Source organism: Crocodylus porosus, unplaced genomic scaffold, assembly GCF_001723895.1.
Source record: "Crocodylus porosus isolate Cpor-Errol unplaced genomic scaffold, CroPor_comp1, whole genome shotgun sequence".
NCBI lineage: Eukaryota > Metazoa > Chordata > Crocodylia > Crocodylidae > Crocodylus > Crocodylus porosus.
The window spans coordinates 112,124,638-112,186,853 of record NW_017728943.1 but is presented as its reverse complement, the minus strand read 5'-3'; the positions used below and the strand labels follow the sequence as shown (position 1 = coordinate 112,186,853).

Below are 62,216 nucleotides of genomic sequence, written 5' to 3'. Positions count from 1 at the left end.
TGCAGGGCCCCAGAAGCCCCTGCACCTATCTCCTTGACAGCTAGCAGGCCTGCAGTTTTCACTCTGGTGTGCCATAACATGCAGCGTCACCCATGTCATGAGTTTTGCTTGTCTGCAGCTTGAGGTACAGTTTCCCCCAAACCCCTACACCTGTCTCCTTGAAACTTGGCAGGCTTCGTGGCCTCAGCAAGAGCTACCACCCCTGCAGTTTTCACCCTACTGTGGCTTAACACACACACGTGACATGAGTTTTGCTTTTAGGACTTTGAGGTGCAGTTTCCCAGAAACACCTCCATCCATCACTTTGAAACTTGGCACGTGTCATGCTCTCAGCAGAAGCTACCATCCCTGCAAGTTTCATCCAAATCAGCCAGAAGTCAACAAAGTTATATTTTATTGGTTCCCCATTCTACTCTATGGCCAAATCTCCAAATCAGCTCTGAATCTGCCAAAGCGATTCAACTGAATCGAATTGGAAAAATGATTCGGATCTCCAAATCAAATCGCTAGCATCTAGATCAGCTAAATCTGAATAGAATAGTTCCCTATTTGCACAGGCTTAATTCATTATGATCATGTGGATGGAATAAAACAGTCCTAGTCTGTGACAAAGGTTGATATGAGGTTCTATCTGTTAGAATTAAACATTTTAAAGTCAAGAAACAACTCAATAACCTACATCCAAGGGTCTTTAAAGAAACTAGTTTGCTGAACAAGCTGCTCAACAGCTCTTGGAAAACTAGATAAATTTAAAAAGAACTGAAGAACTGCTAGCAATTCTACAGGGCATTTAAAGAGGCATATAAGATAATCTGCTAGTTAAGATGTTAGCCCCATCACAAATCAAGTAAAGTGAGGGACCAGTTAATTTGAAGACTGAAACAGTAGATTTTGGAGGCTAAAAAGAACCATTTCATGTCAGTATATATAGTTTTGTGGAAGACAGTTCTTGTGAAACAAACTTTTTTCCTTTTTAAACAGAATTATAAGGCTACTTGTTCAAGGGAAATATGTAGCTACCGCATTCTTTGTTTTTTTTGTTTTTGTTTCCAAAGCACTGACTATAATACCATATGAGATTTCAATTAAAAGCCATATCAAATAGAACTAACTGGTACATACTATATTGTTTAAAGGCTGGCTCAGACAGATCTCAAAATGTAATAATTAATGGTGAGACATCAAGGCCATTGACAGGAAAGTTCCCCAGGGAACACTTGTTGCCAATTGCAAGATCTGTGAACAAAGAATGTAGGTTGAATGTCCAGGATGGGGGAAGAGTGGGGGCACTGTTATTAATCAGTGACTTGAGAATTTGAAGGTCATTGTCAAACACACACACACAATCTTTGGACATATAAAAAGGGGAGTGTTAAGTAGATGCAGAAAAGTGACCTTGTTTGGTATGAAGTACTGGAAAAACCACAACCAGAAAGCGTTCTGCTGTTTATATGTTGAGGAGAAAGCAGAAACTCTGGAGAGAGTTCAAAGAAGGACCATGGAAATGTTCCAGGGGCTGAAACACATCTTATAAAAGGTAAGAGGCTTAAGAAGAGCAGCTTCTTCAGCTCACTGAACAGGTTAAACAATAACAGAGGGTTTAAAAATTGGTTGATAAGGGACTGTCGTGATCTAGTGTGTGAAATTAAAGTTAAGACAAGTTTAGCCTTTAAACAGATGTAGTTTCTTAGCAAGCAAGGCGAACATTGGAATACTTTGCTAAGGGACATGGCATATTCACCATAATTTAAGTCTTTAAAATGGGTGTCACCACTTAGTCTTTCAAGCGAGTGTAGGGAGCTTTCTAAAAGCTTTTTCCCATCCATCTTCTGAGATTTTTTTTTTTAAACTCACCACCTGTGCAATTTTTTTACAACCTGTCAAAATGGTGATTGTGGTTCCATCTACGCTTACGAATTTATCTGCTTCATTCATGATCAGATACTGTAAATTATAGTACATTTAAAGGTTTGCTATTTGGAAGACAAGCCAGACATCCTTGCCTTTTCAGTTGCAAGGCAAACTGCAAAAAAGGAAAGGGGAGGAAGGAATTGGATAGAGGGAAAGGTATTAATTTATACATTCTCTCTTCAAAGTTTATGTTCATCTCTTACATCAAGGACTCCACGTTTCTTTGATTAGGGAACATGCCTTACCAACTGTATAGATTCAAGGTACCATTACCATTATTTGGTCAAAGCTAATGCAAAACAAGAGCTTCAAGCAGTACTTTTCTTCATCCAGTCTAAGACCTTGTTGTTGAATTGGATCAGGGTGTTTCCACACTGGCAACTTCTATTCAATTTATCACCCCACTCTCACTCTCCCCTCCTTCCCACCCCCAGTTTCCATTTACTATAAGCTAGCCCCTTTAGAAAGGCATTTACTGTTGATTTTGCCCTTCCCTATTACAACCCCTCTGTGCTTTCTTGGACGTAGTGATAAGAGTAGCCACGGGGGGCAGCTGCAACCCAGTACTTCAGGAGAAACGGGAAGGATTATACTCTGACTTGCAAGTCCCTTATAGTCAGTGAGGTAAAGGAACACATGGAACCCTAACTGGACACTGGCCCCCTGTTTTGAAAAAAGAACTGCTTCTGCTAGGAAGTTTGCATGAAGCATGCAAGGAGATTGAACAGCAAAGTAATATATATGGAAAAATTTACAACTGTCCATAGTTTGGCTATATAGGGTGATAAGAAAAAGGACTAATTTATCCATCCGTTAAAAGAGCATGTACCATACATTTATTTAGGTTACAGGGGCTTCATCTCAAGCAGCATTCAGCAATCCAAGGAGGCAGAAAAAAGAACAACACTGCTTTCACCATACAGGATGAAACCTAGACTGCTATGAGTTCAGTGGAAGTTTCATCATTGACTTCACTGAGGATAAAATTTCATCTTGAATATTAGGAGAAAAGCAGTGATTATGCAGTATTTGCATTTAAAAAGGAACACATTAAACCTCAGTGATCAATAAAATGTGATTTTTACACACACACATTGCCACTTTGTATTAAAATGAATTAAACGAGTTATGACTGTGTGCGTGCAAGCATATTGTAGCTTTGTATTAAAATGAATTAAATTAGGAGTTAAACCAGTTGATACATCCATATATATTTAAAAGCTGGCAAAAATGTGCAGAAATCTAGAGCCTATGTTTCACATTTCTGCACTGATTGTTATTTATGTTGTAATTTATCAAATGTTTTGCAAAAGAAGTTCCAGTAAATGAAACTATTACTTCATGCTTTTGTCTCTAGCTGGTATGTTTTGCAAGGCTACTTTAGTTGCTTCTAATTACTAATTGACTTTTTCCATTTCATCTACTTGAACACAAGCATATGCAGGAGGTGGAAGAAGATGGAAAGAAGGGTACTTGTTTCTTTTTACACTGATACTTGAGCAGCTAACTTATACTAGTAACTTGTAAAAAATTATTTAATAATATTTAATCAAGCTTAATTTAGGAACCTCTTAAAAAGACTAGTCTCTGAATATTTTCAAGCTACTATTCTATCAGTTTTACAAATGAATGTTTAAACAATAGACAAATCAAGAAAATGTCATATTAATCTTTTTAAGATTTAAAATACAAACATACTAACATTTTAACTGCCATTTAAATTTGAGCAAAACCATCTTTTAATAGTCAAGATCTGACTATGAAAGGGGCAGTCAATTTAAAAGTTGCTTCTTTGAAAAGTATTTTTAAATCTATTGAACAAAAGTGTACTCTGATGAAAGAAAACTTTTTTCATCTTACTCTGTACACTACGTATCTGCCCCCAGTAGTTTCTCTAGCATATGCTTATTTTACAGCAAAAAGGGAGGAAGTTGATTAAAAACACAAAATTCAAGAGAAGTTCGCTGCATGTATAGATTCCCCAACTACTTTTGCCCTCACTTAAAATTTACTGTACTTCAAATTAACATTTAACAGCAATCCATAAAATGAATTACTTCTCCCTTATAGCAGTGTTTGATAGTTATTTCCATTCCTTATCTCTTGCCTGTTATTTTATAGACTATTATTTCTAGCACACAATGACGCAATTATAGTACCAAATATTTTTATAAGCTAGGAGTTTAAGATGATTTGTTGAAGGTATATTTAAAAAAAAGTTGCTTTCCAGATAGCAACTATATGGCAAAAATGTTTTGGTTCCCCCAACTCTAACCCTAAATTAAATGTTTTCTTCCCTAATGACAAATATGAAGTACAGTACTTCTATAGCATCTTTATCTAGTGTAAACGTACTTCAAGGCAATCATTATCATCTCACTTTCATGCTGTCATTAAAGTAATAAAGCGGACAGAGCACACCATTAGAAATCTAGGTGCTAGAGAACTTGATTGTTCCTGATCAACAAAAAAAAAAAAAGTGCAACTGAAAATATGACTGTCAGTATAAAATGATTTAAAAAAGAAATCAGTCTACCTTTAACTTGTAGGCAAAAGCAGTGCAACTGATCAAGTCAGAGGCTGTGGATTACTTGCTTCTTTAAGTTTTGTAAGTTTAATATTGTGTATTTGCACACAGGACATTTATAGCTTTGTAGTAGTCTAGTTCATGTAGATCAACTTTTTATCCACAGTCTTAGAATTTTCCCCACTTGCTTATATAAAATAAAAAAGCAGCAGCAACCTGTAAGATAAGCCCAGGGAGGCTAACCTGAAATTAAACTACAAGCACTTACAAATGAATACAAAATAGCACGTAAAAACCTCTACTCTTTGGTATGATTTGTACTACTCTGGCAGTAGAGAAAAACCAAACAGAAAAACTGAGTAAAATTCACATCATCATACTAGTATGTCTTATGAAACTAATGGAGGCAAGTAAAGAAGTTAGGTTATTAAAAGTTTTATTTAGGTTTGGTCAGTACAGGTAAGATAATATTGGAGTCACAGAGCAATATGCATAAACAGGATACAACAGTTTTTTTTAAAAACTGAGTAACTATGCACACAAACTTCTTAAACATTCGGTCACCTAAGGAGAAAATGCACAAATGCATGGTGGAAAAAACTGTAATTAACACTGAAACTACTACAGGACTCCTTCAATAAGTCCATCTTTTAGTGATAAAACTACTGTACTGGGCAAACTCGGCAGTCATAAACTCACAGCTATTATGACAAATTTTGAATGTGGTGTAAATAAGTATAAACAGTACGAGTTAGAATGCCCTTACACAGCACAGATTCTAGATATACACAGATTTGTACAGACATCATTTATGTTATACTTTGTGGAAATAATTTCCATTTTCAACTTCACATTAACTCATATAAAAATAACTTGAGCCTACACAAACGTCCTTTTAGCAACATTCAACGTAATTAACTGTTAAAATTTCCAAAGTGGCGGCAGAGGTATTGAAGCAAAAAGAAACCCACAAAAAGGCAAAATTGTGACAAGTATGCACTAATTTAAATGGTTTCTGGACAGTATCCTCTCCCAAATCAAGTGACACTGTATAAAAAATGTTGCGGGGAAAAAAAATGTTACAAAACTGAGCCCTGCACATTTACACTGGAGTCCAAACCATTCTGAACATGACGAGAACCCACAGTTCTATTACCTTTCATGCTCACTGTTTTTTCCTCTTGAGGATCATGATTGGAGTCTGTGTCATTTGAGTGGTGAGTGAGAGAGTTTTCACTGCCAGTGGGAGAGTCTACACTTTCATACCCCGTACTGAGTTGGTTTATGTAGCTACCACCTCCTCTGCCAGTTCTATCTTCAGAGTGGTTGGACAGCTTATTACCATTCCCTGGAGAAGCTGGGAAGTCTTCTTCTGTGCCACTACCCTCCCTATAAAATCCAGGCCCAGACGTCCTCTGATGGGAGGAGCTGCCATTGCTTGGTCCATTAGCCAGACGACTGCAGTCTTTACCCACAGCCTCTCCCTGGTCTGTAGGCTCAGACAATGGAGTCCTGCTGGAACCTGGGGCTGAGGCCTGGGACTGCTGCTGCTGGTACTGAGCCAATTGCTGGCGAGTCTCCTTCAGCTGCTGCTGGAGAATTAGAATGGTGCTCTGCATACCTTCTACCTCCTCATCAAGCTGGATGATGAAGTCATTCAGTTCTAAACAGAAAAAAAACAAACACATTTGTAGCACACACTTTATAGCTCCTATCTTGATCCTCACAGACAAAACACAAAACTATCATCTACTCTGAGTTACAATTAACAAACATTTACGGGCTGAGCATGCCACAAGGCCTATGTTTTCAGCTGTCACATCCCCATGTTGACACAGCAGCACTTTTAGGAGGAAATTCTGAACTGCCATCAATATACTCTTTACACTGCTGTAAAGCAGGTGTATGAAGGAATTCGTTTCTTAGACAAAAAGAAGGCTGCAGATCTGTTAAGAAAGTCTCATTTAAAAATAAGAGTAAATGTATCTGGAAGAGAAATTAGTTCCCAAGTACAACAGTTTAGCAGTTATAGCAAAAATTTAAACTTAGAACAGTACACGTTTATGCAATATATAAAGGCATCTGATGTTCAAAATGAATTACTTTAATGCCAAATGTCTTGATTATTTTTCTCTCCTTTAAGATCTACAAGAGAAAGTAATTTAAGGTTGGCATATTATATAACCTTGACAATAGTTAACCTAAGCTCACAGCATTTTCACTAACAGTAATGTGTAGAGAGAAAACTGATTTCCTTTCAGTCTGCACTGAGGCTACTATGCTGGCAAGTGGGGAAAAAAATCACTTGTAAACTAGACAAAAAAAACCCTTCATCTAGCATCAATATAAGAAACAGAACACAATGCAGTTTTCTGTCACTTTTCAGTTTAAAGCTTCTATATTGGTTTTAGAAGTTGGGGGCTTTTTAATTCTGAAAAAAAAAATTCTAAAATGACAATGCAGATTATGTGCAGCTACAGAAAAGAAAAATCAAAAGAGAAAATGATCAACTATGCACAGAATCAAACCAGAAGCTACTAAGGGCTCAGGCCTTTCATAACCTTGCTAAGAGCATTTAGTTCACTATGGAGAAAGTGTTCTGAGCATTAACAATTATTTCCAAGTCATTCTGAAGCTCAAAGCTCCATACTATGTTTAAGCATAGAGATCAGCAGATATAATTCTTAAAAAAGGAAATTCGCTTGCCCTGTCTTAATTAGCATTTGATAAATTTAGATGAAGTCAACTACGGAATTTAAACACAGCTTCCTTTTTTAGGGAATAAAAAAGGCAGTCTTTTCCAATAACACTGAAAATTAATGCCAGAAGTTGCAAAAATATTTTCCCCAATTACTCTAGGCCAGCATACTAGCGGTTGTTACTTCAAAAGAGATTCAAATTTTAGCAGCTGGGACCAGGAAGAAAAAGAAACAGGGAACTGCTGTTCTAGATGCTATATACCACTCAAACTTACTTTTGTACATAACAATCCTACATAGAACAAGATGAGAAAAAAAACCTGCATCTCCAAAAACCAAAACCACACAAGGTGTATAATTCAATTAAATCTATAGTTCTGTCAGGACTTCACCTACTAAAACTGGACACTTGGGTTTCAGCTACAGTGTCAAAGTTTAAATCTTTCTTTAAAAAAAAAAAAAAGTGTGCATCCTATGAAAGCCTCTTGTTACATCACTATCAGGTAAGGGAATTTTGTAAAACTCTGGACTGGGAATTGCACATCTGGGATTCTTTTACTTTCCTTTTAACCACAGAATAAACTAATCAGTTTACAAATAGCTTCAGTTGCAGATTCTCTGCAGGGAAGTGTTTTATTTTAAAACTAACAGCCTATTTTTCACTGAAATCTTGACAGTGAGCACAACTTTCCTGATGACTTCTACTGATTTTGTTTGTTTTAGTAAGCTTGAAGGGAATCAAAATTTGACCTCAACACATCCCATGAACTTAGAAATTCAATTTGAACAGTTTTAGACCTAATTCAACAGCAGTATCTGCAGCCTCAACAAAGAATACCATATAATAGCCTACCACCCTCCAAGGGAAATTGTTTCTATCTTAGTCCCCACTTTCATGAAGTTACAACTCTTTCCTTGGTAGTCAGTCTTAATATTCTTGGGGAAGTGTTATATATAGCTTAATTCTGCAAAGAAAAATAGTCTTATACTCAATAAAATGAAATGATTCACAATAGCCATATGACCAGCAGAATAAATGAAGCCAGTGCAGATGCAAGGCAATTTCCATTTTCTTAAAAAATCCCTTACCATCCTGACTGCTTTTAAGTTCCTCACTATATTTCTTCTGTAAAGCCAACTCTGCCTCAAGCTGTGCAATGCGTCCTTGTGACAGCTGCCTTCCAAGCTCTTGATTCTCCTGGATAAGCATTCGACACTTCGCCATTAACTTTTTGCCTGTTTGGCTGCAAAGGAAAGAGCCATCTATCACAAAATGAAGACAAACCTTCTATAATTTTCCTCAAATTACAATTATAAAAAGGATAGGAGATGTGACTTCTGCATGTCACAAAGGAACATTACGCCTTAAGGTAATTGTCATAGCAGAAAGTCTCCCTATAGTTACCGCATGCTGTTCCACTGTCTGTTGATCTTCTGTCGCTGTTCCATAAGAGTGCAAGGCAAATTTTATTACTGTAAACACAAATGGCCAGTGTTCCTTTTTTTGTTACAACCAAACTACCAACAGGGTCACAGAATGTATGAGACTATTCTTGAAAAAAATCAAGTATCTGATTAAAGATGTACCTGGTTATCTGACCCTTTGAGTACTGCATAAAAATATATTGATTAAGTTACAAACATTAAAGATATTCCCTCACTTCAGGTATTCCACAAGCCATTTAGGTGTTTTTTAGTATCAGAGGTGTAATTAATACTGGATTTCATTCTGTTTAGGTTCTATTATTTTAAATATGTAAAGTAAAAATGAAAAATAGAAATCTCTTACTTAGTTCATTTAACTGCACTGGGAACAAGTTTGTCTATTTCCATAAATGATATAGTCAGCTTCCCATTTGTATGTCTTTCACAGTGAAAGAGGGAAAATAAAAGAAAATGTATTTGAGAATATAGAAAATGGCAGGACAAGAGTGACTTTTTAGGACTGACCAGGTTTCTAGTCAACAGTGGCCTTCAGCATCTAATAATCAAGATAGCGAATGAGATCAATGCTTCATACAAAAAACAGACAAGATGCTCTTTCTGTCAAATCAGGAATTCCTGCACATCTTTAATCTTCATGTTAAGAATGGCAGTGTAAATAAAGCATTATAGGAACCAGTATGCAAATTAATATATAGGCAATAAAAGTTGATTTTATTACAAAGTAAAATTTGATAGCTAAAGCCCTTAACACACTTGTGGTCTGCCAAAGCTAGAGCAGCAAATCACAAATATTTTGCCTTTGAGGTTCAGCGATACAGCAAAACTGACCTCTTTTTTCCTCCCCCTCCCCCACCACAGGAAGTGAAAGCCCTGGAAAAAACAGACTTAAACAGATTTATTGCAAATTCAACTACAGGACTTGTATTAGCTGACGAGCCCAAGGAAGTCAGCTTGGAGCTGTATAAAGTAACGAGGACAGAATGCAATTTTGAAGATTAAAAGGTAAAGCAAGTTTCACTAGTGTGCTTCACAGCCACAGTTCTTTCCTGCAACGGTGGTGCCCAACCAAATCAATCTCAAATAAGCACCTTGCAATGAATTAAGGTTTCAGCACTCACACCTTCAACACTTTAAATTTTTAAAAGCTCTGCCCATTTTAAAAGTCTTCAAACTGACTCTCCATCTTTCAGATGGGCTGCTCCAGAAGATATCTGGCTGTGTAAAGTAGTCCTGGAAGCCTGCAACTCTGCTAAGTGCAGCCACCTGTTCTTTTTCTTGATGTGAAGTCCAATGTCAGGTCCTTGATGCTTAAATTGTGCTGACCTAGTACAATCCAATCCAAATAACAGTTTAAGATAAATTCCTCTGTGTAAACCAGGACCTCTTTGGAGTTAACCAATGACAGGTGTTAGAAAAAGTTTTAGGCAGACATAAAATGATTTTAGCCCCTTGCAAGTTCCTGCTACTGGTATGTTTTTATTCTGTATTCATAACCACTTTGGATTAGAGTTCATAATTTTTCTTAACACAGCCATTCCCAACTGTATTAATGCATACCATCATTAACCTCAACTTTAACCACTTCAAATGCCTGTTAAATTTCTTTATTATGTTTACTTCATTTATTACCTGTATAGGAATTTGCACAGTTACCTATAATGCAGTTTATTTTTCCCCCTCTAATTTTTCCAGATGTTTTGCATTTCTTAATGTGACCAAGTACCTTCACATTGCATGTTAAATTATATCATAAGAAGTCAATACATGCAGGGATATCAAAATAAGCAAATATTGAAATAATTCCTGTCATAGAACTAGATTTTTCAATTGTATGTTTAAAACAACCTGAATGCATCATTACAAAGCCTGTAAAAATGTAATCCGTTAGACTTGAAAAAGACTTATTTATAGTCATGAGCTTTCTGTAAGTGATGTTTCTGCTGATGTTTTTTTTTAAATGCTTACTTTGTGCATCAAAAATCTCAATAGCGATTAAAAGGCTTAGTGAAGCCATTGATTTGATTATATCCACCTTGCTCCTCTCCCTTTAAACATCACAAAAACATACAAATCTATAGTAGTGAAATCCTACAAGACTCATTGTGTTTGAGCTTCCAAGGGATTTGAAACAGACACGTTATAAGGACATCTAAGAATTCTGCAAGAGCTCATGCTCCCATTCAAACACCAGGTCAGGTGCCATGAAAAGAGGTATTAGGTTACAAGGGAAAGAGCCATAAAGGGAAAAGAGTGGGTGGGATAAATAAAAAGTTCAACAAGCCCTTTACAGCTTGAGAAATTTGGTTCTCTCTCTCTACTTTTGAGAAGACAGTTATGAGCCCAATTATAAATACTTAAAATAGAATTGATCAATCCCTTGCATGCCATTAATAATATAGTTACCCATGATTACACTCAAGCTAATTTTGTATTGGGAAAATAATTTACATTGGGAAATGTTGTAGATATATAAATATTAGCAAAACTACTTTCTTTGATGCTTCTGTTTGAAAGGAAGGCAAAGTAGTAATAAATCTGTCAGTTTAGCATCACACCTAAGTCAAATCCCAAAGACGTCTGTTTAGCAACTTCTACCAAAATATATCACCACATTTAGGAATTCCAAGTAAACCAAACAATCTGCACAGGATGCCAGATGAATCCACCATTGCTACCTTTTTGACAGCATATTAGAGTAAATATATGCATATAAGTATTTTTTACACAAATGGCTTGTAACACATTAACACAATTTACGTATGCAAGTCTTACCTCTATTTGATGCTATACTGTTAAAACATTAAATACTGCCATAACAAAAAAAATGTAATATCTGTATAAAATTAAAGAGATAAACCTCTGGCAAATATTTATTTTTCTGTGGTAAATCCACTGCTTAAGTAAAAACCTACACACAAGCACACTACTCTATCTTCTGCATTAATTACCTAAAGCACACAACGGTTCAACATACTGAAGAGAGCTGAAGAATGAATGTTTAAGTAAATTAACCTTGATAAAATTGCATTTCAAACAATGAAACAAATTGTTTTCCCTATTGTATAAGGCATCACTTTTAGTACAAGTTAGACCTGCTGTCATTTGTAAAAATCTGACAACATTTAACTTTCCAGTGTTTGATGGAGTCATGAAATAAATGCCCAATTGATTTGGTCATAGAAACTTCAATATTCTAGGTGGAAAACAACTCTAAAAATATACAAAGACTATACCAGTCCATATCATTTCATAATTCTCCCCCATAATTATACACCTTGAATATGCACTCTGGGCTGTTCCATATTACTGGGCTTGCAAATAACTTGGGATACCATACCAACAGGCATCAAGAGAGTAGTAAAGCTCTTCAACTGATTCCACCACAGAAGGATGCATGCAATTAAATACGTTTCTTTTCAGAGATGAAGGCAACTCAGTTCTCTCCCATTCTAATTCATCCCCACAGTTTCACAGTACCACAGTTTGACCATTAGTGTTCCTTGAACTATAATTTTACAACTATTTTAAGGCACATTTATATAGAAAGTATAATACAACCCCCCCTCCCAAAAAAACCCAACCCAGGTATACAAAAACAAAAATATCCCACCAACACTGAAAAAGACAGTTACCATTGTGAGTGCCTTATAAGCTGAGCATTTGAGACCATTCTTAGGAGAACAAAAATTTTCATTGCTGCACGAAACCATGCAGTGAAATACTCCTCACAACTAGTTTCCTTATACACTCTAGTTGTGATCAAATATATATTTATTGCTTCAAACAATTTAAAACCTCCAATGGATACGACCTACATTTTTGTACAGTCCTAATTTTTTTTTTTTTTTTTTTTTTTTAAGAAGTCCACAGTGTTACCAATCATCCAAAGAACAATTCATTATTTAAAATCATGTTGGCTTAGGCTCAGTTAAGTGCTATAGAGCCCAAGTGTTAAAACAATCAAATACGTACACTACCACTGATGTCATGCAATACCACTCTCTCATGGCTATTCAAAGCTGGTTAGCAAACTCTTATGCAAAATTCACCTCATTGAGTTTTGACCCAGCAGTTCAGTGAACAAGCAGGAAGTCCAGTCTTATTGGCAAAACTGACTTAGTGTCTCTAAGTCACTAGGCTCAAGGTTAAGAGCGAAGCATATTCCACTTCTACATTTTACAGGAATTTAACATGTTCAATTCATTATTTATAATCTCTAGGTTCTCTCTCCTCCACACTGTCTGTAGACACAGCGTGCCACAGACTTTAGACTTCTGTTTCTCCCTCTATTTTCTTCAATTAGAACCATTTTGCAAGTGTCTACATGGTCTAGAAAGATATTTGTTTCAGAGTTGGCCACTTCTTCAGAATAGTCCGACGCCATCAGGCCTCTGAAGCAAAGGGGAGAAAAAAGCTGAAACACAAGGTTCATCTGGTAAGTTTTACATTAAGCATTACAAGCTGGACAGTATAAGAATGTGGCTTTTTGGCTCAAAACGTCTGAGTCTTGGTGTGGAAACGAGTACTTGGCTGTCCCACCATAGCATTCTCGCAGTGGGACTGTCAGGGAAGTCTTGACTGGGGAGTATTTGTTTTTGTTTACCTATCAGGCGTAAATTTCCAGGCACTCAGTTCATTTTGGGCTTGTTCCAGTTTGTCTTTAGTCTGTTCCAGTTCACCTTTCATTTTTAGGAAAAATAAGTTGATGGCTGGGTCCACCATTGTTGATCTCAGTTGGGCAACGCTAGGCTGCTGGACTTGCTTGAGGTACTGAATCTGATTCTGCATAAAACAAGAGAAAAAGTGTTATTCAAGTATCAGTACAGTACACAAAAGTTTTACAGTGATTCCAGTATGGGTAGTGTTAAAGTAAGTCACATTTCTCCTACCAAGGATGTGGCTAGAAACTTGTTTTCCTTCAGTATTTTACCAGCACTGAATTCAGATAGCAGGAAAATGAACCCAAAGGAAAAAAAAAGAAGAAAAAAAAGTGACTCTGTTTACTTTAAAGGCTAAGATTTTCACTCCTCTCCCTCAAATCTAACTCCCCATAACTTGAGGTGCTTGCAGAGAACAAATTTAGGCTACCACTTTTCCATTCTTTTCAAAGGAGAACTACACATAGGAAAAACAATACAAAATTGAGTTGTCTCAAGAAACAGAATTCGACTAGTTTCTATAACTAATAAAGGCCACATCAGAGTGACAACAGAAACACTGATATAAACAGTGTTTTTACTACTGCCAAAACGACTCTCTGAAACCCTTTTATGTTGAAGACTGCTGACAGGCATCTGTAATGCTAATAGGCACCGTCTGCAATACTCCATCCAGATTTGACTTCAGGAAGTGTTTCAGGAAAAAAAAAAAATTAAATGTTTATATGACTTTAAAGCAGATTTTGCTGCAGTATTCACAACTAAAGCTGCCTAATTTGTAACAATCAATGGAACTAGAGCAGGGGTAGGCAACCCCCAGTACAGGTGCTATAACACATCACGCAGACATTTTTCTTGGTACGCACATCTCAGAGGTGGACAAGGTGGAAGGGGCAGAGACTGCGCTGCTACAAGGGTCACGCACCTCACAGCTGCTCTGCTATCCGCCTCTGATACGCCAACCTCTTACAAGTTGAGGTTGCATGCATTTTGAGCACTCTGCCCAAAAACATTGCTGACCCCTGCACCAAGGAATAATAAAATTTACTTGTTTGCCTTTGGCATATCTGCCACTATTTGACACAAATGTTTGAATCCATTTTTTCAACTTTGTCTTAATATATTTTATGAGAAGGGCCACTAAACAAATAGCATTTAAAATTCCAAATCCAACTCATCACATTATATTACAGATACAACTATTTATTAGTTAGTTACAAAAACAGGAGGCACTATATTAGACAGGAACTCCGTACTTCAAAGAGAGAGAAGTGTAATTTTTAGCCACTACAGTCATTTAACTCAAACCCTGCGGAAAGTTGCAAGGGTCACCTACTATATACCTGGATGATTTTTCACCAGCATCCAAAAGGTACTATACATATAGCAGATTCAACTAGCAAAACTGAGGAGCAAGATTCATGCAAGTGAAAAAAAACAAACACAAACCAAAAACATTTATTTTTTATTTTGTGCATTTGACAGTGCTGCATGTTGCAGGCAGCTTGATCATCACCCTGCATCTTGTTTAGGCCAGTCTTTCACTGAACAACAACAAAAAAAGGGGGGGGGGGAGACGAAAAAGTGAGAAACTCTGGCAGGGGAAGCAACAAGTGGAAACTGAAACATTTTGTACTTGAAAATACTTGAACTCTTAGAGATTGACTAAATTTTAAAATCTGATGATCTTAAAATAGTACTATTTCTCTTGGGCTTCAACTGAAACAACAAGTTTGCTTTAACTGCTCATCAGGTATGTACAAAAGTTACATTTTTTGCACAATGAGCCCCCCCCCCCAAAAGTGCTCTACCGTTGTAACATTACAAATGTCCACAGCAACAGAACACTTTTAAAATGGTCAATTGCACAACAATTTAACCCTCATCTGATGAGCTATCAGATGAAGGTGCTCTAGGGCAGAGCACCTTAGCAAACTTGTGTACAGGTTCACAGCTAGCATTACTTTTGGGCAATTCTGCCCTCATCCCACAATAAGGCAGGCAGACCTGGTCTCTTCTGCCTGTCCCAGCACTGGGCTGCCCTCCAACGGTCAGTGACAGCCTTTCATCCCAGTCCCTTCTCCTCCCTCTGGCCAGCTACGAGATACAGCCTGGACTGGGGAAGGTAAGGGAGGATAGTGTCTCTCAGCAGTGTTCCTCCTTCCCTCTGCCAGGGCAGGCTATGGCTCTCAGCCAGCCAGAGGAAGGAGGTAGGGTTGGGATGAGAGGCTGTGGGGGTGCGCACAGTGCCCACACCAGCCCCAGGCTTGGTTGGGCAATTATTTTGGTAAGATGACAAGGACCATGCACAAAATCTTTCAGAAGATACAATTTTAACAAATTACAGATTAAAAAACAAATTGTATACTAAAATAAAATTGAAAAAAATAAATAATAAATAATAATAATAATAATAAAAAAATAAAAATCAGACATCTTCTTCAACATTTGATTTCAAAAAATATTTTTTGTCCTGATTTATGGTTTTCTTAGTAGCATATATTGAGATGATTGCATAATAGCTCAAAATAGAGACTTACTCTACTCTCGTATATTGTGTACATATGAGAGGGGTATGCACATATGTGGGGGGGTAGGGGCTTCCCATATGCTAGGTCCAAGGAGCCAGTTGGGGTAGGGGTGGGGAGGAGGACAGAGACAGACACTTGCGGGAGAGCTTGCCCAGGCAATATATTCTGCCCCACCCAAGCTGCGGCTGTCCACAACACTCCACATGGGAGCGAGCCCTGCCCACTCCTGCCCAGGGCAGCCTGTGCCTTGCTCCAACCCCATATCCACTGACAGCACTTCCCTAGCCAGCACATACAGCTTCCCAGTGGCTGACTAGGTACTACTTGGCTCCTCCCACCTCCAGCAGCTCCTCCTCCTCCTGCACCCGCTGTGCCACTCCTGCTGCTTCCACCTACTCAGTCACCTGCAGGTGGCTGCTCATCATGCTGTGCAGGCAGAAGGCAGCCAGGAGCTGGCTCCATGCACTGGGGCAGGAGGGGCATTTATACACATGCAAGCCTTGCAGCACCAGGAGCTTTTTAAAGCACCTGGCACTGCAGCACATGCACTTGTATAAACAGCAAAATGCACAATCAGTCCCGAGAAAATGGCAGCAGCACACTTCTGAAGCAACACAAAGGTGTTTTAATCCAAAAGCACACTGCCGCCATTTTCTGTGCGCTGATGCTCATTTCACCATTTATACAAAACACATGCCACTCAGTGCCAAGCACATTAGTTCACATGCTTCACAGACTCAATTAAATCGAGTCTGCTCTAATGTGCTGGACTTCCAGTGAAGCAGACAAGGGTAGGTGTATAAAATGGCCAAGCTGCCCAGCTCCAGCTTCCACCTGTCACCTCCACTTCCCCAGACTACCTGCTGCCCCGAGTGGCACAGCAGGGCAGGACAGCTGCTGCAGCAGCAGCAGCAGCAACAGGCAGCCACACCAGGAAGCTGCGCCTGCTGGCTGGCACCAGCGTGATGCTGTCGGCAGGTATAAGATGCGTGCAGGCAGGGCAGCCATAGACTGGACACAAATCAAATGGCAGGCTGAATCCAGCCTAAGAGCTGCATTTTGCCTACCCCTGGGCTAGCCCTTCTAGCTGCTCACGGCAGCCTCCAGCAGCCCCCAGAGCCTGCACAGTACTCCGAGTGGCATGCAACCAGAGATGTGGGTTTTCTGGAAATTTTGGAATTTGAAAATGTTCCAATGCCCTAAATAGTGTGTGATCTGATTTAGCATGTTTATTTGATTTATATTTGGAAAACAAAACTAAAAAAGTACTCCCATGTTAATTTTATGTCCCAATAGCCACAAGTATTTGAACTGAAATATTTGATTAGGAAAAATATTAAATACAGGACACTTAATGTGGTTTAAATGTTATATTCAAACAAATTCAAAGTTTTACATGGAAATAAATTATTTTTATTGGAAAACCTGTAAAAAAATAACGACAATACACAATAACATGCACTTCCCTTACATTGTTTAAAATTTAAGAAAAACCGTGAAGGCACTGAAAACTGTTGGCATACTAACTTTAGCGCACACAAAGAACTGTTCATGATATGCTGTGGTTATCCATTACTCTACTTCAATAAAGATTAACTCTCTTCCACAGGTCATAGTGGCACCTCCAGTTTCACTGTCACTACCTATAGAATCACTTGCACTACTTGTTAGTTCCATTTCAGAATCAGATTGAGACAAATCTGATTCAGAACTACTTTAACCACATTATCTTTCACCAGAGGATAGGCAAGGGCAACTTATCATCACACTGCATCTTCTTCACCAATTGTGCTTCTGAGTCTCCAGAAGCAAGAGATTTTGAGAAATAGAAACAAGCTTAGCAGTGCATTCATTTGTTAGTCTATTTCTCCTTTTTGTCTGGATTGAGCTGAAAGCCTTCCAGTTCCATTTACAAGAAGCTGCTGTTGGTAGAATGTTTAGGATCCTTAGAGCAATCCTGGACAAGCCATGTGTTACAGTATCCTTTCTACCATATGAGAGGAGACATTCTCTGCTGCCCACTAAGTTTGCCTAATATTGTATTGGCATCCATTTATTGTTATTAATGAATTTTATGAAACAATGAATTTTTAGAAATGGAAAATTTTCCATGGAAAAATAAAGCACTGGAAAATTTTCTGCCCCATGTCTCAGCATGCAGCAGCACTCCCTGCCTCCTAGCCAGGGCAGGGAGGATCCAAGCGCCCCCTCCCCTTAACTCCCCACCATATGCTGAACAGTCATTATGTTCTATCCCGCTGTAACTTTTAGCACTTTGTGTAAAATTTAAGTTATAATGCAATCACAAGAGCCTTCCTGCGCTTCTTTACGTGGGTACAGGTAGTCTTTCAACTAATTTCACATTGGCAGCAAATTTACCACAAAGATGTTTCTGGAAAGTTTTTTTTTTTAATTCAAATAGTTTGGCACTTAAAATGAGAAGATCACATAACACCCCCTCCCCTCCAAAAAACAACCACCCCACAATACAAATTAACAGAGCATAATGACTGAAAAGACAAGCAGCTAAGAGTTAAGAAATCCTAAAAGTAAGGTTGCCTTCATAAACTTAAAGTAACTCCACAGTAAACATGCACTGAGAAGCTTTAATTTTCATCTTTGAGATCCTTGACTCATCCAAGGCACAGGATAGATAGTACTTGGGTAATAAGAAACTATTCAGTATTTTATCTTGTATTGTTCAGCAGATAGTCCCAGGACTCGTTTGCCACACACTTCCTTTAAAATAGCATTTCTCGACCCATGTCAGAAGAACATATGAAAGTGTTGTGAACAAATGTTAAAAATGTATTCTTTTAAAAAAGAAAAACATGAAAACTTGTTACTTTTCCCTTGCAGGCTGGCAGAGGGGCTGGGGGCAGTGGTTCATGACTGAAGGGCACTACGCTGGGAGTGGCCACTGATATTTACAGATGGGTCCTGGTACAAAAAAAGGTTGAAAACCACTGCTTTAAAAAAAATATATATATATATTTTCTTAGTTTCCTGCCAGAGCTCTGAACAATTAATTTTACAAATTTTAACCGTTGTTTATAATTTCAAGAAAAAGAAAAATTAGTTCACAGGTGACATCACACACTAAAATCCAGAAGGATTATTTGTCATTAGCAGTACTAGGTCCTTCAGATCCATCTCTTAACATTTTTACTACTTGAGCTGGCAGAGAAGCCAAAACAGTCAAGTTGGCTGTCATCCTCTACTTGGGTCAACACTAGAAGAAAAAAAGAAATCAGACACCCACTATGCCAGTGAGTTTCACAAATTTTATGACGGAACAGGAAAAAATTAGACTGTAATCTTAGTTTCCCATTCCAAGTGTAGTAGGAAGGGCAGTGTTTCAACTGACAATTTCTTACCCATTCTTCTCCCTCTCAAAGGCAACTTTCTTCTGCCAGTTTCCTTCAAATATATCTTTCCCCAGGTCCATACTCTTCTCCATGCCTGGAACTTTGTCCCAGTCACATTCTGTTCATCTATTCAAGCCTCAGCCATTGTCATTCAGGTTTCTCATCCCAATCTGTCCCTCCAGACTATGTCCCTAACTCCCTGTTCCAGGACTCTCTTGACTTGTTCATCCTTTTCCCGGTGCTTTTTTGCCTTACCAATCTTAGTCCTCCCACTTATCTCCTGTCTCGATCTACTTTCTAGTTTGTTTTTTATTTGAATCTAAAATGTGAAGCTTCATCATCCATGCTCCACAGACCCAGAAATAGGAGAACATATAAGAGACATTTTTTTGTTTTCTGTTTACAGTTCCAGTGCCCAGATATGCCATTGCAGCTACAGAAAAATTCCGGGTCAATACCAAGTTGAAGAATGTTTAACAGCTTAACAACAGTGAACAACAGCTTAAGCTTTTAAGTAAACCGGAGCATGTGCTATTTCTGAAGGCTTATTAATTTGGTCAAGATGGGTGAATTTTCACAAGAAAGGTAAAAGGGCTGTCTCTGATAATTTTCAAGTTCCCAAACCAAAGCCCAGGGAGATCACAGCATTCTGAAGAAGAGGCTATCAAAAATTAACACAAACAAAAACCATTTTTAAGCCACCCAATTTCCTTTGAAATTGGTTAACTTTGACTGAAAATTTCCAGCGAATTCAGCTAAATAGACTCTACACCAAAAGTTTCAGACAAGGGATTAAAATCTGGCAAAAAATTGGATTACGGACTCGTTTTAACAGAACAGGGCTGAAACGCATTAAAGGGGCAGTGAAATTAAATTTACATGGCTACAATCTGAGCTGCAACTACTGAGCAATTACAAAGCACTTAAGTTTCAAGGACAGTAAGTCAGGTATCTTTTGTGAGCAGTTTTATCAAAGCACAGAAGTATCATGGAAAATAAAAATGAAACAATAACACCTATCATATACCACATGACTTAGGGCAGTATTAACAATTACCATACAATTAACTGAAATAGGCTCTTGATATACTGAAGAATACAGATCAATTTTCTATTATTTATACAGGATGGTACAAGATATATCTTAGTGTGCACATACCTGTGACATTTTAATATTCAATTGTGATGAATCAATACTATTGAACCATAAATCTACCATAGATAATAAAGATTAGGAATGTCGAACTCAGATGGCCTGGCAGACCAAATGAGTAACGCAGGGCCAGTCTGTGGATCCAGAAGAACTGGAGACTCAGAAGCACAATTGGTGAAGAAGATGCAGTGTGATGATAAGTTGCCCTTGCCTATCCTCTGGTGAAAGATAATGTGGTTAAAGTAGTTCTGAATCAGATTTGTCTCAATCTGATTCTGAAATGGAACTAACAAGTAGTGCAAGTGACACAGGGCTGGAAATGTGGCAGCCATATTAGTCGTCATGGCTCCTGGAGCCTAGATAGCCACCATTCCTCCTATCACCAAATTGCCAGCCCCATGGGCAGCCCCACACAGAGGACAATATAAAAATGCACTCTAGACAGTGCCTGTTGGGCTCCTGATGTGGCTGGAAATTTGGCAGCCAAATGATAAACAGACATATCAACTGCCACAGCTTCCAGAGTCCTGATAGCCCCTGATTTTCCTGTTGCCATATTTCTACCTACAGGGGCTAGATGCCCCTGGTATAGACCAATTATTAAAGTGATACTAGTAAAATAATTAAATATATATTTAAGCAGAAATTGGTATTTCCTGAGTCTAGATGATATAAAGGAGTGATAAATCTAGTTGAAGTCATCTGAGAGGGTGTCATTCTAAAGTTGTACCAAACATAGTATATTGACCATACTGCCTGATTTCTATAAAATAAAAATGTAAGAGCTGTTATTTTGGTGGCCACTTCCCCCTAATCAAAGTGAGACAATTAACAAATATGTAACTGCATGCAACAGTTGAAACTTTTTGTTCATTTACAGCACTGAATATACCACTCATTTTTATTCTGTTTTGCTACTCTATCCATATTGCTTTTAAAGTACTTACAGAAATACCTCCTTTCCAGTACTACAAAACAGTCATCTCCCTCCCACATTTGAAGACTAGCAAACGTCTTGAAATAATGTATTACAAACTGAAAGAACAAAGCACCTGAAATAAAGGAGAAAAACTACCTTTCTTCATTGCGGTGCTTCTACTAAAAAGTATATTTGATAGAGCATGCTTGTCCAACATAAGGCCCGTGGGCCGCCATGGGGCCTGCCAAGCTGCCTTCTGAGGCCCGGTGCTGTGATGGGAAACGGAAGTAAACATGTTTTACTCTCATTCCCACCCTTTGTCCCTCCCCCAACCCTTCAGCAGCTTCTTAATGGTTGCTGAAGGGCTGGGAAAGGGACAAGGTTCCCACATGCACCGTGTCAGTTTGACATTGCAGACGCAGCGCATGTGGGAAGAGGAGTAGCCATGTGCCGCTTGGGACAGGATGAGCCCAACTGGAGCAGCAGGGGCTCAGCTGCACTTTCCCCCTACCTGGTCAGTCCCAAGTGGCACACGGTTTCACCACCACTTCTGCTAGCTGGTACTGACCTGGGTGGGTCTGTCCTATCCAGAGCAGCACACAGCTAAAGCTGGCTTCCCGCGTGCTACTGGGGACAGGAGGAGGCCGGCCAGGTCTGCACCAGCCAGCAGAAGCGGCGGCAGAGCCGTGTGCCACTCGGGACGGGATGAGCCTGGCCTGAGCGGCAGGGGCCGAGCTGTATTTTCCCCCTGCCTGCACCAGTCAGTCCCAAGTGGCACATGGCTCCACTGCCACTTCTGCTCCCTGCTGCCAACCCAGCCGGGCTCCTCCTGTCCCCAGTAGCACATGAGAAGCCAGCTTCAGCTTTGTAATACAAAGAACTGCAAGACTAAAGAATTTTGTGAAAAAAAGAAAACGCGAGATCTTTGCAAACATTTCTCTTGCATTTTAGCCAGAGAAATCATTAAAACTGACAAGACCATAATTTGCTTCTAACTCCTGATCCCACTGGGGGCAGGATACCAGAGAAAGGACAGGGACAGAAGAATGAAGCAGCAAGGAAATAAATAAATAAATAAATAGGGGGTATGTTGGTGGCTACAAATATAGTCTGTGGAAAGAGGTTAGGCTTTTGTTTCTCATGAAAGCAGACTCTATGAGGGGATAAACTCTTGAACTCCTAGGTCAAAAAAATCTTTTTACATCTTTCATGAAGTGCTGGGTGAAGAAAAACAGCTGACTGGATAAGAAAGGTCAATACAAATACAGAGCGAGTATAAAAAGGGAAAATAGATCCAAGACAATCACAAAGAAAGAAAGAGTGCTCTCAAAGGACCAAATTAAAAATGAGAAAAAGGAAAGAAACATAGAAAAACAAAGGAAGGAATAAGGTAGAAGTAGAAAGAAAGTAGAGGTGCATCGATAAAAAGATTTTCTTGGTCGATACAAATAGAGGATTATTTAACCAGCCGTATTGGCCAATACTGATCCAACGACCGATTTACAGGAACGAAGCCAGGCAGGGGGGAGAGCGGCACCCTGCAGGTACTTTTATGGAGGGGAAGGGGCATGGGGGACAGAAACAGTGTAGGAAAGGCAGATTGAGGCCCCCACAGTGAGGGAGGGAGTGAGGCAGCTGGCACTGCCTACCCAGGGCAGTGAATGGGACCCAAGGCTGAAGCAGGGAGCTCATCCAGAGGATCAGTGTCCTGGCATTTAAAAATGGTGGTGGGGGCATTTGAACTAAATCTTGTCAAATGAGCTTTAGTTCAAGCACCCGTGCCACTATTTTACAGTGCTGGGACACTTAACTGGCATGAAGCCAAGTGGGACAAGGGTGGATGTGGGCTGCCTGATGTGGGGTCAGGGCTCTCTGCCCTGCTGCCTTTGCCCCAGAGGCGCCGTATCAGCTGTGTATCCCCTGCCCACCCAGCAGCAGGAGGCGCAACTTGATGCCCCACTGCTTCCAGGCAGACAGGGGACACATGGCCAGCACAGAGCCCCTGGGGCAAAGGCAGCAGAGTGGAGAGCCCCAAGCCCACCCACATCCACCCTGCACACAAATCTCAGGGAGATGGGAGGAACATGCCCTCCACACATGCCTCCCCCAGGGGGGTGAATGCAGCAGAGGGGAGCTACCCCCCACCCCCAAACCCACGGACGAGCCTCTCACAGCTCCATCCTGCTCCCTGCCCCATGTCCTGTTCACCACCCTGGCTGGGCAGCACCCCCAATCCATACTGCACTCCCTCCCTCACTGCGGGGGCCTCTATCTGCCCTCCCCCATGCCCCTTCCCCTCTACAGACTTGCCTGCAGGGCGCTGCTCTCTACATTGCCCAGCTGCATCCCTGGCCATATGCATGTGTGCATCTGTGCAAATGCACATGATATCCAGGGGTCCCGGCCAGATGGCATATTATATTTATCGGTGACATTATCAGCTACCCCGGCCAAAAAAAGCCAACAGCCAATAACATTTTCTTTTACAGGTACGAAACTAATAAGGCACTGATATAATCAGCACACCTCTAGAAAAAAAAGATGCATTTAATACAGAGGAACTTTGAGAAAGATAGAAAACCTGACTTAAAAATTTTGTAGGAAAACACAAATAACTCTTGCATGAAAGCTACAAAATTTTTATCTATTTGAACAAGTGGAAAGAATTATAAAAACCTAGCAACTGAACTCTGAATACAAAGATTCACCTAAAAGTTCTAGCAATAGGGCATTTTATGCCTATGGCTCCAAGAATCAGTTTGCTCTCATATCCAGAACTGATAATAAAGTTAATTGCACCTTAAGTATAAATTTGTCCAAAATGTAATCACTTGATAAACTATATATGAAAATGAAAGCGCCTCAAGCAACAAGTCAACTAATATACTTGTCAGGAGAAGAACACCTTCATTAAATTAATGAAATAATTTAATGGAGTTTAAGCCAGTGGTTTTCTACTCAGACTCATGACACTTCTTGGAAAATGCCAGCTTTTAGAAGTTTTTACTTTTAATAACTGAACAATTCTTCTCTTGCAAAATACCTCAGAAAGGCCATAAAAAGCCAGAATGTTTTCACTACAGACCCCCAACTGAAATCTCTGCATTCATCTTTTATATCATGTGTGGTGTTTGCATGCCTAACAGTGCTAATACTGAGCAGCACCCTTAAAAGGATTTTATGGCATCCCAGGGTGCTGGAGCACCATAGTTAAGAACCATTGGTCCAAGTTAAAATATACTCTTCCAATACTGTTAAAATTACATTCTTTAGATCACATTTTTCATTTGAACCATAACTGCATGCAATATATGCTCAGACAAAGGCATATATATGTACCTGGAACATTTTGAAAAAAGTATATCAACTTTAAAATACTTACAGTACACTCTTGCATTTCCTGTTCTTTAGTTGCCAGCCTCATCACCAGAATATTTTCCCTTCGAGCAGATTCTTGCTGTTGCTGTTTCAACTTCTCTTCAGACTCTCTCAATCCAGTCACATCGTTAGCTAATGTGAGTGTTAAAAGAAAGTAAGCACAAAATTTGTAGTTCCCTTTCAAGAACACTTTCAAAACAGCAAGGGTTTTACAAAGCATCAACTGCCTACCTTACCCACTTCAAAACCAAGGAAAAAAAAAAAAAAGGGAAACATCTAAGGTCACAACATCAGGAACTTTTTGATATTAGAGCCACTACAGCAAGTTTTACATTTGTCTCATCAGTCCCCCCAGTAAGATCGTTTCTGCTAAACTTTTGTTGAAACGTTGAGCATTCATTATCTATAGCCTCATCTCGTAAAGCATCATTGTAAACAGACTATTTTTCTTCTCCATAATTCATACGCTGCCAATATCACGGATGTTAATATAGTATGATCGAGGGGGAATTGGCAACTAAGAAATAAGCATCACTACTATTCAATTTCTAAACAGCACTGTTGTAGACAGTACTCAAACTGGAACATCAAAACACCACAGCCATAACCCAAGTCATAAGGCAACTTGAGAAATGGGAGTTCGACTGCATTGAGAAGTTTCGTTTCAATGTACAAGCCCACAATAGCTTAGGCCGTGTGTAGACAAAACGAGTGCTACACTTTAAAGCGGGTTAAATGTTTTTCCACTGCTTCAACAGTGTTGTTGTTTGCATGTGCTGGAGGCAGACTGCTGCCATAGCAAACTCCTTGGAGGAGTTTTAGATTGATGCACCCCTAGCCACAGAGCAAAGCACTGGGCTCCGTGCAGCTCAGGGGCTCTGCAGGAAGCTCGTGCAGGCAGCCTGGCAGCAGCCCAGGAAGGCAGGCTCTGCCCAAAAAAAAAAAAAAAAAAAAAAGTGGCAAGCCTGATCTTTTTTTATTTCCACCCCCCTGCAGCCTGAGCTGCACAGGGGCCTGATGCTTCATTCCACAGCTAGTGCCCCATAGGACCACCTGAGCTGGGTGCCTACAAGCAAGTGCTGCCACTACCGGAGGGAAGCACCAGCCCACCCCTGCAGCCCAGAGACCGCTCCACCTGCTGGCAGCTTGCCCTCTCCTCCCTGCTGCCAGATTGGCAGGTAAGTTCAGGTGTATGCACTACACATGGCTTTAAAGGGCCCTAAATTGAAGCGGTGTTTTTAAAAACTCACCGCTTCAATTTAGGGCTCCCGTTTCATCTACACACGCCCTTATATAAATGCTCTGATGTGTCAGAATTACGTGTCAGATATGCATCTTGCTTCTAGGGAGCAGTAACAGAACTTTTGCCAATGATTTCACTAACAACAGATACAGGTAGAGCAAACAGAGGAGCATATATTTTTAGTATTTATCCTCTAAAAATGACAAGGAATTGAAACTTACTTAAATATGGTTATTATAACTACATGAATACTGGTTTCTGTTAATGCAAATTAAAGAAAAGCTTTAAAGAAAACCTGTTCTGGGACAAGGATTTCTAAAAAAACAAAGTGTACTGTATACGCATTATCTGCAGTAGTTTTAGTTACTGATCACTAGCGCACATGTGAAGTGACAGAAGCATTTTACAGTGAAAATTTCTGGGGGTTAGGATGGTATTATTTACAAAGCAAAACTGGAGTGAGTGAACTGTTTTACCTTTGGTCAAAACACCAATAAGCATCCAATCATTCAGGTTTTTTGTTTTTTAAAAGGAGAAAAAAAAACATTTTGAAGAGTCATTGACAGCAGCAAAAACGTTTGAGATAACTAAGTGGAAGGGAGCAGTAAAAAGCAACTTCCCAAATTAAGGAGTTATCCCTGAGTGCACAAACTCAGTTACTACAGATGGTATCTAACTGCAGAGGGGAGCTGCAAACCAACCAAAAGTTGGGTTGCAACAAAACAGAAACTAAGAACTACTGGGCACAAAGGAGAGAGGCCCTTCTTCTACCTGTGAAGCCAATTAATAAAACAACCAAATCTGGTAGCTCAGCATTTTCTAAAACGTGTTCAACTTTCCCCATTAAGAGTAGGGCTGAAGTTTCCTCTCAACTTCTCTTTAAAAAAACAATAAATGAAGCTACAAACAGACACACATTTGAAGATCTTCAGTGCTGTACAGCCTTGTGGCTAGATAGGAAGATTCTTTGCATGCCTTTCAAGCTCCAGAGACCGCAAAGGGTGGCCAAGTGAACAGCAGAGAGTGATCAGCGCCTGTGACCCTGCTCTACACCCTTGCTGAGGGGCACAGCATGTGGGAAGGTAGGGGGAAGAGAACACTGTGGGATACCAGAGAACCAAGCAACCCCTTCCTCCAACACGTCACAGAGCATATAGATGCTTTAGGAAACCTTTTAAAAGAAAACACTCCAAAAATGTTCCTTATTTATTAAGAATCATTTTTTAAATGCTTCTTTGGCTATGAATGTTATGCTTACTGTGTGGAATGCTTCAAATGTAACATCTGTCCAGATTAGAGAACTCTAATTACAGGTCTACATAGCTGAATTTATTAATAGAGTATGTTTAATTTAAATACACAATTAGAATAAAAATTTTTAGTGATATATTTTGAACTTCTTGGCTGCATCCAGGTGAGCACAGACATGCAATATATAGTAGAGGTGCACCAATACATCAGTCCATATCATAATTGGCACCAGTAAAAAGGAAAAAATTGACATCAGCAATTGGCTTTTTTGGCTGATGTGGCCGATAACATCACTGATGAATGCTGCACACACGTGCACAGCTGCAACATGCACGCTGCCAGCGTGGCAGCTTGAACAGCAGCGTCCAGCTAGTAAGTCGTGTGCACGTGCATGTGCGCACGCAGATCAAGGGCCCCATGGTAAAGGAGGGAGCAGGGCCAAGGCTGGGGCAGGCACTACCCAGCTGAGGCGAGCTGTGGGACAGAGTCACAGCTCCCAGGGGGTGGGGCACGCCCCGGCAGAGAAGGGGCGGTTCCTGCCACTATACACCCCCAGGGGAGGCATGAGGTGCATATGCCCCCCAGATTTGTGCATGGGGCAAGAGTGGGCTGGTGCTGCAGGCTGAAGCCAGGGATAATGCTATGCTCCTCCTGGCAGGTGGCTTGGGCTGGGGCTGCCCAAGTCTGAGTTCCTTTTAAGATTATGGAAGTTTGGACAATTCATTAATTTTCAACCTGCCAAGACAAAGAAAAATAAAAACTAATGGAAGATCTTCAATATGAAGAAGGGTGGCTGAAAGTACTTGGAAGAGCTAAGATCTACATTAAGGAGGATGCAGATTTTCCATGTTTTACACTTCACAAATATTGTGACCAGTGACCAACCAGGCAACCTATGTTGACTGGTTATCCCCCACTACTACTATTTTTATAAGGCACAGAAGTTACTTGAGTCTCTGTATTTAAGTTAACATTTATGTAGCATTTTATCACTTAAAAATGAAACAGGACTAACTTACAGTTAAGATCTGTATATTTGCTCTCCAGAGCTTGTACGTATGCTTCATATTGCTTCCACCTATTACAGGAGAGGAAAAGAAAAAACAAAAAAATTCTGAAACACTTTGCTAAATCAAAAGTGGCTAAGTACTCAGACTACACATGTGTGCTATGACTAAAAAAAGAAGTCACAAGGAAAATATGCAACTACACCTATAAATTTTAACCTATTTATAGGTTAAAAATAAGGAAGTTATTTTTAGCCAGGAAAAAGGTTTAAAACACTCAGCTCAAAGAGGAAAAAAAAACAACTTACAGATTTTAGAAAGACACTAAACAAAAATTACAAAGAAGCAGCTAAGAGGAACTGTTTGTGTTACTATGGACAAATGCACAATCCCTTCATCTAATTATAAATGCAGGGAATATTTTATTTAAATATATCGTCCCTCAAAACAATCAAAACATTAAGTTCAGTAACACTAAGAGAATATGAAAACTACAAAGACAACACAGCAGATGGTATGTCAAGATACTTACTATTCATTACAAATAAATTAGCATGCAATGAGGTTAAGAAACCACTGAGCTATTGAAACAGCTTAAAATTAATAATGTCTAAAGTAAACTAGTCAAATTTGTCTCGTTAAAGCCAAAATAGTCATTGTGACTATTAACGTTAGCCACCTTTACCATACCTAGGGACAACCCATGCAAATAATCCATGAATTCAGGGAGACGCACACTAGATTGATTTCTGATGAAAGCCACCAACTGAGCACCAAAGTTTGCAATAACAAAACTCTTGTTAGGTCAGAATCTTGGCCAAATTCTTAACTTGGGTGCCAGAAACTAGACTTCTGGACCCATAAAAGCATTCTGTTGCCAACTAAGATCCTGCCCTACGAAGAACTATTAAAATCTTGTCTTATTTAGCTTGGCAAACAAAGCGTTGAGAATGATCCCTCTATAAAAAGATCAAAGGAGTAAACACCAGGGATAGAAAGATACTGATACTGTTATAAGAACAAGAAAAGAGTATAAAAGCTGGCCACTAATAAGTTTAGGCAGGAAATTGGAAGCTTTTAACTTTTAGAGGAACAAGGTTCTGGAACAGCCTTCCAGAAATACTGGAGATAAACAACTGAATTATAAAATCTGATAAATTTATGAAAGTTTTTATATTGGGGGTAGGCAACCGCTGGCATGGGTGCCAGAGTGTGCACACATGCCTTTGGCAGGGAAGGCACCAGGGCTACAGGGTCACAACAAGGATCAGGCCCTTCGTGGCTCCCCCACCATCCTCCCCAGGCACGCCAACATGTTACAAGTTGAAGTTGTGGATGTTTTTGGCACTCTACCCAAAAACGCTGATGATCCCTGTGTTATATGATGCTACTGCCTGCAACAGCATGGAACAAGACACAATAAACAAGAAGCCCACTTTCAAACTTATGTAGTTTACTGAATGGGTGCCTGCCTTAAAGAGGTCTTATACAAAACAGCAAGGTTCAACATAAGAGAGTAGTTGACAATTATGAAAATCAGCAGTTTCAAACTTCTTCACACATATCAACAAAATCCTTGCAGCTTCTCCTTGTTTATAAATATGCAAAGTGTCTTCCCTTTTGCCATGAAGTCTGAAAAAAATATGCACTTTGAGGTAAAATTATAAAAATTCAGTTGAAAGAGAGAGTGATCCGTCTCCAAATAAAAATTTTAGTATGTCTGAGATCACTTCACTTATCTCCTACAAAACCCCCGCAAGAAACCTAGGTATTGGTAAGCCATGCTCTTACACTGAAAGAGTTTTGTTGAAGACCTGCTTCAATAGAAATCCCAACTCTGACTCAAGCCAGGTAGGTATTAGTTAAGATTTGAATTATTTTAATCTCTCAGTTCTACAAAAACACCACATCATATCCATTCTTGATCTTGTCTTCTACATCTAAAAATCAGGAAATTTTCTTTAGTTTTCAATTCCAATACTCCCACCACGCATCTTAAACATCTACAGTTAAAGAAAGAGAAAAAAATCCTTACACCCCCCCCCCAAAACCACCTTCATATGTTACTGGGCAAGCTGGATAAGACAGCATCTTTTCTGAGGAGAGAAAGAAACTAGTCAGAGTGTTCTTAGAGCCTCTGGGATGCCTGGAGTTAAAACATTCTTGAATAAGGAAGAACCCTACTGTACAGCCAATCTTCAATACTGCTGAAAAAGTCAAAACTCAAAAGCTAAGGAACACAATATCCAAGAATAAAAACTTTTCACTGAGAACATGTCATTTTTCAGCTTTTTCATAGAAACAATAATCCTTCCCTGCAACAGCCTCTGTTCTCTTCTCCAGGTAGAACCTGTCTGAAGCAGAAGCTGCAGTAAGATGCTATTTTCCCCAAGATAGAAGTCACTGAGACAGAACAGCACCATCACAAGATGACAAAAGCCTTTCCAAGAAAATTCCCCACTATAAAGACTAAAATGGGGACCACATGCAGCTTGCCATGATAACCTAGAGGCATGTCACAACTCATTATTCAAGTAATTCATTAAATAAGGACTCAAAAAGCAAAGCAAGTCCTGTGTCCTTACTACATAGTACCTGGCTAACCTACAGAAGCACCTGCGTATGCTATCCATTTCCCACTTCCAAACTAAGAAAGCTTATATCTCATCAGGGCACATCCCATGAGGGGCAACTCTCCATTGAAAGTGTTCCCTAAAGGTGACCTTCAACAAAGTTTGAGTCATGCACTGCTAGGCTACCAAGATTAGCATCTACAAGAAAAACAGCTTGAAGTAGAGATTAACTCAAAACGTTATAAATGTAAAGAGCTAGATTTCCTAGTTTACTTAGATGTATCTGCTTGTTTTGTGCAACATAAATGCTACTTTTTTACCACTATGAATACAGGAAAAAGCTAGGAAATAGGGAGATTCATTTAATTTCCTGTTCTGCATGAAGTGCTGTATTTACTTGAATATAAGATGACCTGGTATAGAAGACAACTGCCCAGTAATTAGATTCTATATATGGAAAGTGTATAAGTTTGTTATGATTCTCCAGGTATAGAATCTAATTGGAGATTTGCCACCACCCCTGCCAGCAGGGAAAATAAATCTGGGGGTCAGATAACACTTTACATCCTTTGCTGCTTCCTGCAGTCCCTGCCCCGCCCCCTTACAGTCAGATCCTGTTCTCCCGTGCACAAAGTAGTGAGGCAAATTTGAAAGCACTGACTTTGGAATAAACATAATTTACCATATAGGCAAGTTAATACAGGTACCCATCCAGAATTGATGCATTTGACCTTTCTTGAAACTGCTTCAAGTTTTAGCACAAGTACTCCATAAACACACTTTTATACCTACTTATACATCGCGCATTGTTTATTTATATAATAACATCATCATCAATTATAAACAATGCATAATATTAGTCTAAAGCCAAAAGACTCATGTTTTACCATATAGTTCACTGGGCCGGACCCCAGCAGTCAACAGCATTTCAAACCCTGATGATCCCAAAGCCCAGCACTGCTCAGTATGTACACGTACTCCAGATACCCCTTCAAAGGATCCATTTGTTAGCTACCACCCCACCATCCCTTCCACCATGACTGGAACCAGGTGTTCGTACCAGGAGTCCTGGGATCCTCCAAAACTTTATATGCAGATGAGGTGCAAGCCAACCTGTTCCAGCTCTATCTCATGGAGGGACGGGCCACACTAATCGTATGCAACAGGCTGAGAAAGGCACAACGGAGGGATTCTGAGTAAACTGTTTGGGGCCCTGCTTGGTGATGTTTGCCAGACATTTAAGGCAGGTGAAGAAACAGGGAAGTAAGGCACAACTCAGCTATGGGAGTGAAGAAGTAAAAATGTATTCAAAGTAGTAGCTCACCATGACTTGCACGCAGTCCCTCTCAGTGCCAACTCTTTCAGCAGGCACTACCAATATATCTTATTCAGATGAACTGCACTAATCTGTCCTTGTGGTAGGTTCTATGCTTGTCACCATATAGGTCTTGTGTTTTAGCCATGCTCAGTGTTGGCTGTATGTAATCAATGTCATAGTTGGCTTCTATTGCTGAGCACATGCTGCTTTTGGCAGCAGTTTAATAATAGACAACGTATTTAACAATGTTTCCTTGTATGCAAATAAGACAAGGGGATCCCCTCCATGCTGATTGGGAGAAAAATCTCATTTTATAGTCTCGTAAATGCAGTTCTTATGTTACATTAAAATCTAGAGAAGCCAACAGTAATCAGAGCCCAATTGTCTTAGTAGCAATACGCAGAGCTATAGCCCTGAAGTGTTTACAGTCTTAACAGACAATGACAGACGAGGTGGAGAGGAAATGACCTGCCCAAGGTCACAAACAGTAAGTCAGTGACAAAGTCAGGGAGGGAACTTGGGTCTCCCAACTCTACATGGTGTCTATTGGAAGGCTTGCATAGTATTCCTTATTTGAGCTGGCTTTTCTTATGTTTGTTTTTTTTTTTAATTTAAAACTGAAGTGCCTTCTAGTATCAGTATCTTTCTCTGCATAGAAATAGTCTTTAAATCAAGACTGGATAGCTTTTTAGAGGTTTACTCATACAAATTAGGATAAATTATAGTTGTAACCGAGTGAAGTTCTATGGCTGTGTTGTACAAGAGAAAAGACTAGATAATCTAATGATTTCTAAACTTAAAATGATTAATCTATAATTAGATAGATATTTCTTAGACTTAATGTCATTCTTGTAATTCTCTGAATCCTTTCCCCATTTTTCAACATCCTGAAATAATCCATACATTTGGCTTTTCCTCTGTCTTGCCCCAGTCAAAAAGTATCTTATTTATACTTGTCCATACACATTAAGGAGTGAAAAGCCAGAAAAAACACAAGCATTAAACAAAAAGAATCCTCTGAGAAGATGGACACTGTTCCATAACTGTTTTACTTACAAAAAAGAACTCATATCTACAAGTACCAAGAAGTGCATATTTTCTAGTCTAATACTATAAATCGACATTTTTGAAAGTATAGATCAACACTGACACCCATCTTTATCCACTACTAGGAGATGGACCTTCAGAGTTAAGACTGCTCTCAGGCCAGAGCAACAATATGACTGGAGTCAAGCAAATCCAGTTGCTTTTTCTTCTGCCAAAGAGTTTCATCATAACTCTCTAAGCAACCTTTCCCCAAAAGAGGATTTGGGACAGTGTAATGACTGAGCATGTCAAGACAGCATCCTAAGCAACCATTTCCTAACATTTTTTAAGAAGCTGACATCTTGGCCTTTCCAAGAGAAATGAGTTAACTTCAATGAGTATTCCTAGCTACACCCCCAGCCAAGTGATAGGTTTACCCTGCAAACTGCATCCCTACTATCCTCCAAAAATCTCAGCAAACAAGATCAGTCAAAATCTGCAAGACTGTGCTTATTCTGCTTATGTTTGTCAACACAGACATAAGCAGCGTGATCAAAATCAAAGTAGATTTATCTGCAAAGATTTCCTTAAACAGTAATCTCTGGCTAAGAGTACAACTCTATGGAAGCAAGCAGGAGGAGATGACTAACAGAGGAGTTCTCCCCCAAGTTGACTACCAGACACAAGATGCCAAGAGCAATGAAGCAAAAAAAAAAAAAAAAATGTATTTATAAAAATGACTCTCATACATCTACAAAGCAAATGAACAAAAATGCAAACAGAAAATCAAAACGGCAAACATACGTTAAACTATAATACATTAACTGCAACTAGATTAACAAAGCACCCAAACCACTGGTGAAAGTGTAGCACCAGCTTTAATAGTAATTATGAATACAAGGGTACTATTCAAGAAAGGCATGAATTTTAACACAGCATCCCTCAACTTGTTAAACTGTAACAGCAACAGCTCTAAATCAGTTATGAATACAGGAGCAATAATCAAAACATACATCAAAAACACGTTTTAAACAAAAGTTTCTGTTCCTTCAAGCACAGCTCTCATAAAATGACCCACCATGGTAAAATGGTATTTCCCTGAAACCAAAAATGCTATTTTAGGAGTGTTCCTACACGCACAGGCTACTGTAATAAACCTCTGATTGTTCCTGGATGAAAAAAGCTTTAGTTAACCAGACTGTTCATCTAAGAACTTTGAAGATATTATGGGGAAAAGTTTTAATCTCCTGCACAGCCAGCATTTTAAAATTTATGCTTCAGCTACTCAGATTTAGAAACAGACTTCCACAGTTACACATCTACCTGGCTTGCATAAGTTACAAGTGATTTGCATACCATATGAGCAGCACACAGCCAAAGAAAGAAAGTTTTGGACATACATCAATAATCAAGTAGAAGAACAAAAACAGGTATTTCAATATAGTGCAATCAATATACACCTTAAACATGAAGAATGAGACTACAGTGTGAAGTTATAAAAGGGAATGTAGACAACTGCACTGCATGGCCTGCCTGACTAGAGATTAATTACTAGGTGATTATGTTTGGGTTTGTAAACTTTCATCTCACTGCCCAAAACAAATATGGAAAATTTGATAATCCTAACAATTTTTCAAAATAAAAAGTTACTAGTCCACAAAATCTGCTCCAAACATATTAGCATAGCAGGTGCACACAAGCTTTATTCACCAATAAAAATCTACTTAGCCCAGGCTAATGAAAGAGCAGATATAGTTTGGGGGGGGGGGGGGTGCCATTAATCACTTTGAAAGTAGATAACAACATTTTAATTGAATATAATAGAACAAATTGTTCTTCAGCAATTTGCTTAAAATTAGATGTTTGCCCAGCATTTCTTCCAACATCATTTCTTCTCCCCTTCTGTCATGGCTTTTCTCAAATCTGTATCAATAAAGGGAGAGCAGCAAAGGGAAATGTAATAGAATGCCAATCTTTAAAAAGCTGAAGCCTGCAATTTGAAGCTTCTAACACTACATTAGGAGCAAGGAGAGAGAGAGAAAGAGGGGGAAAAGAAAGAATAGTACTGCAGTGCCCCTTCCTAAAATGAAAATCTATTGCAAAACCATAAGATCTTACTGAGATGCCCATATGCCTTTATAGTTTTGTCTGCTCTGTTTATAGCTTCCCTCCCTGTTTTTATTTTTCTCCATTACATTTGTAGGGTCAAAAGGAGTGACAGCGATTAAGATGAACTGGGTATGCAACTGCTAGTACATCTGCAGTCTCATGCAGGATGCAAATGCTGATCATGCTTATGCTACAAAACTTGTAAAGAGGAGACAAGCAAAGCCAATGTGAAGATGCGATTGCCACAGTAAGTGCTAGAACCTTCAAATGGTATTAGGCGCTCTGCACAGCAACAGAATAGACCTGTGTCTATAAAAAAAAACTAATGAATGGAGCACAGAATTAACTTAAGTCTAAACAGGACCAGACAATACCATTTTAACAAGGCACACCTGCCAGAAGTGCAGCTGCATTACAAAGCCCTATGTACACACCCAATAAGCTCTGAATCAAAAAACAAAAAAAACCTGTCTGGAACTTCTGTTAATGATTTACCTTTCAAAGATGTCATTAGATTTTAGGGTGCAAAGTCTATTTAGTTAATGGACATATTTATTTTATTCTCCATTAGAAATAAAAATATTATCCATAAACCATCTGAGATGCTCTGCATGCATACAAAAAAATAAAACTCTTAAAAGGCACTAGAGAGGATTTAAGACATGTTATAAATATTCTAAGAAAAGAATTCAGGTAAATCACTGACATTCCTGAATATTAAACTTGAATATTACCATTTAGTAAATATCCTGATACCTGAGGAAAAGAATAAGCAGAGAGACATTCAAAAGGAAGAAACCACGCAAAAGATGGAAGAGACCCATGCCAAAAGTGGAAGAAAATGTTCCTTTTCTCAGCCACTACGAGGGCATTTTAAAATTGTTCCAAAACTATTAGCTAAAATCTAAGGCTTTTTAAAACAGAAGTCACACTATATTTTATTATTATTAAATCATTGCAAACTTGCGTGGACAGTGAAATTAATTTACAACAAAATGTTGCCACTGATCAAGAAGTGGTCCATTTTATGAAAAAATTATAAAAACATGAAATCTAAAGAAGTTGATTTCTTTTAAAAGCAGTTGCCTCAACCAAATCATAATGCAGCAGTATAACTGAAATATACACTCCCTTAATAATCTTATATTCCAGATAGACAACCTGACCTTAAAACCAAACTTTATTTGGTGTTTACAAATCTATATTTATAGCCAGTTAGATCAGAAATGTCTTTCTGTATTTCTAAGTACACATAACTTTGATGAAGATCTGGTAAGAATTAACTTCTTAAGACTGTATGTATAATCTATCCTCATTTTCTGACCTACCATGCTATAAATCGAACAGCCTATTTATTACCAAGCAGTATAGCAATGATAGGGATTTTATTAAATCTTCAATTAACAGCCAAATATACAATTTACTGTGGACCCAATAAACACACACATGTTAAAAGGAAGCACTGGCAATGCTGCTAAACTCAAATGTCACCTAGGTCTGGCTAAATTAGTTTGAGGGGCAAGGATTTGTTGACAGATGTAAATGAGTTCATACCCATCAAAAGCTTTGCATGTGGGTATAAAAGTAGGTTATTTTTCTAAATTAATCATAATTGGCTTTTTATAGCATAAATAAATTAGGTACTGACTTGTCTATACTAGGAAATGATCCATTAGCCGACAATGGTTGTCAGGAAAAATCGTAATACTATCTTCCTGCATTTAAGTGGCTTAATGGCTAGTATATAAGCTATAAAACATTCATCTACCAAGCCAAAAGGAGCCTTATGCGCCAGGATTGTGCCTGGCACTGCCCCCTCCCTGCCCCACAACACCAGGATTGGAGCCCAAGTACTGATACTCCACCTGCATGCTAGTACTGGGCTCTCAGGTCCAGCACCACCCCTGTATGACCCTGTACACTGGGATTTGGCATTCAGCATGCAGGGCCTCAGGCTCCCCACAGGCCTAAAATTCTAGCAGCAGGGAGTGTGGCCACTGCTCCCCTGCCACCAAAGTTCTAGACCTGTGGGGAGCCCCATAGGCCAGATCTGACCTCCAGGCTAGGATCTGAGCACCCCTTATCTATATCTTTACAGAAAGAAATTTGATTAAATGCATCTCTATCGCTTATGATGTTGACTTTAATCTTGTGTATTCTAACAGCTAAACAATACAATTTAAAAGAGGCTCACAATGACCACCAAGAATATTTTTCTAAATGCACACCGAAAGAGGAAAAACGAACAAACAAAAAAAAACCACACAACAAATTATTCAGGTGTAGACCAGACGGCCTCAAATGTTTATGTAATTTGTTGTATCAGTTGAATTTACAGACCCTTGCAACCTGCCACCTTATCATAGTACAGAAAATGTTAAGGCTAAATTCTGTTTTCTGAGTTTCTAACCATTTTCCTTACTAAAGCAAAGGTTCAAAAAGCAAACCAATCAGGACAGGTATTCTAGCACTGATCCCACCCCCAACCCAGAAGACAGTAATCCACAGGACTCAGGAAACAAACTACTGATTCCCCCCATCTCCCCCTCCGACTTCTGGGTGATGTTAGAACCAATTTCTGTCTTTGAGATTAAGCACTGCCAGACTGCTGAAAGATGTCTTCTAAATAGCCACCCACAGCTAAGCCAGCAACATGACCTCCCTATAAGGATCTGCAGATGACCCAATGCACTGAAATACAGTACTTCTGTATTTTAATCTTAGCTTTTATATTTTAATCCTCCTATGCACTTAGTATTTTGGCCTTAGTTTACACATTTAAATCAAATATATTTACCCAACTCATAGAAATATAGTGATCATGCTAAAACAATTACCATGTACAATACACTAAAAGCCAACCACTATTTCATCTATTTGGCATCTCAGTGGTATCCTGTTCCACTGTGCTCGAACCCCTGAAAAAACAATTACATAAATTCCTTGAAGTTTCAGAACAGCAGAGACTTCCTATGCCTGAAGAAGGGCGACTGTGGACAAAAGCGTGGTTAGAACTCCCCCCCCCCACGTTGGTCTAAAACGATATCACATCTACTCAAATAACCTTTTCTGCCATTTATAAGAGACTTCTTCCCACTGATTTTTGTGATTTAGTCTTAAAGCTGAGGCTGACAACACACTGCAAACAGTAGATGTGTTAATATGCTTTTTTCAACGGCTCACGCAGGATGGAATAAGATCTCAGTCAGATGTCTATCAAGTGGAATAGGAGTTGGTCCTAAGCATCAGAAGTAACCAATGTGCCCCATGAGGACTTTAGTTTAGGACTACTCACATATAGCAGTAAACAATAAAAATATTAACTCTACATACAATTAGTATTACCTAATATTGTACATGACCAACGCATGGAAGTGCTGAACAACAGAGCCATCAAACCCAGTCTCTGCAATAAACCATAGCTACAGAGAGCCAACATTACACTTATTATCACCAACCTCTCCCAACAAGAGATACAATAATCTGTTCTTTGAAACAATTCATTTTGGAAACAAATATAATTCTTCTTTAAATTTCCAGAGAATTCATCTAGGATGTCATTTTTCTCAGTAAACTCTTTGATATTTCTCTCGTAATTTTTTAGAAAAAAAGGTAAGCTGCCAGTTTCTTAACTTGAATGATTATTTAAAAACTTACAACATAAGTGCTCTGTACAGCACAGAGCTATAATGAAGGTCAGGGAGGTTTTCAAGACAAGGACATTGCAAATGACAAAAGCAAGAGCTTCTAGGTTTCCTTTGAGAATTCCCGGTTAAATTTTGATTTAGAAAAAGCTACTGCTTTTACAGCATTAAGACTGTTTAGTACTTTACCTTAGGATCAGTTCATCTCTAGGCAAAACCTTAAAATCTGCTTCACTAAGGCGAACCTATAGAACAAAAACAGAAATCACGATTTAACTATTTTCCCCTGCTGCCAAAATAAAAGAAAGATAAAGTAAATACTGCATCAAACTTACTTTCTTTGGGAGTGGTTCTTCATTAGTCATTGTGAACTCTGAGAAAGGGGGGGAAAAAAAAGTTACTTATTTTGATTTGGTTCAGTTACTGTTTAAGAACTGTTCTGTCACCTATAGCCTGACATTACATTATGATCCAGTCAGTAAGGACAGATGACTGAAGTGCGCGTGCACACACACGCACGCGCCTGAAACACAGAGGCATGCCATAAAGCCACTCTGGGCTCACCCCCAGCAACTGCTCTTAAGTGTGTGCTCCAGAAGAGCCTCATCAGCAAGCTCCTGGATTTAGAGAGGTGTCTGTAGGAGTGAGCAGGCCTGCTTTTGAGCAAAGAATTGGACTAAATGACCTCCTGACCTCAGACCTCTTAAGAAAAGGAAGTCTTTCCCACCCCCACCATGGTTCCATTCGTGGACAAAAACCATGACCTGAAATTTTGTTTTAATCCGTGAAAGCTTTGAAAGAATTAGAGCCACATAGTCTTGACTTTACCAGCTGCTGGTAATCCTCTACCTGTTGTGGAATAACTTGAGATTCTTTTGGGTGACATTACAGGAGAGAACAAAGTGACCCCTTATATTTTGGTGGCCTTACTAGTCTCCACTATAAAACTTCATGTTGCAGCTACGTTTTAGTAACATGTCCAATATCCAAATATGGCCTTAGAAATCGAGCAGGGAAGTAGCCCCAGGATTAGAGAGAGATCTTTTGTTTTTTCCATCAGTTAAGATATAAACTATTGAAGTTTTTCTGTCAGCTAGCTTTGTTCAAGAAAATACTGGCAACACACCCAAGTAAAACCAAATACGGACATCCTAAAGAGCAATAGCCATATTGCTGCAATGGCACACTGGGAATACAGGGTGCTGCTGCATTAGGTAAGAGCCAAAGCTACAGTATATAGAAAGAGACCTTCTCCAGCTCGTACATCCAGCACATCACATGCCAGCTGAAACAACTGCCTACTGACATCCTGTAGCTCAAGTGGCAGAAGCCTGCTGCAGCACTGAAGATTTAGAATGGAAACCCTGCTGCTGATCCCCTATGAATAAAACCCTTTATTTTTTAAGACTAGACATTTCCCCTCAAAATATTAAAGATGTTCAGGATGCAAAGCCAAACATTCCGATTTAAGAGGTGACAGGTATACCTGACCTAGGCAACCATAACAGCGTGCCCCTGGGGCACGTGCTTTACAATACGCTGTTAAAACATAATTTTTTCCTGTAGGTACAAGGTCACTGAGTGCACAGGGTGAAAACACAGGGGGCAGAATTCAAGTTGCATGAAAAACTATATAATCTGACATTCCTTCACTTCCTGTTGCTTGGTTTTGAAACCCAAGTTGTTCTTAATACAGCTTGTAGGACTGTACGGTGGTGTTTTGGGTTTTTTTTTGGGGGGGGGGGGCATTGTTTGGGGTTTTTTGAGCATTAAACGTTCATAAATGTCACTCCACAGAGAGGCAGCAGCCTGCCTGCACCAACCTTCTGCCACAGACAGCAGCACTGGCCTCATTTGGGGAAGTATTAACAAGTTCCTCAAATCCAGCAGGGCTGAGAGCAGCGTGCAGTTAAAAAACCAACCCTGGATTTTTTTGCGCATGCTTTTGACAGTATTCGGCTGCATTCAGCAAGCTGAAGGAAAACCGAGCTGGAATGAACACCGTGGGGATCTCCCCCTCCCCTGGGAGCGAGGAGTCGGCAGGGGCAAAACCCCGCTATCACGGTGCTTCCTTGAAGGGAGGGGGCGAAACGCCCAAAACATCAGCTCGTCCTCCTCCCCTTTCGCTCCCCGCAACCCACCTCCTGCTCTCAGTATGGCTCTCCCCCTCCCGCCAACCGCCTCCGCACGTGGGGGGGCTACAGGCCGTGCACAAAATGGCTGTGGAGGCCTCGGCTCGGCCCGGGCGGATCACTCACCTCCTCCAGCGGCGCGGAGGCCCGGCGCTTCCCGCGCACCGCCTGCCCGGGCCCGGCCCGTCACATCGAGGGCGGAGCGCCCCCCGCGCCCGCGCTGTCCGCCTGGGCGGGCGCTCGCCGGTGCCCCTGCTCTTTCTCTTGCCCCCAACGCCGCCGCTGCCGCCGCCACCGCTCCGAGCCGAGCCAGGCCAAGCCGGGCCGCTCGCACCGCCCGCTCTTTATTTGCGGATTCTCTGCGCTACAAAATGGCGCCCAAGGAGGAAATGAGAGCCCAGCCGCCCCGCCCCTCCCCTCCCCACAGCGCCGGGACTACTTCCCTCCCCCAGCTGCTTTGGGCGCTGCCCATTTGTGGGGCCGTGCTCGGCATGCTGGGGGGGCGCGGAGGGATACGGGCGCCGCCGCGAACCACCTGCCGGAGTGAGGGCGCGAGTGGAATGACACAGGAATAGGACTGGACCCTTTACTCCCCCGCACTGGGGCTGGGGCGCCCCGCAGGAGAGGCAGGAGGGGTAGGGGTGTTGGTAATTTCCTCAGCCCGATGAAGGGTATTCGTACCCAAAAGCTTGCAAAGAAGAATTTTTTTCCAACTATTTAAGTTGGTCTAATAAAAGACATCAGATTTATGCAAATAACCTCATCTGCCTTGGGCAAGGCAAAGTGTCTAGCTCGGTGCAAGCTTGGACCTAGCCTTTTCCCTGTGTGGCACCATTGATCTCAACGTTTTGGCCCTACAAGCTATTTGAGTAGTGTGGAGCCAGCCCACCCCCCTGCTGATGGGCAGCTATAGCCTGCTGGGCTTTCCACAGGTTGGGAAATTTGGCAGTCAGCTGCCAGTGCCCCCCTACTGCCAGTTCGGGGAGGGGGAGAGAGCCCAGTGGGCTGGGTGATGTGGCTGTGCAGGCTGGATCTGGACTCCACAGCACAGGCTGAGTGCTCTTGCTATATGCCAGTGGTTCCCAATCTGTGGTACACATAGCACCAGTGGCGTGTAGACAACCTGTCAGTGGTACGTGTTAACAGATTTATTATAATTATATGACAAAACTTTGCTGGTGGTCCTTAAGGTCATTTCCAGCTCCTAACAAGCTAGGAATGAGGTTGAACTGAAAAATTTGCTGATGGTATTTAAGATTGTATCATTTTAAGTTGGTGATCCATAATCTGTCAAAGTATGGGAACTGCTGCTACGTGCATTTTTCCCCGGGGTTGGGTATGCAGCAGTCACTTTAGCTTGCCTGTGTGCAACATGCCAGGCAGCAAGTTGTGCAAGGAGATACTGCAATCCCAAAGTGGAAGGCACTGAAACATTTCTGTGGGGTCCAGATGCTGGAAAGCCATCTTCTTAAGTGAAGCCCACATCAGTCTGTAAAAGCAGCTGTGCAGAGGAAACTGCCTTTTCAGACAGATGTTGTGTGGTTCCGGGTTTCTTACCCGTGTCCTGCACCCCCCCTTGCCCATTTTTGCTGTGCTGGGTATGTCACTACATTCTTCCTCCCAGCTACTTTGATCCCAGGAGCAGTTCAGTCTGAATCACAATGATTAACACATGAGAGAAGTGAATTGTGCGGGGCAGCATCGAGGGAGTTGAGATGTACAGGCCAGGGAATTATACCCAATGCTAATCAGGCAATCCTCAGAAAGAACAATAGTCACCAGCCATGGCTGAGTTTCCCTGCTCTCTACTGACTCAGCCAAGAGATCCTCATGTCAGAGGAATGGCCAGGAATACATAAAATCTGAAAGTGAATAGTATAACTGTATCCCCAATCTTTCTCCCCACCCCTCCTACATATGCATGCACACACAGGTGTGGGAGTCTGGAACTTGCCTTAAACAGTAAGAACAGACCCTAAGGGCCCTAAGACTTCATCACCAGGTAGAGCAATGAAATCACAAACATGCTTCCCATGTAGCTACGCTTACTAATATTGCCTGATGGACAGCATCCCCATAAAATGGTGTACAATTTGAAGGAACTTGCTTTGGCTTCCCTTGTACTTATTCAAGCAAAATAAATACCCAGGATATCTCTGGGAGCTAACGCCTGTAGTTGTTTAATCAGAGCTGCCTAGTTGACGAGTAAACGTGTTCCTCCTGATACAAGGGACAAAGGTTCTGCTGGCCTACATGCGTCCGCTGCTTGTGCAGCCAGGTTGCATGACCGCGAGGACTCTCTGGTAGTGATGCAGAAGGAACTTTTCTGCTTTCTGTTGTTGACTCTGTGGTATTACTGGCAGTGAAATACCACAGAGCTAAAGCAGCATAAACATTTGTCGCTAGAGGGCATATGACACACAGGAGATGGTTCTGTTAGTAAAGAGTGGTTATTTCCTTATTCAGTTTTCAGAGCATTACTCCACTTTAAATTACTTGACAGTGTTGCACTAAAATATTTCAGGGAAATGTGTGACATGTCCTCAAAAATATTTAAATCAAAATGTTTTGTCACAGATTTAAAGTTGCACTTTAAAGTCTCACTTCATTCTTTAGGACTTCAGAAACTGAAGCAGAAGAGATGCCGCACTTTGCTCTCCTTTTTCCTGACCATTCCACCACACCTGCCTTGCAAATGTTCATTAAAGATGTCCAATTCTGTATTCATTGGTAGTGTGTGATGGGATATACTATATAGTCTGAAGGCTGCTATGTTGTAGGCACAGCTCTTGATAGGAACATCAAGGTAGTAAATAGAATACTTCTAGATTTGTTCATGCAACAGTGAGGTGGACAGAGGATAATTCTACAAGTGCAAAAAGAAAATTTGCCAGCTTGTTTATTTAACCCTACAGGATAAGTTCAAATGAGTTAATTAGTTGGGCAGAATGAGAGTGAGCCAGGTAAATATAGAAGTGTATATATCACTTCTTGGCCTCTTGAAGGCTCAGATCAAGCGAAAACATTTACTCTTAATTTGGCAAAGCTCTTAATATTCCTCCTGCCTTCATATTTTCTATCCCTTCAAATTACAAAAGGTATAAATGTAAAAAAGCATCAAGGTCTATCACTTGTCATTTTTGAAAGACACACTAGAATAAAATCCCTAAGGTCTAGACTTAGTAACAGACACATTACTCAGCAAATCACTCAGCAGAACAAGGCCCAATTTCAGCTTCTTGGTCCTATGATAGTACAAATAAAACACAATGTAACATATTCATTCTACATGTGTAAGTAGAATAAACTACTAGATTTTTTTTTTAAAGTTTGCTGTTGCCCCCTCCTCCCCCCACTCACGTACAAACAAAAATACGCAATGGAGAATAGGTCTAGATTTGTCTCTTGCCACAGAATATTCATACATTTGCGTAACAGCAGACATGCAAGGATTTAAAAAAAAAAGTGTCCGGAGTGGAAGAGGAACACCAGTAAAATGCTCCCACAAATTAAATGCAGAAAAAGATACCGTTAAACATTTTACTTCTAGGAAGCATAACAGTGTTGCAACATTAGTAGTTTTATACTTCTGCAGGATAGTGTGTTTCTTCCCCGCCACAGTTGTTCAAGATGCATTAGTGAGATCAGATGATCCATTTAAAAAACAAAACTCTCTCTCTGTGCACCTGCTTTTCATGGCAAAGTTGGGAAATGTACTGAATAAATCACATTGTGGCCCTAGAAGAGTCAGGAAGTATGTAGCATCCACTATTCCAAGGTGGGTCCCAGAAAATTACTAACCAAATACAACCTTGCTTAGCTTCCAAGGTCAGTCTGGTTCTGTGGGATATGGTTATTGACAGTCTGAATACTGCTTTTAATCTCCTCAGCCTGTTATAGGTTCTATGAATGCTGGACCTGCACATTAATCCAATTATCCTACTGCTAAAGAGCTTGAACATGAGCACTTCTTTCTTGCTCAGCTTTGTTTTGCTTTTAATTTTTCAGCATAGAGACCAATTAAACACAAAACATGTTAAAATACATTTTAAAATGTGTCAATAAAAGAGTGATTTTATGCCCAGAAAAAGTATCTTAAGGTTCTGTTACTATTATTCTCCTGTTCTCACCTAATCTCCTCTTCCTTCTGGTTCCTCAGTTCAGCTGGTACTGCCCTTTTTTGTGCCTGGTGTTCACAGTCTTAAACAGCACCTACTGGCTGCCAAATCTAACAAAGCTAGAAGTGTCATTATAAATAAAGTACTTGAATGAGATGGTTCGATTCACTGAGCAGCCAAGAGGGAAGCTATTGGGCTCTGAGCACACCTTTGCTACAGTTGAATTGTATGGCCAGAAACTAGCATTTTAAGAAGTGCGGCTATGTACCTGGGACAAATTTACAAATAAAAATAGTTGGGCCCAGTTAAGTTTAATATGGTGCTGTCAATCATCGTGAATTTTGAACACATGAGTCTGGCCCACAAGAACAGGTTTCGTTTTAAAATCAAGAAATGAAGTATGAGTTTTAGATCCTTTTTAAAATTGCCTGAATCTGGAGTCCTTGAAGTGCATATTGTTCATGCATCTAGGCTCTCTCCACTACAGCAGTTTTAAATGCAGTAACATGGACCCAGAGAGAATGCATTTCTTAAAATCCTACATTTTAAGAAATGAGACTTAGGAAGACATTGAAGACATGAAGGCAATTGTCTTAGCTTAGGTAGACCATGAACAGCTGAGAAAGCAAGACAAAAAAGTGCCATTCAGAAGAGAAAAATATGTAAAACAACTTGTCAGCTGGGGAAGTGTCCAGCAGAAAGGGCTGCAAGGATAAGTCTAGAGCCTTCAGACTGGAGCTTTCAGACAACAAAGCTGTGGAAGAAACAGGAAGAGACAGGCTAGAGAGTTTTTTTGTTTTGTTTTTTAAATAAAGTATCACTAAAAAAAAAAGGGAGGGTGGGAGAGTTTGACAGTCTCCTATAGGAGAGGTGGAGACACAATACCATTGTCATTACAACTACTGGCCGGCAAGGAATTACACCAGCCATCACAAAGAGAATACAGAACTAATAAGAGCCCAGATTTGAGTTCACTATTTTAAGGCTCTCGTGCCGGAGAGGAGTTGGCTGAAGGAATATCTTAGGCTAGGTTTTAAGTTTATCACATGATACACATGCAGAAAATGCTCTCCAGCCATACCAAACAGATGGCCACAGCACGGAGTGCCCAGTTGTGTCCCCACTGTCAGCACAGCTGCCACGTGACCTGCATTGGCCAGTCAGCCCTCTCCCCCACTTCTGATGACCTGAGCCCCAAGGGGAGGCAGCCCAGGACAGTATGATTCAACCACAGCCATAATGGGAACCAATGCCCTGGGGGAAACTGGGGACCCCTGGGAGAAAGAAGTGTGTGTGTGTGGGGGGGAGGGAATTGCAGCCTCTACAGGCCATTACTGTGGTCATAGCCCCCTTTTATGGAGGTTCTAGCCAAGAAGGCCAGAAAGGGCTTGGGGTGGGAGGGAGGAGGAGTCATCCCACCCTGCCTGTTCACAGTGCAGGGCACCAGGCCTCTAATTGCTCAAAAGGCTTCTGTCCTTCAGCACTCAGAGCAGTAACCCCCACCCCACCATCCTGAAAGGCAGTCGAGGCACCTAGTTCCTTTGGCTACTTACCAGCCCACGTTCCATTGAAGGGAGATTCAGGTTCAGGGCTGGGGGGGGGTCTCTGGTGGCCCAGGGATGAATGACTGGTGCCTCCCAAGACAGAGGGGTGGTGGGGGGCACCATAGAGACAAGAGGGAATCACCTACAGGCAGTGTCAGTGGCAGCTAGCAAGCACTGCCGGCATCGGCAGTGAGTGGGGGGGGAGGTGTGGGCGGTAACCACCCACAGAAACCACCAGCAGCCACCAATCTTGGTGGGGGCATGTGCACCCCCCCTACATGTTTCCTATGGGCCTAGGTGAATGCCCAGGCTCTAGTAATCTCTCAGGTGTAACCTCTCTGCATTTAGAGTCTCTCCTGCCATTCTTTTGATGCAACTTTGAAGGGAAAAAAAACAAAACCCCAAAAAACCCAACCCCACCCCAAAAAAACAAACAACCAAACCAAAAGGACCCCACAAAAAAACCCACCCCCACAAAAACCAAAAAAACCACAAAAAAACCACCAAAAAAAACCCCAGACACAAAAAACCAAACTGCCCCCCCACAATAAAAAAATAAGACACCCCCTTCAAATTTTGTTTTCTTCCTCTGCCTATGCCCCTGTGTCTGGCTGCTTGCTACCACTGCCTTCACGTCTGGCTGTACGCCACTCCCACCTGCCAGTGCCACTGCTGGCTTCTTCAGGGCAGGGGGTCCCAAAACTATTTCTTGCAGGGGGCCCCAAAAAATGGTGGGCTGGTCCTGATGCCAGCCGTGGAGTCTGGGAGGAACTCTTCTGTTGTCCATGGCTCCACTCTTGGCCTGAGTCCTGTTGTGGGGGACCAGTGCAGCCTTGGTGGGGATAGGCAGTCCCAGGGGTCAGGTCGGCTGCAATACAGGAGCCTCGAGTGTACTCGGGCCATCTGGACTCCTCAAAGAGAGAGACTGGGTCCTGGGGGCTGTAGCCAAGCAGCCAGGGAGCCCATGTGGAAAAGCCAAAAGTCCATGGTATCCACTGTGGTGAAGCCACCCACCACAAAGCCCCCACCCCACAAGCAACATCTGCTTCCTGTCTTGCAACTCTTTCAGACAGACAGTGTGTCTGGGATCACACACCTATCCAGCTCCAACATTAGAAAAGTCCTTGGTCTTCACTTCTGAACCCTGAAAGCAGGATGCTGGGTCAAAAGCCCCCATACCCATGCTTCCACTCCAAGGTTTCATGTTTGAATTCAGCCCCTGTGGTATTCCCCCTGACATCTGCCCCCCACCCCATCCTAACTGTCCCTTCCAGCCAGGTTTTCCTGCCCCTGTCTCAAACCCCTCCTGCTGCCCCCTCCAAAGGTTAGCTGGTTTGTAAGAATTGGGAAAAGGGAACGAGTTCTGCCATGGGCAACATTCAGCAGGTTTTCTTTATTAAACACATGAAAAGTTTGGTGGCAAGTCTCTTTCTGGTGCCACATTCCCCCGCACCCTGGTGTGTACCTAATGCGGGGAGGGGAAATTGAGCTGGAGGAGGGGAAAGGAAACAGTGCCAAGGCACCATTGTGGCCAGCACTGCCCGGGATACAGGGCTGAGAAGCCCAGGGCAAGAGACACATGCCACGGTGCCAGGGCACATGCACTGGCCCTACTCATGAGGGAAGGGCTCTTGGTCCAGAGGGGTGAGGAGGTAGTCAGCCAGAGTTTTGCAGGTTTGGACAGCCTGCTTCTGTGCAGAGCCGGGGCCCACAACATTAGCAGGAGGCTTGCCCTCTCTTCCATCCCTGTGCCGTGTGTACCCACACTGCCAGACCCACTCCACATGATGTGTTTCCTCACCTTGGGCTTCACAGAAAACCTCCCCCTGGTCTTGCAGATGTTGTGAAGGACACAAATGGCAATGATGAATTGCATCAGGTTTGCCTCATCCACCTCAAGGCACATACTGAAAGTCCATTGGCATACTCTGAGGTGGCCAGAGGCACTCTCCATCATCATGCAGCACCTGCTAAGGCAATAGTTGAAGTGCTTCTTCCAGCAATCCAGTTGCCCCCCATAGAGCTTCATCAGCCAGGGCTGGAGGGGGTAGGCAGGGTCCCTGATGAGGAGCAGGGGGACAATTAAGTTAACAATTATGAATCCAGGGCCCCCAGGAGTATAGTGCCTGCTTTGCATCAGTTCAAGGTGCGGGGAGTGGCAAAGAACCTGGAAATTGTGGGTGCTGCCTGCCCAGCTGGTGAAGATGTGAGTGAAGTGGCCTCAGAGGTCAATGACACCTTGCAGGACAATGGAGAAGTAGCCCTTGTGGTTGGTGAACGTCTGGGTGGCCTGGCCCAGGCACAAGATGGGGATGTGGTTGCTGCCCATGGTCTCCAAGCAGTTGGGAAAGCCTGTGCAGTGGAAGCTAATGACCACCTCTAGTGGGATGATGAGGCAGATGAAATGGTTGGCCAAGTTGTCCTGGGTGACCAGGCACACCTCCCAGATGTCCTCTCCAGCTCTGGTCCCTACCATACTGAACTTGCTGACAGGAAGCAGTAACTGATGGGGGTAGCCAGCTTCATGAGGGCAACGGCCACAGCTTCTGCAAAGTGAGGGGTGGCTGCATACCAATGTCCTAGCGCATGATATGTGGGGGCCAGCTGGACAATGACATCCATGAAGGTGGCTCAGTGCATGAGGAAGGTCTGGAGGCACTGTTCATTGCCCTAGGCAGGGCTGCCCCGGGGGGGGTGGAAATCGGGGCAACTGCCCCAGGTCCCATGCTTTGGCGGGCCCTGCAGAGCCAGGCAGAGCAATGTGCTACTGCCGGCTTCATGTCTGGCACCCCTCAGCCCCCCCTCCCCACCATTGAATCTGCCACCGGCTTCCTTGTGTTTGGGTGCAGGGCACTGCACAGGCTGATTTGCCCTGGGACCCACACCCTGCTTGGATCATCTCTGGCTCTAGGTGTCCAGAATGATCCACTCCCACCAGTTGCTGCTGGTGGCGCAGGCCCAGAACCAGTGCTCGATTGTCTGGAGGTGGTACCAGAGCACCTCAGCATCTACAGCATTCTGGAGTGCCTCATCTTCATTGGTTGCATGAAAGGCAGTGGCCCGTGGCCAGTATGCTTGTGGTGCAGGGTGTGGTGGGTGAGCACGGGCAGCATGGCCAACTGGTAGCTTGTGAGTATGAGGGCATGTGCCATGACAAGCTGCTGCCACATCAGGTCCAGCTGGTATGCGTGATGTCCTGCAGCCTCCAGTGACAGTTGAGCAGGTCAAACAGTACAACCCACCCTAACTCCTGTGTCTCCCTGCTTGGGTGCAAGTGGCAGGACACCATGGCAGGTTGCAGGCAGGTTGGGACACAGAGGCATATGCAAGTCATAGTGGGGGGGCTGGGAGGGCATGGGAGAGGGTCCACAGTAATGTGGCAGGAGTTTGGGTCATGGTGGCCCATGACCAGCAACCAGTCGGGGTGGCTGGCCCATTTGGCTCTGCTCAGGAGTCTTCAGCAGCCCAGGGAACCCACAGGGCATGCTGGGAGGAATATAAGAGTGCCCTCTATCTCCTGGTCTAGGACAGTGTGGGCAGGCTCCGATGCTCCTTGCTATCAACTGCTGAACATCAGTTTGAATCATTCCCGCTCTAACTTAGAGTGCTTTAAGTAAAGTGTGATAGAGCACTTCTGCCTTCAGGCTTTTGGAAACTCTGTACTTAGCCTTACAAAGCTATCTTAGCTTTGAAATACCACAAAATAGTGATTTTGTGGAAAACCCCAAATATTCGTATTTTAAATGAGAACATTTAACTTATGCAAGCTGAAGTTTGAATTTATATTTTGTTCACAAAATTGCAAACCTGGAAAGTGGTCCAATTTTTAAGTCTAATCCTAGTTCAATTTCACAGTTTTCTCTCTGAAATTTGACCATTCTTGAAAAATGTAATAATTGAAATCTTCACACTCTGAAGGTTTTGCTTAACATTTACATCAGTTTTAATATGTTGTTAGGGATTCAATAAGTAATATTTGTGCCACAGCAAAAATGTATTTATCTTGCAATTTTTACTGGTAACAACCCGGGCTCACCATTCTAAACTCATGTCCTCATCATTACTAATTGGGTTTTTAAAATCTGAAACTGCCAAGTAATGGGAAAATGTACCAGCTTTGGACAATGTTTTCTTTTCATTTTATTATTCATTAACTATGTTGATAACCAATGCACAGCTTCTGAGTATATTTTTTTTTATGCTACGCCCTTACTGTTTCATTTAATTCTGACCTGTAACCTACCTGTTTCACAACTGTTTGTCTTATGCAACTGTTATCTAGTACATTCCTATAAATGTTCTTTTTGTGCTTTTGGAGGCTGCATCCTAGACATTCTCTGATCAGAATGTATAAACTTTCGGTAGGAAAACAGCTGTACCATTCACCCGTTTTTCTCTTATTTCAGTCCTGCCACTACTGTTGCCTACATCTATCAGAGCTGAACTTATCCTCTCTTTCAAATTCTAAATTGTCAAATAATTCTGCTGCTTGCAGGTACAGAGAAATGCTGAAGCTCACTTCAGCTAGCAGTCAGGAGAGTGAAATATTTGTTTTAATTAGTGTCAGGATGACATTGTAGCTATGATCATCCACAAAAAACACGAAAAGCAAGGACTTTGTGGGTGATCTCTTTTATTGAACCAACTATATAGATGGTAGGGATATAGATGCACTTTTGCATACCTAATACTTTGAGGAAGTACTTGGTACCCAAACTTTTATCTCCCTTTCTCTCCCAATATATAGTTGGTCCAATTAAAAGAAATCATCCACAAAAATCCATGCCTGTTTTAACCTCTTTATATGAGTTGACAATAGACCACTTTAGTGATGGGGAGAAATCCTACTGTACTTAGCTTGGGTTTCCTGTTTATTTCAATAGCTTTACTGATATTTTGAGCTTGAAATAAAAAAGGACCCACCTGGTCAACATTCTGTTGATTTACTGCCCTTTCTGGACTTTGCACTCCCCCTAAATTTAACATTGAATGGTATGATAAGTTCATCGTAGATGGCGAGTGTGCATTTGCAGTAAAGGTTTCAAATATTAATAACCAATAAATAGTTACATCAATAATAATCCATCAGTGATGAGTTAGGTGAATATGATATGTATTATCTTTGAATATCCATATTCCTTCTTGAACTTAAAATACTGAAGACTACTTGGTGAAGACTACTTGGTGCTGTAGGCATAGAAGTCCTTGGGAATCGCATAGTATTTTTCTAAGGTTATTCATCCTATACTGGGCACATTTACACAAGACATTTACTGTGGAGTTGCCTAATTAGGTCCACAGTAAAATTTTAGCATCTACATGCACAGCCTATTAGGCCACAGTAAACTAATAAATGCCTCTGTAGGTTAGCATTTGTTAACACAAGTACTATCCTACAGTACTGTTACTTAGTGTACCGCAATGCATGTGTAGACACTGATGGGGCTCGCTGATGGGGCTGGCTGAAGCACAAAGGTGCTTCAGTGCAGGGGCTAGCCCCACACTGGAGCACCCTTGTGCTCCAGCCATCCCCTCTGTAGCATATTGAGCCAGGTTGGAGCAGCCCCAGGCTGGCAGGCTGACCCCCAGACCTCCTGCCAGCTGGGGCTGCTCTGTCCTGGCTCAATGTGCTTCAGTCTGGGGCATACAGGGAAATGTGGTGCCCCTGAGCAATGAATTTTGGTGCAAACTGTGCTGGAATTCATTACACTTCACCAGCCCCAAGGGACAGTCCTGATCAATATGGTACGGGACGGCCCGGGGGGAAGGAGAATTGTTACCCTAAATCAATTTAGACCATGTGAAAGAATACCTTGAGAGGCTGGACACCTTCAAGTCAGCTGGCCCTGACAGGTTACACCTGAGGGTAGTTAAGGAGCTGGCAGGCATCATAGCTCAGCCACTGGCATGGATCTTTGAGAACTCATGGCACTCAGGTGAACTGCCCATAGATTGGAAGAAAGCTAATGTGGTGCCTATCTTCAAGAAAGGGAGGAAAGTAGATTTGGGGAACTACAGGTCCATCAACCTGACCTGTGTCCAAGGGAAGATCTTAGAAAAAATTATCAAAGAGACCAGTCTTGACAAGCTGGCTGATGGCAACATCCTAAGGGATAGCCAGCATGAGTTTGTTGTGTGTAGGTCTTGCCTGACCAATCTCATCTCCTTCCATGACCAGATGACATATCACCTGGACAAGGGAGAAGAGATTGATGTCATATATCTTGATTTTAAAAACACCTTCGATCTGGTGTCCCAAGATCTCCTCATGGAAAAATTGGCCAACTGTGGCCTCAGCTACATCACAGCCCAATGGTTGGGGAATTGGCTCCGAGGTCGGACCCAGACAGTGGTAGTTGACAGAAGTCAATCATTGTGGTGAGCCGTGACCATTGGGGTCCCCCAAGGTACTGTCCTGGGCCTATAGTCTTTAACATGTTTATTAATGATGTGGACATTGGCGTCAGAAGTGGACTGGCCAGCTTTGCCAATGACACCAAATTATGGGGTAGAGTGTCCACACCTGAGGACAGGATGGTAATTCAGGCCAACCTAGACAGGCTCAGAAAATGGGCAGATGAAGACTTGATGGTGTTCAACACCGAAAAATGCAAGGTACTCCATCTTGGGGAAAAAAACCCTGCAGCACGCTTATAGGCTTGGCAATGCTACGCTTGCTAGCACCACAGCTGAAAGGGACTTGGGGGTCATGACTGACCACAAGATGAATATGAGCCACCAATGCGATGTCATAGCTGGTAAAGCGAGCAAAACTGGTTTGCATCCAGAGATGCTTCTCAAGCAAATCCCAGGATGTCATCTTCCTGCTGTACTCAGCCTTGGTGAGGCTGCGGCTGGAGTACTGCATCCAATTCTGGGCTCCACAATTCAGAAAGGATGTGGAGAGATGCAGATTAAACAATACTGATCTTTAGCAAAGGACAAAAGATTTATATGATCTGAAGAGAAACCAGAATACTGTGCAAGTTACACAATGGACAGTATATGACCCCAAGTACTCTTTTGCTGCATACACAATCTTACATCATATCTGCTTGTTAACATGCCAGAGCGTGCCTTCACCTGTCCTTTTGGTTTAGTCAGACTTTTCTGCTATCGTATTTGCACCATAACACAGTACCTCAATACATAGATACCGCTTTTCTGGGTGGATTAAATTAAAATTGAATCTCATGGTTTTCTATTTCCTGGGTCTTGAGCTGGCAAATTTCACTTATCATGACACCAGCTTGAGCAAGCATGCTAATGGTCCTGAGCACCACCTATCCAAGCCCATCAGCTGCAGTTCTCAAGTTCACTGGCTGTCTCTAATCTAACACAGCAAGAGAAAACTATATGTGGTGGTTTTCAGTCTGTCCATCTATCTTTCTTTGCCTGGCTCTGCAAGTTTCTTTCTTCCTGCCATTGGCACTTCTCCTTTCTCAGATCTCCTCCTCTTCTTTCAATTTTGAACATTCAATGTCATTCCAAACTGCCACAAGGCAGTTCCCACTTCCATCACTCTCTCTATTCTTCTTCAGAGGCATCCTCAGCAGCATAGATTCATTTGCTGCCTGTTTGTCTAGGATGAGAAAGAAATCTCTCCTCACATTGAGCATAATATTCTTCCACACATGGGCAACGGGTGCCTCCTGATACTGGGGGGGCACCAGTGGCCAATCGCTGTTGGGGGGGGTCCCCCAGTGGCCAATTGCTGGCACTTCTGCCAGTGGCAACCCCAGAAATGCTGCTGGCGCTTCTCTCGGTACCCCCACAATCTCAAGGGAGGCACTGGCTGTCACTCCCCACTCCCTGGCCTCCCACGCGCCCCTCCCATGCCTCCCCTACACGTCACCTGTGCCTCCATATGTTATAGCCAGTTACATTCCTACAGTATATCAAACCATGCATACAATTAGACTTCGTAATGACTAATCATAATGAATAATAGGATTGTAAAAAAGTAGTGATGACAATGTTAAAGAGATTGTGACATCAAAATGATTTACTCTTTTCTGTCTTTTTTTACAGTTACCTATGCTCTTTAGACCAGAGGTTCCCACCACCGGGCCATACTGGGCCGTGAAGGGTTGGCTGCCGGGTTGTGGCATGAGCTTTAATCACTGCTAGCAACAGTTCTATGCCCATGCCATGCTGATCGGCTGGGCGAGGATGTCTTCACTTGGCCAATGACTGTGACTTTAGCTTTTGAAATCGGACCGCGGTAACTGGCTAGTCACTTCTGTATCAAATGCAGTGGCTAAGAGATGATCAAGCAAACTTCAATGGATTGTTTTTTTGGAAAGAGTGCTTCTGCTAAAAGGGACAATGAAGTTCTGAACAACAGAGAGGAGAACTGTGCAGAGGATGTGCAATGCCAAGAAAATGGCAAAAAAACAAAAAAAGGAACTTTTAATTGCAAGTATAACTCCTTATACATAAATATGTAAATTAGATTGTTGAATATGTAAATTAGATTGTTTCTATAACGGATCTGCCAAAATTCTTTGAGTGAGTTTGCTGGTCCACAGTATAAAAAAGGTTGGGAACCACTGCTGCAGGTTATTGCTGCTGTCTCTTTAGTAGCAGTCTGTCGTTCAAAGGCCACTTGATATACACATTTTCAATTTGTAAAACTAAACTGAGCATGTAGAACAACAAAAGGCTGCTAAACAAATAGTAACTTAGACTTTCCAATAGAATATGAGAACTGAAAGGGATTGGTAAATCAAGAACTGCTCAAATAGCACCTGGCTCACAGATACAAATTTTAAACTTTATTTCCACTTCAGTCTGCCCCACCTTCTCCACTGGCAGGGGGTACAAGGATCTGGGTACTCCAAACCAGGGGTTAAAATCTGTCTCCTAAAAACATAGTTCAGTGTCATCCTCTGTGTCCTGAATTTGCATCTACCTATCCTGCTATAATCTAGGAATAACTGAACGTTGCAACTGAACAACTGAACACTGAATAACATGCAGATGAGCCGTGGAGGCTCCTTACTTTGATGTTGCTGCAAAGATGGAGCAGAAAGTTCCCTTAAGTACATTCTTAAATAGCGTTTTTGTCAATTCTAGGGTCAGGCACTGTACCCAGTCAAATTAGGTAAACATCCAGAACCAGCCACTAACTCTTGCTTCATTTCTGAGTCAAAGTGCTCTCTCTTAATGGACTCTTGGACTTGCTGGGAACTGGAGGAAGGGAAAATGGGCCCGTTAATAGCTCCTGAAGCATTTGGAAAGCCAATTACTTAAATGCCTTAGTCTGTTGTATATTGGTCATCTGGAACATATACTACTGTATTTTCTTGTACATAATACCCCCTAAAATAAAATCCATGCATTATTTTTACAAAGCAGAATGAAGAAAAAAAATCTTTGCTTGTAGTAGGTAACTGAGTAGCAGCATCCAGGGAGCCGTACCTGCTCATCGTTCTGTTCCCTTCAGTCCTGCAGATTTTACTTTAACTTTTGCTGGTCAGCAGCAGAAACTGCTCTTACCATATTTCCTGTATACAACATACACTCCGATTTCCAGCAGCTGTTTTTTTGGAAAAAAGGGTTTGTGACATATGCAAGAAAATATGGTATATGGTTATGCACTATAACACTTGCTGTAGACTGGGGTGGGCAATTATTTTGGCTGAAGTGTTGCTTATTGAGTTTTGGTAAGCTGTAAAGATGCCCTGCCTTCTGGTCACCATCTTGGGACCAGAAGTCCCGCCCTCTAACCCTTGACCTTGCCACCAGAAGTCCTTTCCCTTGCCCCCAAAAGTACTCCTTTTTAGAGGGGAGAGTTGCCATCTTGGAACTGGAAAAAAGCAAATCGTATACTAAAAGTCAAACATCTACTATAACATGTTTTAATTTTATTTAAAGTATATTTTTGTCTTGTTTTATGTGTGGTTGGATCGTGTGTATAGAGGTGATTGCATAATAGCTCAAAAATAAAGTCTTATTCTGATATATTGTGTGTGGGGGAGGTGGTTGGGGGGTGAGTGTGTGTGTGTGTAGACCTTGTGAGGAGATATGGCTGTGTGTGTCGGGGAGGAGTGTAAGATATGTTGGGGGGTGTGGGTGTATGTATACGTGGAGGGGCTGTGGGGGGTGTGGGTAGGGTGTGGGTATGTTGGGTTTGTGCAGTGTGAGGGAGGGTGAAGAGTGTGGGCAGCCCTCCACATCCCCCCCATGGTACACGGCCCCTGCTCCCAGCAGCACCAGCAGCAGGCCGTCAGGGTGCTCATGGCCCATGCAGGTGCAGTCACCTGGTGGGGCGCAGCTCCAGCCAGTTTTAGGAAATGCACTTGGCAGCAAGGAGTGGAACCAGACTGGTCCACCTCTATAGTGTGGGGCTCACGTGCAGCTCTTGGGACTTGTGTGCCACATGATGGAGCCAGGTGCCTTCCCCTCCCCCGCTGCCACATGCAGCTTACAGGACTACACCAGGCAGCAGGGGACAGGGATCCCTGCCACTTCCTGTGGAGTCCCAGGAGCAATGAGTGGGGCCAGGCTGCCAACTCCATCACATGGGGGAAGAGGAGCTGCTGGAGGCTGGGAAAGCTGAGCAGGTCCCCTAGTGGGTGCAGCAATGGAACCAGTAGTCCTGCCTGAAAGTTGTGCATGCTGGCTAGGACTGGAGCCCTCCTGTGCATGATGGTGGGAGGAAGCAATCGGGCTGGGCAGGGTACAATTAACTGGCGGGTGCCTGCGGGCTGGATGAAATTGCCTGGTGGGCTGAATCCGGCCTGTAGGCTGTATTTTGCCTACCTCTCCTGTAGACTGTCAGGCCATAGCCTTGAACACAGGGGCATAGTTTAGTCAGCATGGCTGCTCATCCTACCCTGCCACTTTATGACAGGCTACCCAGACTGATCCAGGATGGCTTGAAGCCTCCATCAGGGCCTAATCCTCCACTCAGGGTCCACTACTATCACCAGAGTGTCTGGTCGGGGTGAGATGGCCCTCCATTTCCCCAATATAAACTCTTGCACAGAAACAGGAAGTGTCTGGGCAACAAGACTTAATCTGATCCCTGACTGCTTTGCTGTTCTCTTTAGCTTGCATGTTGACTCTGGTCTCTGCTTAATCTCCTGGCTTCTTGACATAGCTTGGTCTCTGTCTCCATTCTCTAATTAATTTCCTGGCTTCCTGACCCAACTTTCTCTCCAACTTTGTTATCAACTTGATCTCCTGTCTTCTCATAGAATCATAGAAAATTAGGGTTGGAAGGGACCTCAGGAGGTCATCTAGTCCAACCCTCTGCTTGAAGCAGGACCATCCCCAACTAAATCATCCTAGCCAGGGCTTTGCTGAGCTGGGCCTTAAAAACCTCCAAGGATGGAAATTCTACCACCTCTCTAGGCAACCCATTCTAGTGCTTCACCACCCTCCTAGTGAGAAAGTTTTTTCCAAATATCCAACTTAAACCTCCCTTGCTTCAACTTGAGACCATTGCTCCTTGTTCTGTCATCTGCCACCACTAAGAACAGCCTAGCTCCATCCTTTTTGGAACCATCCTTTAGATAGTTAAAGGCCGTTATCAAATCTCTCTTCAGGCTCTCTTCTGAAGACTAAATAAGCTTAGTTCCCACAGGCTGTCCTCAAAAGTCATGTCCCCTAGCCCTCTAAAAATTTTTGTTGCTCTCTGCTGGACTCTCTCCAACTTATCCACATCCTTTCTATAGTGCAGGGCCCAAAACTGGACACAGTACTGCAGATCTGGCCTCACCAGAGCCAAGTAGAGGGGAATAATTACTTCCCTTGATCTGCTGGCAATGCTCCTACTAATGTAGCCCAGTATGCTCTTAGCCTTCTTGGCAACAAGGGCACACTGTTGACTCATATCCAGCTTATTGTCCACTGTAACCCCCAGGTCCTTTTCTGAAGAGCTGCTGCTTAGCTAGTTGATCCCAAGCCTATAGCGGTGCATGTGATTCTTCCAACCTAAGTGCAGGTCTGCACTTGTCTTTGCTGAACCTCATGAGGTTTCTTTTGACCCAATTCTCCAATTTGTTTAGGTCACTCTGAATCTTAGCCCTACCCTCCAGCATATCTACTACACCTCACAGCTTGGTGTCATCTGCAAACTTGCTTAGGGTGTAAACCAGGTTGGCCAACTTGCAGCTCTGGAGCCACATGTGGCTCTTCAGAAGTTAACATGCATGTCCTTGAATCTTTGCACAAGCACATGGTCACCAGCTTCCATTTACTGTGTGCTTGTGCAAAGATTCAAGGAGATGCATATTAACTTCTGAAGAGCCACGTGTGGCTCTGGAGGTGCAGGTTGGCCACCCCTGAACCATCCCATCTTCCAGACTGTTAATGAAGATATTGAACAAAACCAGCCCTAGGACCACCCTCAGCCTGCTTTCTAAACCTGCTCTCTTTCTGATCTCCCGGTTTCTTGACTTCGCTTGTTCGTGGCCCTGCACTAGGATTGACTTCCTGGCTTTCTGACTCAACTTATCCTTGGATTCTACTTATTCCTTCTGGATCCAGTCAGCACCTCAAAATTCTTTGAGTGGCCCAGACCTAGCCACCCAGGACCTTGGGACTTCTCAGTCCCACGTTGGTATCCAGTTTGAACATCACAGTGTGAGCTGGCCTCTTTAACTTGGCAATTGACTCTTCTCTTTCTCACAGTAATCTAAATTCTCATCTTCATAGTCTGGTTCTGCAACATTGCCAGCGGTACTGAAAATTTTCCTTTCTTATTTTGAAGTTAGGCAATCCCTGATACTTTTATTTTGTCTTGACAATAATTACTAGCCTATGGATCCAGTCTCAGAAATAACCCTTCACTAAATAAACATAATCTTCAAAAAGCACATGGCAAAAGCTCCTATCAAAGTAGTTGTGCACGATCATTTTAGCTATAGCACTTAATTACATGGTCTCAGCAGGAATTGCTAGAAAACGCACAACCATCTTGCCATAACTACCCCACAACTACTTTTTAAAATATCCAGAAGCAACACTCCAGGCTGAAGAAGCAGTAAGAAACAATTTCTTCATCCACAAATGTATATGGATGCCCAACTCCCATTGATTTACCTTTGTGGAGCTGGGCACACATGTTGATGCCCTTTCTGAGAGAAAAATGTTGATATATTAATTTCAATGGGCTCTTTGCTTACAAGTTTCCTGGACTTCCATGAGGCCACTTTAAATATCCCATGGGTCACTACTTAGGAAACCTGTGCAACAGCTCTGAGAGAGGCTTCCTCAAACCTATACAACTGAAATGAGGTAATACAACAAGAAACTTGCACCTGAAAGAGCGGCATGTTATCACAAGTCTCATGATATTTGATGAAGTGATGGTGTAGCTCTAATATTTGGTGTTTACCTGAAAGGCCCAGCTGCTGGACTCAAGTGACTATAGCATAGACAAGCTTTTTTTTATTGTTTCAAGTGTGGAGAAAACCATGCCTAACAGAAATCTTTAAGCAGTGATTTTCAACTGGGGCTTTGCAACACCCTGTGTTATAAGCTTCTGTCAAGGGTGCCATGGGGGCGGGGGAGCGCATGCCACATTAGCAGTGGAAGGTGTGCCAATGTCATTCACAAGATCAACCCAGATTATGGAAAATGAGGGTTGGAAGGGACCTCAGGAGGTCATCTAAATCAACCCCCTGATCAGAGCAGGACCATCCCCAACTAGATCATCCCAGCCAAGGCTTTGTCTGACTAGGTCTTAAAAACCTCCAAGGAAGGAGATTCCTCTGGATTTCCCATAGGAACTCATGGTGTTAAAAACATCCTGCTCTGCAGCAGCCTTTCCAAGCCCTTTGCAAGGGTGGAATTGCTCTATTTTCCTGCAGTCAGAAAAAACAAGTGAAAACAAAGAGCCAACACTTTTGCAGGGATGCCTCCAGGCTCTCCAAGGGGACCCAGAACCTAGAAAGGTGGAAAACCCCTGCTGTAGGGCCTGAGAAGAGGACAAAAGAAAGGGTTAGTTCATTGTCACCATATCTCAGCTGAACCCCTCATGCTTGGGATGCAGAGTGACTCAATAAGGCAGGGGAGGTGGTGCAGGCCTGAGCCTGAAGGCAGCACTGCTCTGTGCTGTGTCAGGGTTGAGAGCAGTCTACTTACGTAGAGTTCAGGTCAGGGCTGTTGGTTGTAGCCGTATTGGTCTAAGGACACAGGCAGGCAGTGTTTTTTGGGTAGCTGCGTATCTTTTACAGGCGACTTGCAATTCGTGGGGGATATGTTCTTCAGATCCCCATGAATGGTGAAATCTGCAAATATGGCACTGCGTTCTTGAACGTCATAAATGCAGTGCCTCTGGCAGCTGGGGGGAGGCACAGTTGCACTGGCAACGGCAGGAGTCTGGCAGCAGAAGCCCAGCAGTGGCAAGTGCAGAGTTTACAAGGAGCTTCTGTCAGTGTATTTAAGATGCAGGTTCAGCATTTGTGAATATCTGAAACCATGAATGCCAAGCCCATGAATGCGAGGGTTTCCTGTAGTAGATCAACTAAATAGTTGGGAAACAATTCTTTGCAAGATTTCAGGCACAAACACCCTTCTTTGGGCATTGGGAGTTTAGGTCAGTGAGTCCCAAACTGTGGGTTCCAACCCCAAATGGGGTTGCAACATCTGCATATGGAGTCATGAGGGTGGGGGCTGGTAGCGAGGGGCTATGCTGAGGTAATGGGACCAGAAATGGGGCCATGCTGAGGAGAAGTTTGGGAGGCACTGGCTCAAGTAATCATGAAGGATGTGCCCCTGGAGGCTGGGAGGGTACGGCTGTGGCAGCGGCAAGTGGGGAGCTCCTGCATGCGGCCACAGCAGTGTCAGCAGCAGAGGCTGGGTGGTGAGTGGCACTCAGCAACCTACAGACACTGTTGGCAGTGTCGGTGGTGGCGGGGCAAATGGTAACAGCCTGCAGGCACTGCCAGCAGCATTGGTGGTGCTTCTGTCAGGGGTGCACGTGCACACATGTGCACCCCCTTTGCGTTGCCAATGCAGGTGATAGTTGCATGGGTTGGCTTGGCTAGGGCTGACCCTGCCTCAACCAGGGGGCTGGATCACGTGACCTCCTCAGAGCCCTTCGCCCCTTTGACTGCATGGCACTATCCCACCCCCAGCACTGAGCCCTGCTCGCAGCGCCCAACAGGCTGCACCCAGTGAAGGGGAAGGGAGAACACCAGACGGCCAGCTCGCAGCTATTGGCTCAGACGCCACCTGGAGCTCGCCAGCTATTGGCTTAAGGCGCCACCTGATTCCCGGCCCGCCTACAGGCGGACACCAGCACCCTCAATTCTCCACCCCCTCTTCCTCGCTCCCAGCCGAACGCTGCCGGCCCCGCCCCCTCAGCTCGCCAGAGCTGACGTCACCCGCTCCGGCTGGCCCTGTGTAGCCGACGTCACATGGCTCGGCTGCCCCTCCCCGGCAGAAAGGAGCCGGCCAGCGCGAGGGGGCTCTGAGCTGCTGCAGCGGGGTTGGGGCCAGCATCAGCATCAGCATCAGCATCGGCGTCGGCATCGGCATGAGCATGAGCGGCGAGGGCGGGGACGCGGTGGTGGTGGTCTCCGCGGCCAGGACCCCCGTGGGTGAGCGCGGCGGGGCACAGACCTGCAGCCGGGGTTTGGCAAGGGGGTGCGGGAGCAGGACGCCTAGGGGAGCCGGGCTGGAAGGGACCTCACAAAGGCTTCTG

At 42.3% G+C, this 62,216-nt stretch overlaps 2 protein-coding genes across 2 annotated transcripts in view; one reads left to right on the top strand and one right to left on the bottom strand.

The window, feature by feature from the left end:
• Positions 1-4,857: 4,857 nt before the first annotated feature.
• WTAP (Wilms tumor 1 associated protein) lies at positions 4,858-41,258 on the bottom strand. The gene is made up of 8 exons (XM_019550012.1): positions 41,020-41,258; positions 39,097-39,134; positions 38,951-39,006; positions 28,104-28,162; positions 24,595-24,722; positions 13,187-13,365; positions 8,227-8,381; positions 4,858-6,101 (listed from the first exon to the last, which is right to left on the bottom strand). Exons 2-8 carry the CDS (start codon positions 39,124-39,126, stop codon positions 5,518-5,520), a joined length of 1,191 nt encoding a protein of 396 aa, XP_019405557.1. The 5' UTR covers positions 39,127-39,134; positions 41,020-41,258; the 3' UTR covers positions 4,858-5,517.
• A 20,696-nt stretch (positions 41,259-61,954) lies between these two features.
• The window catches only part of ACAT2 (acetyl-CoA acetyltransferase 2), a 19,041-nt gene continuing 18,779 nt past the window's right edge, over positions 61,955-62,216 (top strand). Inside the window, exon 1 of the mRNA XM_019550010.1 lies at positions 61,955-62,112. Within this exon, the coding sequence (XP_019405555.1) occupies positions 62,049-62,112 (64 nt within the window). The 5' untranslated portion in view covers positions 61,955-62,048. The remainder of the gene's footprint in view (positions 62,113-62,216) is intronic.

What these genes read in the sequence shown, in the direction of transcription:
- WTAP (XM_019550012.1), bottom strand. Translation starts at nt 39,126, where the DNA reads ATGACTAATGAAGAACCACTCCCAAAGAAA. An exon ending in AGAGATGAACTGATCCTAAG is followed by an intron (nt 28,163 to 38,950) that starts GTAAAGTACTAA and finishes CTCCTGTAATAG; the next exon opens with GTGGAAGCAATATGAAGCAT. An exon ending in ACTTAAAAGCAGTCAGGATG is followed by an intron (nt 6,102 to 8,226) that starts GTAAGGGATTTT and finishes TTTTCTGTTTAG; the next exon opens with AACTGAATGACTTCATCATC.